The sequence below is a fragment of the Protopterus annectens genome, chromosome 7.part0, assembly GCF_019279795.1.
Source record: "Protopterus annectens isolate FY-2018-M chromosome 7.part0, PAN1.0, whole genome shotgun sequence".
In the NCBI taxonomy this organism is placed as follows: Eukaryota; Metazoa; Chordata; order Ceratodontiformes; family Protopteridae; genus Protopterus; species Protopterus annectens.
The window spans coordinates 1343059626-1343131714 of NC_056739.1; positions in this window are offsets into that span (position 1 = coordinate 1343059626).

Genomic DNA, 72089 nt, shown 5'->3' on the forward strand with positions numbered 1-72089 from the left:
CAAGCACAGCTTAGATCTACAGATAAGAAACAGAAAATTTAGCCCAGGACTGCCCATTGTACTACTAATGGACAGATGCAGCTCTTAAATGCTTTATCTCATGCATTGGTCCCCTCAAATTATCAATGCTATGATCCCAGTTATTCTCTTTAGGGGTAAAATATAATCAACTATGGGATGGGTAAAGCCACTCTATAACCAAATAGGGTATGTTATTTTGAGCATAAAAAGGGAAACTGACTGGGCTTAAAATGGTCCACAAGGGCAACTAACCTAGTGCTTACCTATGAACCTGTGATACTTGTGTGCCATGGGTTCTCCCAGGATGTCAGCAAATGGCTACATTTGTCTTTTGAATTCCTGCACCCTTCACATAGCTGATAATTAGAGCTTCAGAATATATTATTTGACTAGGAATCCAGCATATATCTTGCAATTGAATAGGCTGCAAGATAAATTCTCAGAAATTTGAATAAATGTGAGTTTCTAGGGAAGAGAAGTTTACTGTTTTTTTATACTAAGTATTTTTTTCAATATGAGAGTCTTTTTGTTTGGCAAATGGCTGTCAGTATTTTGCTATAAAATTTGAAAAAAAATGTAATTTAAATCAAAATCTTTGATCATTATAAAAGTAAAGATGAAAATACCATGTGCACTAACAGGTTTGAACATTGTTTTATGGTAATTTGGGAGTGGCAGACAAATACAGTAATGGGATATTGGTATGGTCCTGTTCATTACTTTGGCTAGGGTCCCATTGGACCATGATCCAGATGTGGTCAGACCTCACAGTTTTAAGGACAAGAATGAAAAGTTCACTATTGCTCAGACTGCTAAGAGGTTTTCCTGCAAGGATTCATGAGATGTGTTTATACATTTTCTCAATATTGATATTTTTTTCTGAACTAAAACTTGCTTATTTAACTAAAGACCTCTGTAACAGTGATTTAATGCTATGAATATGAAAAGCAAGACATAGAAATAAATTAATATATGCAACATACTGTGATTTTCCAAGAAGCACTCCAGCTGTGAACACTTCCTCTGTGAAAAGGAAGCTATCTTTTCCAGAGTGAAAAGTCATAACAGTCCTGAGAGACTATTTGCTTTTTTTTATTTCTGGAACAGCAAACGTGAAAACAACAGCCTCCAGGAAGTGTAAACATAAACAAGGAACAGTTCCAGCAGGATGCAGCCAATCATGAGTGTAGCATGTTTTGTAAACAAAAAATAGTAGCATGTAATTTCTGATACCCCTTGATGTGTTTTAAGCTTTCCTGTGGTATGCTTTCATCCTGCAGATGGACAGAGTGGGAATTTAATGAAACTATAGGACTGTGAGCAACTTTATCTATATCTGCAGTCTCATGTTTCAGCTTGTTTTCATGTTACATATGATTATTTCAGTCAGTAAAAGCATCATAGACAGTTAACACAAACAAACTGATGACATAGTTCTAATTTCTATACGTTAAGACAGAATTCTTAGCCAGATAAGATGGATTTATCTAAATATTTTAGGGCCCAATCTTTTTAAAACAATTCTACATTTTTAAGTTAATTTTTGATGATCTCCAGAAGACATTACTTGCTACAAATGCAATAATTCACAAATAGCAGCTTAAGAATTTAAGTTCAAGCTCACTTTTGTAAACAAATGCATTGGTTGAGCTTACCATGTCTATTTTTTTCATCTTTAATATAACAAATCTCTCCTCAAATGTTGTAGCTGTACTTTACTGCTGGCTTACCCACTGGACTTACCAATTCAGTGTTCTTGCCATAAAATATTAATTATAGAAACAATGCATATAGTCAGATTATGATTTTATATAATAATCAGTATGCATAAAATGTGAAATTTCAAACTTTCAAATTCCATGCATAGATATTGATTGCTCATCCTTAATATCTTCAGGAACAGATATACACATTTCACAATTATATATACTTTGCGTCATTGGTTACTCTAAAATTCTCATGTATGTTAATGAAATACAAACACTTTATGAGCAGCTAGATTTGCAGAGGGCTTTTAAACTATGCACCAGGTCAGTGCAGAAAGCATCTCAGCCATTGTATTAAAAGGTGCTTGATTTACAGAAAAAATTGCTCATATTGTACTCCTCAGTCAGTGTGCAACAGACAGAACTACTCATATAACAATATTCACTCAGTGTGTCACAAGCAGAGCTGGTCATATTGCACTCATTCAGTGCGCCTCAGACTAAACTGCTAATATAGCAATACTCACTTAGTGTGCCACAAGCAGAGATGCTCATGCAACACTCATTCACTCTGCCTTAAACTGAACTGCTAATATAGCAATACATCACTCATTGTGCCACAAGCAGAGCTGCTCATGTGACACTCATTCAGTCAGTCTTAAACTGAGCTGCTAATGTAGCAATACATCGCAATATTCACTCAGTGTGTCACAAGTAGAGCTGCTCATATGGCGCTCATTCAGTGTGCTTCAGAGTGAACTGCTAATATAGCAATACTCACTCAGCATGCCACAAGCAGAGCTGCTCATGTGACCCTCATTCAGTCTGCCTTAAACTGAACTGCTAATATAACAATACATCACTTAGTATGCCATAAGCACAGCTGCTCATGTGACACTCATTCAGTCTGCCCTAAAACTGAACTGCTAATATAGCAATACATCACTCAGTGTGCCACAAGCAGAACTGCTAATGTGGCACTATTTCAGTGTGCCTCAGGCTGAACTGCTAATATAGCAATACTCAGTGTGCCACAAGCAGATCTGCTCATGTGACACCCAGTCTGCCCTAAACTAAACAATTAATATAGCAATACGTTACTCAGAGTGCCACAAGCAGAACTGCTAATGTGGCACTATTTCAGTGTGCCTCAGGCTAAACTGCTAATATAGCGATGCTCACTCAGTGTTCCACAAGCAGAGCTATTCATGTGGCACTCATTCAGTGTGCCTCAGACTGAACTGCTAATATAGCAATACTCACTCCATGTGCCAAAAACAGAGCTGCTCATGTGGCACTCATTCAGTGTGCCTCAGACTGAACTGCTAATATAGCAATACTCAGTGTGCCACAATCAGAGCTGCTCATGTGGAACTCATTCATTTTGCCTTGGACTGAACTGCTAATATAGCAATACTCAGTGTGCCACAAGAAGAGCTGATCATGTGTCACTGATTCAGTGTGCCTCAGACTGAACTGCTCATATAGCAAATCTCATGCAGTGTGCCACAAGCAGAGCTGCTCATGTGGCTCTCATTCAGTGTGCCTCAGACTGAACTGATGATATAGCAATACTCATTCAGTTTGCCACAAGCAGAGCTGCTCATGTGGCATTCATTCAGTGTGACTCAGACTGAACTGCTCATATAGCAAATTTCACTCAGTGTGCCACCAGCAGAACTGCTTATGTGGCACTCATTCAGTGTGTCACAGACAGAACTGCTGAAGTGGCATGCCTCATTCAGTGAACCACAGAAAGAACTGATCATGTAGCATTTCTCATTCAGTGTGGTGCAGTCAGAACTGAATGACACACTGAGAAAAAATGAGTACAGAGTACAGTGCTTTCTGAAATTCTCTGAAATACCCAATGGGGTGCTGGTCTGCTCACTGAGATAGTGCAGGCAGTAGAACTGAACATTTAAAGGGTATGTGCTCACTGATATGTAGACAGTCTATATGTCTGGGCAACAGAAAAAGAAGTCTAGAGTAGACAGCAAGGGCAGAGTGTACATCCACAGCCACACAAGGGCACTCATCACTTAAACAACAGAAGCATCGGTGTGAGTGTGCAGCAAGGGCAGACTGTTTGACAACTGCCACACAGGGGCACTCAACACTCAAACAACAGACACATCAGTGTGGGTGCACAGTAAGGGCAGACACTGTGGCCAGTGCAGCATGCCTTTAAAAAGTCAGAAGTAATGTATTCATGTGAGTCATGTCACTAGACAGGATGTGGACATTTTTAGGTAAAGCTTTAATGGAACAGCTCTACAACTCATTGTCTGCTGGCTCCATGACATAGAAGGACAAGCCCCTGACTACAGGTCAGTTGAATTGGGTTTCTTTAGTGGCCTGGGAACTGGAGGAGCTGACTGTGGGGAAACTATATCAGTGAGTCAATGCCTGGATATCGCTCTCAGGACAGAAAGTGTGGGGCTACTCTAGATATACACCAAGGTTCAATCAAGTATTCCAGTGGTGGTGCTAGGATTGTGAAGATGGGCAATTGTCTTCGCAGGTGGTTCCTGAATGTGGGTTTTAAGGACCACAGTGGGTGGCTGTGTTTCAGCACCATTGCATGCTCTTCTAGTTATGAATCTTAATACATCAAGTAGTTCAGGTAGGCATACAGAAAATGTTCTAATGCAAGCAGCACATATGACACCACAGACTGCATTAATCCTCCCCGACCTCTGCTAGAGTAGATCCCAACCCCCTTTCCACTCCACTGTACTAGCCTGTGGTGTTGGTGCTCCATTTGGTGGTAGTATAGGGAGTGTAATTGGAAATTTTAGGAGGGGTATCTATCAGTTAATGATGGTCAAGCTTCAGCATTAGTGGACCTCAGAAAAGTAATCTATGTCTTTCTGGCTCAAGTATATAGAGGCCTTATGTCCAGCTGATGAGTTATCTAATAACCATTTCATTTCAGGAACTGATGGCTTACATAACTACTCTGCCAAGAGGGTTTAAAATGCTTTAAGATTTATTTTCTACTAGGGAGTCATTAGATGTTGCACCATCAAACAAGCATCATAGATAGCAGCCATATATATCTGAAAGAAAAGATATTGCAGGCAGCTAAAATAATGCACCTGCTGGGTGTCATACTCAAAAAGACTCAGTCTAATGAATGGATTAACAGTATGACAGCTGTTTTGAAGCAAGCTAAACTGAAGATTTGCACAGACCTATAAGATCTGAATGCAAATACATTCTAAAAGTGAAACACCCTCTGCAAACAGTGTGGGGGCAATTACTACTACTACATCTAATGCAAAGTTTTTCTCACTGCTGGATGCTTATTAGGAAATTTGGCAAGTACAGCTTGATGAAACAAGCTATAAAGTATGTGCTGCCAATGCACCACTGAGCAAACATAGGCTTCTGACAAACTACAATTTGGCATTTTTTCCAATGTGCTGTAGTTGATATGACTGAGTGCTTAGAATGCATTGCAAATATTACTCATGGTATTTTAACTCATTTCATTTGAGTGGTGCCTGCAGGTGCATTTGCAGTTAACACCTACTGATGTCTCTAGGCATCAAATATTGCTTGATCATACTTGCATCATTATTTTTTTTTCTTCATGTTTGCATGGTGTGGAGTTAAGCAATGCTAACTGTGCTCACATATTGACAGCTGACACCTACCAGACATCTAAAAATAGAAACCAGATGTAATTAAGTATCATAATTAAATTTATATATATATATATATATATATATATATATATATATATATATATATATATATATATATATATATATAAAACATTTTTATTTTTTTTTAATTGCTGCTTTTGTGGCTTGGCCTGGATACAGCAGAGCTGAGCAGAGCTTACACATACATAGCCAATACCTGCCAGACATCTAAAAATAGAAACCGGATGTAATTAACCATTTATTTATAGGTGTATTTAAGCATGTTTGCACAGCGTGGTATGGTGCTCACAATGCTAACAGGTAGCCTAGTAGTATACATGAAGGGTATACCAGTTTTTATAACATCCAACTTGGTACATGGGTAGAGTTATGGCCTTATGTGTAGTAGGTGCTGGGTTTGAGTCCATAACAGGGAGAATATGTCTGTAAATGATTGTACTGTTTTTCTATAATTTAATAAAAGTATTGTGAACTTTGGCACTGCTGTGCTCTCATTCATGCTAAGCAGTGCATAAACAAGTTAATGGCTACCAGTGTTTGTGTGGTGCTAAGCTTTGCTAGAACCATGGTTCTGTGAGTTTTCGTACTGCCTAGCACTGCTTAGCTGGTTTGCATGGTGCTAAGCAAGGCAGTGCCTTTTTGAATGTTGTACAATGATATGTAAGGGCAGGAAAACAACCTATTTTAAGCTCAATAGGTGAGAATTCTGCATCATTAATTGGAGTTTAATCAACTGTTGGTATGGCAGCCGGTGTTGGCGAAGGTTTGCAATTTCAGCACAGAAGTGGGGTATTCAGGAGTCCAGGGTCATGGTTGGGCTCTTGGTGCAAAGCCATGCACCCCCACTGATGCAGGGCAGAATTTAGGGCTCAGAGTGTAAGGTGGAGGCCTGGGGGACATTTAGTCAGAGAACTCACCAGTGTTACTGGTCTCCCCTGCACAGGTGAGTAGTGCCATCACCAGTATGATCTGAAAAGGAGAAAGAGGGGAACATTGGACTCCTGGGTCCAAGAAGCTACTGATGGGAATGCCCCACAAATATGTAAGTATGTCTTCCTCTGTTTTACCAAAATGCAAGCTAAATGTCTGCAAAACTGGTATGCATAATGGTGTGCTTCTCTCCCAACAGCTGCAGCTGAGAGGGCTCACAATGTCGCGTCCCATGCCTGGTGCCTAGCCAGGTTGCGCCGTAAGTGTGGGAAATGCAGATTTAATATGCTAACTGTGGTGTAATAAGCAAGAAAGAATAAAGCATTTACTGCATTTACTGCAATAAAGTATACACAAAAAACTGTAGTGCAATAAATGGGCAATTAGAACTGTAGTGCAATAAATGGACAATTAGAGCTGTAGTGCAATACATGAACAATAACAACTGACGTTCAATAAACAATTCAAATAACATTCAACAAAATGGTATTCAGCAGGATTGTTTATTGAACTGCAATAAAGTATACACAAAAAACTGTAGTGCAATAAATGGGCAATTAGAACTGTAGTGCAATAAATGGGCAATTAGGGCTGTAGTGCAATACATGAACAATAAAAACTGAAGTTCAATAAACAATAGCAGTAACAGTAAACAAAATGATGTTCAGCAGGATTGTGTTGTCATAACCATTGCAGTAGAGCTGTATGCATTGACTGTCCATGGTAAGGTTGCTACAGTCAAGTGTAACACTGTAATAGCTACAGAATGTAAAACTAATGTAAAACTAATGGCCTGCAAACTATATTGCTTTACTCATAGTACTGTCCAAGGCTGTCTCCAGGCCATTATTAGTCACATAATGCTCTCTATTCCTCCTACTTCAGGTAATAAAGGTATATGGGTAAGGTAGCCCACTCCATTGGCAGATATTGTGTGTGTACTTTACAGATATTTCAAAGCAATAACAAAACAAAACATTCACTAGCACTGTTGATACTAAAATAAAGCTGTTTTAATATATGCAGTACAGATGTATTTCATGCATGTGTGTTCTGTCAGTGCAAACAGTTATAACACTATAATAGTTCTAGAATGTGAAAAGAATGTTGTGTAACATGTATGGTTAAACCCATAGTATGGGTAAAGGTTTCTCCAGGCCATTACCAGTCACATAATGCTCTCATTTTCCCCCACCCCAGGAACAAAAGGTATATGGGTGAGGTGGCCCATGTTATGAGCAGATACTGTGCATGGACTTCATAGATATTTTAAAGCAGTACCAATAAAAAGTGTTCACCAGCAGTGATGATTCTAAAATAAAGCTGTATTAATATATGCATGATGGTTGTATTTATTTATTTATTTATTTTACATTTGTTTACCGGGAAAGTCTGACTGGACACAGGTCCTTTTTCAGCAGAGGCCCGGGGAGAAAAGGTCCAGATACATTTTAGACAGTTCTACAGAGGTCAAACAATTACAAATCATATGAAAAACCCCACTGTTGAACACCAATTCAGAGAACAAGCTGTATAAAAATGAACGATACTTCCATAAAGCTTGAGGGAAGCAGTGGTATCGTTCGTTTTTATACAGCTTGTTCTCTGAACTGGTGTTCAACAGTGTTTTTTTTTTGGTTCTGGTTTCTTTTGACACCTACTCCTATTGGAATTACAAATCATATATTACACAGTTCAGAGTTTCACAGGTCAAAAAGTACGAATCATCAGGTTATATAGCATAGATATCTATTAATAATAGCTGGCAAAAGACAATATACAGCAAAAATACAACAGAAAACATTTGCAGTTATTTTCATATATCAGAACACAATCAGGAACCGTAGTAGATAGCTAAATATGTACATAGTGCCAGTATAATACTTCACATAGAAGCTTTGAATATTTTTTGACAAGTATAGAGTTTTTATTATATAGTCAGGCAGGTGGTTCAGTTATAATAAACAAGTTTGGTGGACTATTTGCTCTATGGAAATTAAATTGAGATTAGGTTTATATGTGGGATAAGGAGCTGGGCAATGTTTATCCTGGGGAGTCACCGGAGCATAACCAGGAATTCATATAGTATGCTTTGAGAAACATTTTGAATTGGGTAGAGGAGGAGAAGCTGATTAGGTGGTAAGGTAAGGAGTTTCAAGCTTTAGCTGTGGAATAGCTACAGAGAGATTTTCCTGCATCATTGTTATGTTTGATGACTTCTAGGTGGTTTTGGGTGCTGGATCTTAAGGTTCTATTGGTGGAATATGGTATAATTAATTTTTGTAGAGCTGGAGTTTTAGTTGGTTGGTAGTAAATTTTATGTGCAAATGACAATTGGTTGAGTTTCAATAGCTGTATTGCATGCATGTGTCTTCTACTGTCACTGCAGTCAACTATAACATGGTAATAGTTCTAACATGTAAAAAGAATGTCCTGCAACTTGCATTGCTCAACTCATAGTATAGTTCAAGGTTATCTCTAGCCCACTATCAGTCATGTAATGCTCACATTTTCTTTCTCCTCAGTAACAAATGGTAGCTGATGTTATGAGCAGATGTGTGTAGATTTCACAGAGTTTTAAAATCAATATGAATAACATGTTAACCAGCATTATTGATTCCTAAATAAATCTGTCTACTTCCAGTATGACCGTATTCCTTGCATGTCTGCACTGAGTTGCTGTAGTCAATTATTATATTACTTGCAGATGTCCCACGCAGTCACTGCTATTGGGTTATATTCCCATGCCTGACAACTAAGGCATGATGGCTGTCTAGTTTATGTACTGTCCGCAAACATGCCTCTCAAGTGTCATGATTTCTCATACTATATTTAATATTGTGTAATACATCTGTCACAGGATTACCACAGAAATGATTACCTGGAATGCAAAGTATTACCAGATCCACTTACAAAACATCTTGGTAGTTATATAAGTCCACATGATGTGCAACTGCTCTGTCTAGTTGTGTACCTGCATTTGTTATTGCTTGGCCCGTACTGTCCCATGCAGACAGCTTGAGAGGTATGTATGTGCTACATCACCTATAGGAGACTTGTAGTCACTGTACACAAAACTGACACTACACACCTGTAGAGTAAATATTAGCCCTGCTTTCAGGGATATAATCTGCAATGTCACTAATGGACTGTTTTTCTCTCTCTGCCCGTGCCTTATTTTCATGTATGTCTTATTGTAATTTATTATTATAGTTTGCTATTAATATATTTTGTTACAGTAACTATGTTTTGGGAACTGTGGTTTATTATTGTTATGTGTTACTATGCTTTCATACTATCTTGTTAAATTAACCATTTTGTTGGCCTTATGTGGTTTATTATTGTGTGTTATTATGCATTCATATGAACATATCTTGTTAAATTAACTGTGTGGTTGCCCTTATGCTTTAACTGTTCCTGGCATGCTGTTAACATACTGACTGTTCTGTGTTTCATGTTGTGTCATACATAATATACATTGGTATGTATTTGGGTTAATTAAAACAATGTTTTATGCTGTTAATACTAACAATGATTTGTTCATAACTAACTTGAACTTATTGCTATACCTCAATTGCCACAGCACGTCAAGGTAGGCTGGATCTGGCTGATCCTCCTACCTTGCTTCAACCGGCTGTGGTACCAGATCCCAAGGTCTGAGACCCAGACCATTGGTGCCCCCTCTGCTTCCCTTGGGTAGTACTGCCCCATGGGACCGGGCCCAGACCCCCCTCTGGGAGTGGTGGTAGAGGGGTGTTGTCACCCAGGATGAGCTGCCAGTCCCGGTGCACAGGTTAATCTACTGTGGGTTTGACTGTCACCTGCACCAGATCGAGGGCATGCTGGCTGACCTGGTGGGCCAGCCTTGCTCCGGTGCCCAGCCTCCAGCATTGCTACCCATAGGACAGTGAAGGAGCAGTAATGACAGTCCCATGGGTGGGGATGTGAGTCTTGCTGCTGCCACCTGGAGGCACATGGGATTTGGATTCCACAGCACCCTCCCTCTCCAAGTTATTCACCCCCTTCATGTGTTACACGCCACCCCTGTCTGCTGTCTTGTCTGTCTTGACTATCGGAAAATGCATCCTCACCTACCCAACTTACCTCCCTCACATGTACCTAGCTCCCTTCTCCAACATTCCACTCACATCTTAAAAAAAAGGGAACCTGTCCCCCCCCCCAAAAAATCACCCAATACATAGCTCTCCATTTTGCCCATGTGTCCACTGGACACAAGCAATTTGGTCCAATTGGCTTGACAATGCAGTTATGTTGTCCTTACCCCTCTCTCTGTGGGTGAGAGTTCAAATCCATGTACATATTCTGTCAAAGTGCACAGTTGTTGCAGTACAAGAAATGGATAGCTATGGTTCTTTCCTAAACCCTTCCTCTGCATATGCCTACCTGCCTTCTTCTATGATTTTCCCACTACCTGCACCCCATTTCATTACTTTTTTATCTTCCCATTTTTCTTTTCTTTATATTTTTAGTGCAATGTTGCATGGTGAGCTGTGTTGTGCAGCTTCACTGAGCTCAGCTAAATAAAGCTATAGTGACTATATGTGTCCTTAAAATTCTTGCACACATTTACAAACTAATCACCTGCCCCATGTTTCAAACCCAAGACCATCGCACCAAGTGCATTAATATGCCACACCATGCAACTCTTCCTTAAATAGGTGCATTAAAAAAGATATACTAATTGCCACTTGCAGTCATGAAGTGTGGTTCAGCATAGCTGTGCAGTGCAGTATGCCACGCAAACTTGAATAAAAATAAATGGAAAACATGGGAGTATTCCTTGGACTCTGGTGTAATAGTACACCACTACAAAGTCAAAGGCAATAATGGATGCAAGTGAGGCCTCTGATAGCAGGTACATATGCCCTTTTATCAGCAACATGTAGAAAAACACCTGCTAAGGCATTAATGGCAAAATACATGTGCAATTGGGATCCTGGTACAGAAATACATCCATATAAACTAAAGCCTTGCACATACTGATGGATGTAGAACATGATTGTCACAGCCTGTAGGTGCGCACATATGTCTTGCAAATACACCTGCTGCAACAGTGACTCAGTAGCTCAGTCTGTTGCATACCTCATAAACAGTATATTGTTGCCACACACAGTCCTGGGTTCAAATCCAGTGGTGTAGCACTGAATTTTCAGTATCGTGAATCCGGTAAATAATGACAGTGTCATGCACTCTTTATCCACACAATGCATGTCAAGTGAATTGACTGCTTTCAACTGATGGAAGTCACAGGCCTGGAGGTAGGAACATACTTCACTTATCCCTAGAGCAAATGTATATGTGCATAAATTGTCATGTCATGCAGTAATATGCATTCACAGAGAATGTTAACTCAGGTACTCCAAATGAGAGCCACTAACTTGTTCACAGTCACAATGCAGATTATCACAGCTGATCAATGAACACACACATTTGAAGTCCCTGCTTGTAGCTTGTAATATGGACTACTGTCATATATGCTGCAAATTACTACCAGACTGTAATACATGGCCTGGCAGATGACCAAATGGTGGATGTATTCACACACACACACACACACACACACACACACACACACAAAGTATATATATATATATATATATATATATATATATATATATATATATATACATACATATGTACCTCACCTTGCTCAAGGACACACCAAACATGTTGTCTAATACTCTGTTGATACCATTGCCTAGCATACTTACCTTAAACACATGCCTTCACTGAAGTGCAGAGAGTACTCTCACTCTGGGCCTGGCTCTACCACTAGACTGACACAGCTCACACAGTTACTCCTACAGCTTGTTGCCCTCCAAAGTCTTCACACTTTCTGCCTATGTCTATTATCTGCAGCAGTAGCTGCAGCCTGTAGTACACCCATCTCTATATAAAGGTGTCTGCTGCAGACCTACCCTCTGCGACAATGTAGTCTCCTCTCCTCACTAATATCCAGCACAATATATCAGAAAGGGGCCCTAATCTATATGAAGGCCTTATATATTCTACAGTGGTTGCATGTCATTGGCTGATGACAGTGCAGGTCAGCTGTTTTGGCTGCAGTTAGCATTTCAGAACCACAGATTGGTTTAGAGATTATCATCTGCTGCTGGGAAGCATGTTTAAAAGGCAGGCAGCTGGTTATGAGGAACCATATTACATGAGACCTTCCTCTCATAGAGCACGTCATACAACTATACTATCACAATATATCAACAGAGGAGTACTGCACTCCATGTGGTATGTAAATGTTTTTGTGTACAACAGGTTGCAGATGGGTGAATAGACTTATGTGGAATAGTGATTACAGCAGTACGCCTGTCTTAGACCTGTGATAATGACATGTCATTGACCTCTTGCTGTTTTACACCTACACAGGATGTACAAAACATCAAGGGTGCATTGTCTTTTGTCATTGTGGCACAATGGTCTCATTGCACTGTCTCTTTATAGTGGTTGTAGTAACACACTGCTGTTCATGTGGCATTGTTTGTATGACATATTATTGAGAGGTTACCAATAGGGGACACACCACAGTAGATCTGAGTCTTGGGTGTATAATAAGACAGCACTAGCTGTCATGGTACACACAGGAATACCTGGCTATTGCTACCATCTCAGTTGTATCCACATATTTTGTTTGTTTGCACACTGTGGAGTATGACATATGTGCGAAGGTAGTGGTTAGTGCCAGCATTTTGGCCTTGCTGTATCTGTACATAGTGTATGTCCACATATGTGATCCTGTAATGTGTTCACCTTTTGTTGTCTTTCAGGAATTATGTACCATAGACATCATGCACCCTTCTCAGATGCGGAGAATGAAATTATACTGCAAGCACTAAAGCAACATAATCACATCCTACTATCCAGGGGGAGACAAAGCAGGGAACAGCGGGCTGCATTGTGGGCAGACCTTGTCCATGATGTGAATGGCACGGGCCAGCAAGGCAGGACATATGAGCAAGTTCAGCACCGGGCAACTGACAGGATAAATGCTGCATGATGAAGGGCAGCAGGTGTAGCCAGGGATAGTGCTGTCAGCAGTGAAGAGCCTGCAGTGGAACAACCACTCATGGCCACTGAGGAATTCCTGGAAAACCTAGGCACACACACCAGCTCCCAGGCATCCATCACACCATACATCATGGAGGTGAGTGCCACAGTTTCCACAGCTGAAGAGCATGCAGGTAAGCTTACTGTGATCAGCATTGTAATAATGTAGCAGTCAGCATGTCATGCTGTAGATACTTTTATGTGGGTGTCAGGTCTCTGTTCCTTGGGGAGTATCCTCAGTTATACACTCATACTCAGATTGTGACCAATACAACAAGTAACACAGTGGCTACTGTAAATGTGAGCTATATGGATGTGTTACCTGCAACATGCTGTGGTACTGACATTACCCCACCCTCAACTTTTTACAGGTCTGTCAGGTATTGCCCAAAGCCATGGTCCTACTCCTGGAAAACATGACACTTGTTTTGTTAAGGAACAGTTATATTCTAGTATGGTTAAGGTCCAAAATAATGCCCTATGTAAACATAACTATATGTGTAAACAGTGTAGGATGTTTTTAAATTCCAATCTGGAATAGGTACCTAAGGTTTCTAGAAGGGGTAGTCACAGGAGGATAGTTCAACAGATACACTTTGGCAGTTACAGTTAAGTGCAGATAAGTCACCTGGTTTAAATGAGGCAAGGAATCTAAAATGCCTTTTAAAATACAATAGGTTGAAGGTAAATACATTAGGCAGTGAAATGTGTACTTCCATATATTTATTAAGAGAATTGTATTGGGTTTTTATGTGTTATTTTTTTCAAGTATAGTGTCATACTGATAAATTAAAAGATACATATTACTGGTCATGTTTTACTTGATTTACTTCAAGTGATTGTTATAAAAGTCCTGAGTTGAATTGGTATTTGGTTCTGAGGAAGTGTTTTGTGGATGACAGCTGAGAAGAAATTTGTTTGACAGCTAATCCAGTTGTGGGTCTTCCTTGTTATGAGTCTTGGAGACTTGGAGGCTTTTCATACAAAATAGTGCAGGTATTAATGTACTGCTTTTTTCTTTCTTATTGCAGGTGACCATGGGATTTATGTCTGTCCCCTACACAACCTGATGCCAGTGTCTCTTTGGATTCTGATGATTATGGTGGCCACAGTGAGACACAGGTGGGGGTGTCTTGGGCTGAATCTGTCCCAGGGGTAGATATGCCTCTTCTGCCCCTATTGTTGCTGCACACAGTCTGTATGCCTACACATACCCTGTCCCCAGAGGCCACAGATATTGGACAGTCAGAGATTGGGGATATTGAACAGGAAAGTATGGCAACTATGGCTCCAGTGAATGAGAGCTGGCGAGGTCCCACACAAGCGGATTGACAGGAGTGCTTGTAGGAGGCCTGCTGTCCATCTACCACCTCTTGCAGGTGTCACATCACGGGTCACTCGGCGGATGTTTAGGGCCATCAGGGAGAAACAGGCATGTCTGAACGGAATACCAGATGTATACTTAGGGTTATGGGTGCATCACAGTCTGACATCCATGACTGCCTCTACTGAATTGGAGACACTCTGGATTGGTTCACTGATGCAATGGGCAGACAGTGGGCTGAGACAGTGTCTGTCTTGGACCACACATTGTGCTGGAACATGTGGTTGGAGTTCAACGTCAGACTTGTGAATATAGGTCAGCAACCGCATCTGCTGAGAGTCCATGTGGCTGTGCACACTCACACTCCTGTAGTGGCAGTACATCCAGTAGTGCTACAGAGAGGAGTGTGTTGTCCACACCACAATGTGGCAGGTCATGGGCTCTTGGTCCTGAGTGGTCCCGTGGGGGACACAATCCCAGAAGACAGCAGTCACCATCAGGTACTAGCACTGCTTCTGACCTTGGGCATAGAGGTGCCAGTGCAACTCCTTGCAGAGCCAGTTCCCGAATTTGTGGCCAGAGTCAGTGAAGTATAAACTCTACCATGTACGGTCCAAAGCTGTCCAACATACATATGTGTAGGGCTAGGCCTCAGCTTGATTGTGTACATGCACACACTCACACACCACTGTCAAATGCAGGTCACCTACAAGCACACAGAGCACCTCTCCATGGTCCATCTTACATGCTCCCCTCCTGACTCACACACATGCTGTCTACCATTTGGTCTAGCCTAGGCCTCCTGCACCCCAACACAACACCCTGTGTAAGTGATGATACCTCTGCCACATCCCTAATATCCTCGCCATCGATGCAGGGGAATAAAGATGTGTGTTTGATGCACAGGATGACTAACTATATTAGTTAACATGTACTTGTGTAATGCAGTGTTGGTTCACCATGCCACTTGCAGTGGTTCCTGACAGATACTGTATGCTGGCTGTTATGAGTACACCACATACATTTGCTGTACCTTATGTTGTATAATGTTGTATTGGCTGTATAGCATAGTAGATGGATGACTCACTGTAAGGATATTAACCTAGTATGTGACATTAGTACTACATGCTTGTGGGAGAGATTCGTCTAGCAGACTGAAACACACCATTGGAATAGAACCCTGCCTAATGCTACACAGAGCTCCTCAGTCCACCTCAGCACATGCCATCTGTCTGATTTGCTGGGTGACTGTCATCTCAACACAGGGTGTCTGCCTGTGTCCCTCTTGGACTGGTGCAATATGTGCTGATCCTGTAACTACAGGTATGATGGTGTCTATGATAGTGAGGACTGTATGGCCATTATTCTAGTTCAGTTCAAACATCCTATTGTTCCATAACATGATGTACAATGCTCTAACAGGTTCACATGCAAACATGGCCACATTGAGGCTAGCACTACTTCCAATCACTGCGTACAGGACACGCCAAGGCACACATGTATTGCAAGTTGGCTGTATGTAGATGTGAACACTTACCTATGTAATGGTGCATACTACAGATCACAGTATGTGTTGCATGCAACATACCTCATGTCTGCTAGTGCTATCAGTTTAGGACATATTATGCTTGATGACATAAGCAGGCATTGTTGTGGTCAGTCCTTTGGAGGGCCACATCACCCGCTGCAAATAAAACACTGCAAACCCCTACCTATGTCTAGGTTGCCAAGGTTATGGCCTATGGATATATATATACATGTACCAAGTGGGCTGGACTGAGATTAGAACATCTACCTATCAAGTTTTATGCACTATAAATCACAGTATTATTGCATGTGCCATGGCTTACATCTGTTAATTACATTGTCAGCTGGTAGTCTTAAGGTAGCTGACATCATCAGGCCTTGTAGAAAGGGCAGTTTGGAAGCCAGCAGCAAGTTAGAGGCCCAAAAACTGGATAACCATTGCAGGTGGATAGCCCACAAGGGCATGTCCATTGTTTTGCAGGGGAATACACGCACACACACACACACACACACACACACACACACACACACACACACACACACACACACACACACATGCACCAAGTGGGCTGTAGTGAGATTAGAACCCCTACCTATCTTATTTATTTTATTTATTTATTTACATTTGTTTACCAGGAAATTCTGACTGGACGCAGGTCCTTTTTCAGCTGATGCCAGGGGAGAAAAGCTCCACATCATGTACACAATAAATAGAGATACAAAGTTGCAGCAATAGTAAACAACATTACAGGTTTTTGGCTTTAATACAATAACAAGATATTGATTATCAAAAGTATATACAGTAAATGTTGCAAGTTAAGATAGTTTCTTGTCGTTTATAATATTAGTAACAAAGTTGTCTGACAAGATGTTAACGTATGTAGAGACAACTAGCTATTTCTGACTGTGGTTAGTAGTGGCAGTAGTATAGTTGGGTTAAGAGTCTAGGTGGGGGGGTAAGGGTGGAGGTGTTAGTCTGAATTAGAACAAGGACAAAGCCAGTGCAAATTTAAGTGGAATTTGAGCATAGTCTTGAAAAGGCTACTGGAAGGTAGAGTAGTTATAGAGGGTGAAAGATTGTTCCAAAGTTTAGATATGGTACATGAAAATATGGCTTCTCCTGCTGAGTTTTTGGGTTTGATAACAGTTAGTTGATTTTTGTTGCTTGTTCTTAGGCGCCTAGTGGGGTGATAGGGTTGGAGAAGGGTTTGAAGGGAAGGGATGTTAAGGGGGTGGTTAATTAGTTTATGAGCAAGGGTGAGTTGATTAAAGTGAAGGAGTTGTGGGAGTTCTAGCCAGTTTAGTTTTTTTAAGGGAGATACAATGATGGCTGCGGTAGGAGGTTCCAGTGGCAAATTTAGCAATTTTGTTGTAACAAGCATCCAGCTTGTGTAGGTCTGTCTGTTTAAGGTTGGTAAGTATGGGGGATGCATAGAGTAAAGCGGAGATTAGCTGGGAATTGGCTATGGAGATTCTAGCTGCCTTGGTTAGGAATTGGCGGCTTCGATATAATGCACCAAGTTTCTTGTGAACTTTTTTTTATTGTGAGAGATATGTGGGTGTCAAATCTAAGTTTGTTGTCTATTTCCACACCGAGTAATTTTGTGTGTTCTGATGGAGAGATGATAGTATTGTCTTTGGCAAGAATGTTGAAGTGGGGGGTGTTTTGGGTGGCTTTGAAAGGTTGAAACAGGAGAAGTTTTGTCTTACTTGGGTTGAGTAGGAGCTGAGCATTGGATAGCCAGCTTTCTACGGAAGAGAATGATTCCTGTGTGATTTGTTGTAGTTCTGGTAGAGTGGGGGCAGAGCAGATGAGAGTAGAGTAATCTGTCTACTGTATAAGAGATGCTTGTGTGGTGACAGTATGTAGGTTGTTAGTGAAAAGTGAGAATAGCAGAGGGCCAAGGATAGACCCTTGGGGAACTCCGAGAGTAACTGGGAGGTGAGGTGATATGCCATCATCTCAGATTACTGATTGCTGGCGTCCGTGTAGATAGCTGTGGAACCATTTTCAGGCTGATTGTGAGAAGGAGGGGTTGGGGAGACTAGAGAGTAGTAGCTCATGAGATACCATGTCAAAGGACTTTGAGTGATCTAGAAATATGGCAGTAGAGAAGAGGCCATTGTTTTTGTGATGAAGTATAGTGTTGGTGAAGGAGAGCAGAGTGGAGGTAGTGCTGTGATATGGACTGAAACCATGTTGGGTTTTTGGAGAGGAGATTATTAGCTAGGAGGTAGTTGGAGACCCAGGTGTTGATACATTTTCAAGTATCTTGGAGAGAGGGGAGAGGATAGCAATAGGGTGGTAATTGGAGAGGTCAGTGGAGGGGTTGCCTTTGTGGAGGGGAATGATGTGGGATATTTTCCATATCAAGGGAACATAGCCTTCTGTTATGGAACAGTTGATTAGAATTGAAATTGGGTAGGCTAGTGTATCAGCTGCAATTTTCAAGTATTCAGAGGGGAGGTTGTCAGCTGCGAGTTTGGTGGGTTTAGGTTTTGACAATAGTCTTTTTATGTTGGAGGTAGGTACTGAGGTGAAGAAGAAAAGAGGAGTGGGGGGTTTAGGGTTAGGAGTTGGGGGCTGTTGTAGGGAAGTGTTGTTTGTTTAGAGATGTTATAGTTTTAGTGAAGTGTTTGTTGAAGGATTCAGCAATACTGCTGGAGGAGGGGAGAATGGACGGCTGAGGGGTATCGACCTTTCCTGGGTGAAGGATAGTGTTAATAGTGGACCAGAATTGCTTAGGATTGTGGTTGGTAGAGTTTAGGGTGGATTTATAGTAGAGGGATTTGTCTGATTTTATATGCTTTTTGGATTTATTGCACAATTCAAGGAATTATTGCCTATCTGAGTTATTTTTTGTTAGTCGCCAGTGCTCCCAGGCCTTATCTTCGGATTTCATTAGGGTTCTGGTGGTCTTTTGTAACCATGGGGCATACCTGGATCTGACTTTGGCATTTCTTACAGGAGCATGGGTGTTTAAGATGGAGAGGAAGATACTGTTGAAGAAGTGGACAGCCTCATCTAGGTTGAGGTATTTTAGTGGTGACCAGTTAATTTTTTGCAGGGAGGAGATGAAGTTGTTGGGGTTGAAGTTGGACTTGTTCCATATTTGCCTGTGGATAATGGGCTTCAGACTGTTTGTGTGGTGCTGAATTAGGAAAGTGGGAGAGTGGTCACTAAGACTGTCAGGTAAGCAGCCTGCTAGGTAAGAGTGAGGGGCTTTGTTGACTAGGATCCAGTCAAATAAGGTATGATTGTTAGGGTTTTTGTTGATTTGGGTAGGGGATTGAATGAGTTGAATGAACCCATGGAGATTAAGGTGAATGTTTGGGAGACTGTTATTACAGGATAGCCAGTTGATGTTAAAGTCTTATACACTACATATCACAGTACTTATTGCATGTGCCACAGGTTAAGTCTGTTGTATTATGACTGCAGGCACAGTACTTGTGCATTACACAAACTAGACTTGTGTTGAACAACATCTGTGGCCTGCAGAGTGAGATTACTTCATACTGTTATCTGCATCTAGTGCCCTAGCAGTGAAATAACTGTTTTTATCCTAGCTATGTGTGTACAGTTACCAGTATGGCCATATGTGGCTGCTTGCAGTTACATAGGTGAACATGTGGGCAGGGACAATGTGCCCTGTCCATACGTACATTGACAACATTATACATTACACCACCTGCTCCCCTATGTCTGCCTACATGGTGACATCCAGCAGGTGCAGGGGTCTGTGGGTAAGTGGATTATGTACTGTTATGCCCTTAGCTTGGATCTTTTGAGCAATGGTATGGCTGTGTGATAGTGCAGATTTACTCATCATTATTAGGGTATGTTGGAAAATACAGACATCCACACACATATTTCTGTATATAACAGGGATGTATATATATATATATATATATATATATATATATATATATAAATGTAGCTGTGTGTGTATGCTATCTATAGGTGTTATGTAGATATATGAGGGGAGTGTATGTATCATTGTAATATATATAGCTATATATATCAGTATATATCTATTTGACACTACATAGCGATAGATATACTATGCATGTGAGAGAGAGAGAGATAGTGACAGACGGATATGTATACGTATATGTCTGTATGTATAGACATTTATACATAACAGGTCATTTTGATGAAGGGGCAACATAACTGCACTCATTTTAACTAAGTGTCTGGGCATGCCCAGTGGGGCTGTCAGTACTTATAAACTGATTCCAGGCCACAAATACCTCTTCTGAAATCTGGGATTTTGTATGTTATAGACATTAACATTTGCCCCTGTTTCTACAGTACTGCACTTCACTCAAAATGTCCACGCCATTCCCCAGCTGTGTGCTGTACTTAATATGTGACTGAGGATGGTAATGTTACATCACCAACAAACTGACAGTCTGCATACCTCTCAACTGTCCTAATTTTCATTGACTGTCCAGAGTTTTGCCTCATATATTTGGTCTGTTCCTTATACATTTGTGGCCTTCTGGTGAATTATTGAATATTAACATCACTACATTATACTAACTGCAGACTAACATTTGTGTTTCAGACTTTATGTCCTTCGGAAAATATTTTCTAGGTTTAAGAGAAACTTTCTAGGTTTATGAGAACAATATATAAAATCTGTCCCTATGTTTGGGTCTTTATCCCCCCACTCTTTCTGGCTTTGTCCAGATTTCTTGCACTAAGAGGTTGAGAGGTATGACAGTCTGTGAAAACACCAATATAGTACTACCGCACATGCAAAAGATGTGAGTAATTCCAGATTAGAGCCATCAACACCATCACCCACGCTAGCTTCCCTAGTCCACTTTGGCACACAGGTCACCAGACCGAGAGGAGTCATTCATCACACAGACAACAGCATAAATATTTACCTTATTATCCTGTGTGAAGAGAGACATACAATGTGTGAGTGATATCTATGTTACAGCCCTGAGATTGCCTGGTCTACTGATATGCCATAGCTTATTTTATGTTATTGCAGTTATATGGGTACACTGCTGTGTTGCGAGTGGGGGAACAACAGCATATGATCAGCTTGGGTAGACAGTTGTCCACATATCATGTGTGGCCACTGTTTAACATCTCCCTTGCCAGATTGTCATGAATATTCCAACCATGAGGCCTAGTGAATATTAATAACACATACTATTGGACTTGGTATCTTTAGTCCGTGTGGATGTTACATCTGTCCAAATAGCTCACTATATTTCCTTGCATAACAGCAGCAGATCCATACATATGATACCATATTATAGTAATCCTTACAATTAGTGTGTAGGTTAGAGACTTTGTGAACGCAGCAGTTGACAGACCTGTAGTTCAGGGCTGACCCTGTGTGATGCAAGCAGTACACAGCCAATACATGGATAGGTACAGGTTGTGTGGGTTGCCTGGCATCAGCTATTTTAATATATGTATGTGAGTAGGAGTAAGGTGTCAGTCCTTAGGGCCCTAGTTTGTCAGTGAATGTGCTATGTGTTGTCTCTTTGCAAATGCCAGGATGTACTGGGCATGTCTATGTTTGCCTACAGGGACATTGTTACGGGGGATCCTCCTCCAATTCCTCCTGTGAGTTTTGCTGTGGTGACCTAGGCACTGGGGGGGGGGGGCTGTGTATCCCTTCCATTTGCTGATCCTACTGCAGCTGTTTCCGTGGATCATATTGTGTAGCATGGCACATATGTGAACATACGTGCACATGTGGCTGGAAAGTACTGCAGGGTTCCACCAGATATATTGAGGCACCAGAACCGTGACTTCAGCAGCCCAAACACACACTCTATGATGTTCCTAGCTTGTGCTTGTGCCTCATTATGGCATTCTTCCATGGATGTGTGTGCATTTCTGATGGGTGTCATCCTCCACGGTTCCAGTGCATAGCCAGCATCCCCCATTAAATGGCCATGTGGGATGTCCCCCCTAGCAAGCATCTGGTAAAGCTGTGATGCATGCCAGATATGGCAGTCGTGATAACTGCCAGGGCTGCCAGCACACACATTCATTGCAAATGACCTGGCAGTTGATGGAGTGGTACCCCTTGTGGTTGACATAGATTCTACCCTCCTCACTGGCGGTGCCTTGATTTATACATGAGTGCAATCTATGGCACTCATTTCCTCAGAGTAGTGTGCTACACAGTAGAAGTGTTGCATATTGCTGGCCCTCGTCTCAGGGGTGGGGGGAAAAGAAATGTGCTCACTGACATGTGGTAGCATGGCATCCAGGAACTGGTGGAATACCCTGGATGCTGATTCCTATGAGACCCCCATCATGCCTCCTGTTGGTCTTTGATGAGAACCTGTGGGTACTATCCTAAGGGCTACACATACCTTTGTTTCCACTGGGATGGGTTCCCTCTTTTGGCTATGGGTTTGAGTTGAGGGCAGCAGAGCTCAATGAGGTCTTGTAGTATGTCCCTGTCCTGCCTGCGATGCTCTACAATTTCCAGCTCTTGTAGTTCCTGGAAAGTTACCCTGGGCCTGAACACTCTTCTCCTTGTCTGCCTATGCCTATTGTCAGCAGCAGCAGAACTGACTTCAGCATCTAGCACATACAGTTATAGCAGACCTGTAGCAGCCCTTATCATTCTTTCAGTTAAAATTTCCAAGTCTGTACTCCAATGGAGCAGAGTATGGGGAAAAATCAGATTGTAGGGTGTATGCATAGTTTATAGTGCTCTACTGTAGGTGCTGCCTGTGTGATTGGCTACCTATGATGCATTACACCTGCCTAGTATATCATTAACATCATTTGATGGCTCTAGTTTAAGTTAAACAAGGGTCAAAAGTAATTAATACATCATTGCCTTTTAGATACTCTCAGCTCAAATGTGTGCCCCGTAGGTAAACAAAACTTAGCAGTTAGTGGACACACTGCCCAGATGTTCACACTCAGCACAGCACCACGCAAACATGCAGAAACACGCGCCCCATAGGTAAACAAAGCTTAGAAGTCAATGCACACCCCCCCAGACTTTCATGCTCAGCACAGTGGAGCACTGCCCAAACAGGCACAGCTAAGCTCTAATCAGCTTAGTAGTTATTGGACACACCCTATCCTGATGTCAGCTACCTACTGTGTGGAGACCAACATGGTTTTCTGCCTATACGGAGGGGATAGGTGGACACAATTACCCCATTACGATATTCAATAACTCCACCTCATTTGCACAGGGATCTGTGCTCACAGCCTGGAAACTACATGCTTTCAAGCCCTACTACATTAACAACAGCACCAGTGCACCATTGTAGATACTCCATGCAGGGTCCTGTAATACATTTCTGTCTCATAATATTAATTTTATTATTTCCACATTTTTTATTTTATTTTATTTTATTTTTTAAGTCATGTTTGCTCACTGCATAGCGGCGGGCAAACATGCCCAGATTGTTAAAAAAAAAATTATTTTAACATATTTTCTGTAACTTTTGACACACATAGAGGATATTTTCACTCATATCTGTGTGCGGTATGCTATTTCTGTCCATCTATCTACATTTTTACAGCCCCTTTTGTCTATCTACATTCCTGTACATGGAATTTTTCCGTGTACACTATGGACACTGACACGGGGTCTGCAGAGCTGCCTATCTGCTTGTTGGATCGCTCTACATGCCTCATTTGCATGAGATTCACCTGCTTGTGAGGTGATTTGCATGCCATGGAACTTCCTGTGTTGGCGTGTGCATGTGTGCTGCACCAGCAGTGCTTACTGGATCTCAAACCTACATACTTTTATCTAAGCATCGTGGCACGATGACTACATGGTAAAAAAGACTGCGTAGGCTTTATTAAATTCTCCCCATTAACTGTTGCTTTTGTGATATTAATCTATATAGATATAATTTTCACATTTTTCTAAATATCTGAACAACCAAGTAACACAGACAGAACTCCTTAGCCTCATATGAAAGCTCTCAGCTAGATGAATAAAATGCTGTTGACAGTATGTGTGTAACTTGAGTGGTTGCTGAGCTATTATAAGCTGTTTGCAAAATATAAAAAATGTAATAGTAACTGAGTTTACTGTGACATAAAATTTGGTTTAAGATCTGGAACCTGAAGAATATTACCACTATAAAAATAGTTTGTGCTGAAGAGTTTGTCATTTATACTTCTTTCATAACCCCTATGATTGCAGAGATATGAACGTGTGAAATGTAAGGACATAATTTGATTCTGTCAAATGGCTTAGGCTCTTCCCATTGGAAGTTACAGTGCAAACTTCCTGAGCTCCATTGGAATGAATGAGGTAACTGAGGTACTGTCAAACTGGAGCATGGCATCAGATGAATTCATTTAGTAGACACAGTAAGATCACAAAGTTTAAAACTAATAGGTGAAAACTTGTTTTCACTTATCTGCCCACTTTTATTTTACAGTGGGCTTTTCTGAGCAAAACATATGTAAGGTATAAATTATTGAGTAGCGTACCTTCTTATAACATTAATTGATCGAATGCTTACTCTTATTTTCTATGGTGAGTTACCTTGTAAGTTATGTTTACAAAAATGTATGTAATATAAAGACCTTTGATGTTTTTAATTTAAGAGAAAGTGTGACATTTAGTTTAAGTGGAACATATGGTTTCTTCAGGTACAAAAAGATTATACGTTACCTTAATAAATGGCTTAAGTATGCCATTAAATGTATCTGATGCAAAGAATAAATTATTTTACCTCCTTTCCACTAACTGAACCCATTAACTGAAATTAATGTGCTGTAACCACCTTGGTGTGTGTGTGTGTGTGTGTGTGTGTGTGTGTGTGTGTGTGTGTGTGTGTGTGTGTGTGTGTGTGTGTTTGTGTAATGTGTGCATCTGTGTGTGTGATGTGTGCATCTGTGTGTGTGATATGTGTGTGTGTGTGTGTCTGTATGCATAATGTGTGTGTGTTTGTGTGTGTGTTTGTGTAATGTGTGCATCTGTGTGTGTGATGTGTGCAGCTGTGTGTGTGATATGTGTGTGTGTGTCTGTATGCATAATGTGTGTGTGTGTGTGTGTGTGTGTGTGTGTGTGTGTGTGTGTGTGTGTGTGTGTGTGTGTGTGTGTGTCTGTCTGTCTGCGCATGCTTGCCTGTGCTTGGATTGTTGCCTGCAAGCCCATGCATGATATGTGTTTGGAGAGACTGAAGAGCAGCTGAGGAAGTGTTTGATTTTTGATTTGCAAGCTTAAAGCAATTACTATTAGTATCTGCAGGACCAAAGAAGCACAACAGTGCTTGAAATTCATCACTTACCATTCTTTTAAAGAAGCATTGCTTTTTCAACTTTAGATTTGTTGCTAATTTTCAGCTTTGGAATGCAGGTAATATATTTATAATAGTAAACTTATTTTATAGAAATGTGTTGATATGCCATGAGCTGACAGCCTCAACCTTAAATTGAAAATAAATTGCATAAATGCTCAAAATCTAATGGCAAACTGATAATGTTCATTGCTTTCAGCTGTAAAATCAACAGATTAGCAATTCAAATTATTATGGCAGTTTTGTGCATCTTAGTTCTGCTGTTGACAGCTGTGACTTTGAAAAGTGGAAAATATTTTAAAAGAAGCATTACCAGCTGCACACATGCAGAAGACCGTATTATGTTTAAGCATAAAAGAAAGATAGATACGCTGGTTTTGTACACATATGTAACATTTATAGCGGCTCTTAAATCACGTTTAGCCTGTCTTAAGTACACAAGACCATATCATTCCAATTGCTCTCCTTCAAAGAAATCAGAAGGAGCCTGGAATGTTCTGAATTATCCGTGTCCAACTAAAGCAACATCAGCTTGAAATTCCAAACAGCTTAGAACTGTTATACACATCAAATCTGACAAGTGGTACAAAACCATTTGACCTTTGTACACAGATCTTTGTGACCCAGATGTTATGCCCACTGTTAACTCCTGTATGCAGTCCAAAAAGACAGCTTTCAGTTTTTATTACCGGCCTACTCACAGGCATGTTCACATGTGCTTGGATCAATCACAGTTTTAAACAGATAAGCTATTAAGCTCTGACTGATCCTTCTACACTGATCGACATATGGATTCATTAAATCTGGCAAAAAACTTAAAAAAGTAAGAAATCATTGAATATCCTTTGTAAGAAATAAATTGTGTGGCTGAATTATCTGATGCAGAAGTTCAGGAAAAACATAGGCAAAATTAAGGAATAAATAGAACATGTTTATAAACTTTGCCAGTTACTCAAACAAAACACTGCATTTATTTATTGTTCAACATTTGGTATAGGTTCTTGGTATATGAAGTATCCTTGGACTCTTCTTAGAGAAAAAGGAAGGAAGGGTAAACTTTTATCTTTCTGAGACCATGCAGTTAACACATTGAATAAACATTAATTCATGTGATATTTACAGGGAAATATTTTGCCTAGAAGAACTTTTGTAGTGGGAATGATTTCAGATAAACCTATTTTTATAAGGAGGCATTTTCCCCAGAATTACTTTCATAAAGAGAGTCATTTGACATAAGCCTTTTCTTTGTAAGAAAAAAAATGCATGACTGAAGTATCAAGTTAACTTACTGAGATCAATGTTGTACATCACACCCTGCAATAAAATGTGAAACTGTTTCAAGTTATGTATCACAAAACCTGCATTTGTCTGTATCTCCTACTTTTTTACTGATTTTATGAACATTTAGTACATAATCCACTATCCTGGATCATCTTAGACTTATTTTCCTTCATGTTCTAGAACTTTCAGTATGTTTGGCTCTGATGATGTCAATAAATACAGATGTAGTCCCTCAGCAATCAACCTATATGTATAGTCATTTTCATGGAGGCCAATGCCTCCTTCAGACTGATGGATGTATAACCCTGGCAAACACTGGTTCTTGCATATCATTTGATGGCCATGGAGCAATTTTGTTTTTCCTGTCATGCTTATCCAGCTCTTTTTGTGGCCAGTCAATCACCCAAAGCTATAAGTTAAAACAGGGAGTGCAAGTTGATTTATATGGTGAACTTTACTCCTAGATTTTATAGCAGTTTTCAGTATTAATTTTAGTCTTCTAAAATATTCCTTACTGAGCTTTGTTCTCATTTCTTCATGCTGTATTCCTGCCCCTTCATCTATTCCAAGATATTTGTACATTCCTTCTTGTCCCAAATCTTTTATATCACATTCCTCCCCAAATTTTATATGTTCTCAAGTTTTCAGTTTTCCTCTTTCAAGTGTTGCCTTCACACATTTGTTGAGACCAAATAATATTCTTATGTCATCTGAGAAGGCTTTAACAACTTCTAGTTATTTTGTCATGTGCTTATCTAATGAACATCACAGTTTTAGGACACCACAAAAGGTAGATGAGATATTCTTTCACTTGATGATTTTCTTGGAGTCAGACTGAACCCATGACCTAACCCGATGAGTAAACAGCTTACCAGACTGACAGAAAGATAAAACAGTAATGGTGACAAAGAATCACCCTGAAATATTCCATGCTGGATTTTCACACCCTCATTAGTAATTTGTTTTTTTTTTTTTGTGTTTCAACTGCAAAGTGATTTGCCATTTCTTTATAATACTGCACTAAAATTTATCAGTGTGCGATGGATCTTCTACATCTATAAACATTCTATAATCCAGGAGTGAGGAATACTATCAAATGCTTTTTTGTAATCTATCCATGCCGTACTGAGAACCCTGTTCTTACAGGTCTCCATTATTGCTTTGTTTAACAAAAGATGATCCTTTGCTTGATATTAATTTCTTTTATTCTCCTTCTGTTCTATGGCCATGATTGATTTTTTTTACCTAAATGATACTATACTCTACCTGCATCGATTCTCATATATATCTTATATGTCATTGGAAGACAAGTCATTGGTTGATAGTTCTTGAGGTGATGTGCAGGTTCACTTTTATATATATATATATATATATATATATATATATATATATATGTGTGTATGGCTTTCCTGATTGGTAGCCAGTCTGGTGTCATTTTAGGGCATATATATAAGCATATGTATGATGTCAATACTTTTAACCAAAATCTAGTAAAAAATACAAGAAAAACTTAGCCAAGCTAGAGTTTTTCACTGTGTAATACCTTAAACCTTCTGTAATAGAATCCCACAGGATATATGGAAATGACCTCTTAAGGACATTAAGTGTATCAGCTAAATGCCTTCTGGATTATGGAATGTTCATGACTTTTTACCTTTTCTTTTTAAGTCTTTATGGATACATTCAGCCAATAAAGCCAAATGCCACTAGCTGTGGGCATGTATGTTTTGGCTTTTTTATGACCTCATCAACACAGCATAAGTGGACTGTTTGGCAGAAAGTCAGGGTCTTTAAACTGAACTGATGTCCACAACAATTAAGGTGTTTGCAAAATATTGAAATTAACATCTAAATCAAAGAGTAAAAAGGTCACAGAGCCAAATCGATTTGTAAAAAAACTAAAAGAAAAACCTAGCCAAGCTAGAGTTTTTCACTGTGTGCTACCTTAAACCTGTGGTAATAGAGACCCATGGGATATATGCAAATTACCCCTTAGGAGCATCATGTGTTTTATCTATATGGCTACTGAATGTCCATAACTTTTTACTTTCTCTTTTTAAGTCTTTATGAATACACTGAGGCCAATAAAGCCAAACTCCACTAGCTGTGGACATGTATATTTCTGCTTTCTTATGACCTCCTTTTACTCTTTGGTTTGGATGTTAGTTGGGATAATTGCAAACACCTTATTTGTTATGTATAGCAAAACAGTCCACTTATCCTGTACTGATGAGGTCATAAGAAGGCCAGAAACATGCTGTGCAACCTTTTTACTCTTTGGTTTAGATTTAACCAAAAGTTAGGTACAGCATCTGGACCCAGTGTTTTCCATTTGGGAGCCTTCCTTAACTTTATCTCTATCTCATTTCCTTCATTCCAATTCATATCTTCTGTATGAGAGCTTCTTAATTATTCTTTTACTTCGTTTTATCCAGGCAGCCTTCTTATTGTGCTGAACTGCGTCCTCATAGATATTTCTCCAGCATGCATTCATTTCCTCTGTTCTTGGTGGTATCTCAAGTATCACTGTTGTCCTTCCTATTTCCCTGCAGAATTTCTTTAGGTCATCCCTAAATTCTTTGTTTTGTCCCCTTTCTTTATATATCTCAGTGTATGTCCTAAGTTTTTCAGCCTGTGCAGAGATTTAAATTTATTGTTTGCGATAGTTTAACTCAAATCCTGATCTGTTTTGGTCTTTTTGTTTTAGTGCATTCACTTGTCTAATAATTTTTTAGATTGATTTCCTTTTCTGTGTTCTTCCAATAATATTATTTATTTTCTTGAAGATTTCACAAGTGTTTCTAGTTGGTGCTTCCATGGTGCTGAGATATTTGGCCCTTTATTTTCCTTTAACTAATTTATGCTTTCTTGGTAATACCTTGTTTGTTATTAGTTTCGCTGCGCAGTAATGCATTCTGTTAATTTCTCTTACATCATGTAGATCTCTTTTTATAGTTCTGATAACTTTTCTAATTTGGCTTATTAATTTTTTGACAAGCCATGTCTGATTCACTTTTGGCAGTCTCTGTCTCTCATACAAATTATTATATTCATCCATTTCTATCAAATCCAGCAGGTCTTCCTTTAAATTATTGTTTTCCTGACTGAGAGTTTCTTCTGCAGTTTGAGTTTTCTGCTCTTTCTGCCTCTGTGTGGAAATATCTTGGCTTTGAAATGACTGTGACATTTTATTTTGAGAAACATCTTTATTGGTTTCAACATTTAACTATTACACTGCTCTACTTCCTCGATAACTTCTTCATGCTGTACCTGTTTTAAGACCCCCCCCCATTCTAAAGTGGCTTTTGCATCTGGGATTCCGATTCAAATCCTTTACTTCTCCTTTTTAACTGATCTATCACTTCCTTTTCAATTTACATAATTCTTTGTGTCAAACAGCTTACTTGTTACTACATTAGACTTCTGTGACATCACAGAGTGAAATGCTCTGTGTGCACTCATCTGTCATTATACTGTATGAAGCTCTCTGTGTACTGTCATAGGATATTGTACGATGCATGAACTGCACTGTGCACAACTATAGGATATGACACCAACTGTGAAATGTTCTGTGTACAGTCGTCAGTTATCAGTCATGATGTTGTGAAGTTCTTGGTATACATAATATACATACAATCGTAGCACAATACACTGAGAATGAAATGTTCTGAGTACTGCCATTTGACATTACACTGAGTGTGAATTCTAAGTATACAATAAATCTGAGATGCCATGTGGACAGTCATTAGACATTACAATGAATGTGAGGTTCTCTGTGTACAGTCATAGCACAATGCACTGAGTGTAAAATGCTCTGTGTGTAGTCATCAGGCATTACATTGAGTGTGAAGTTCTTTGTGTACATTCATAGCACAATACACTGTGTAAACGATCTGTGTATAGTCATTGGGCATTAAACTGACTATGACATTCTCTGTGTACTATCCCAGGACATTACCCTAAGTATAATGTTTTCTGTGTACAGTCATAGTACATTACTGAGTGTGAAATATTCTGCATACAATCATCAGACATTACATTGAATATAAGGTTATGTGTGTACAGTCATAGGACATTATTGAGTGTGAAATACTCTGCATACAGTCATCAGAGATTACACTGAGAATGAAGTTCTCTGTGTACAGTCATGGTACATTACTGAGTGTGGAATATTTTGCATACAGTCATCAGACATTACATTGAATATGAGGTTTTCTACTTATAGTTGGACATGACAGTGTGAAATGCTCTGTGTGCAACCATTGGACTTTATACTGAGTATGAGGTTCTATGTGCACAGTCATTGGACATTACACTGAGTATGAGGTTCTATGTGTGCAGTCATGGGATGTTATACTGAGTATGAGGTTCTATGTGTACAGTCATAGGACATTACTGAGTGTGAAATGCTCTGCATACAGTCATTGGACATTACACTGAGAATGAACTTCTCTATGTACAGTCATAAGACATTACTGAATTTGAAATGCTCTGAGTACAGTCATTGGACATTACTCTGAATATGAGGATATCTATGTACTGCCTTTGGAAATGACATTGTTAAATGCTCTTTGTACAATCTTTGGATATTATGCTGAGTATGATGTTTTCTGGGTACAGTCCTGGGACACTACTGAAGGAAAAGTGTTCTGTGACAGTAATTCAGACATTCAGTAAAAACTGCAAGAGGAACCAGCCAAGCTAGAGTTCTTACTGTGTAATACCTTAAACCTTCTGCAGTCTCTCCAGAGATGAGATACAACATTGTTAACCACATCTTTCAGAACTGTAACAAAGTCTACTATCACGACTTTTGAGAGCAGATACAAAGGTACAGCCTGTTCTTAGAGATATGGTCAGAAAATACACATATTAAATCTTACTATTGGATAAAGAAAAAAAGTAAAGTATTAATGCAAACACTTTAGAAAATGTACCTGTGTTAAAGTATCACAGCCCATTTATTTTTAGTAAGAAATGCTTATAACTGGTGAAAGCCATTGCTTGGCTTGCAAACTGCAATTACTTTTCTATATATTTTCACAGTGATATAAAAGAGTGAAAATGAGAGAACTCCAAAACTTATAAGTGGTAGACGTTTTGGCAGATTTTGCTGTTTTCCGAGATCACACTTGAATTTTGAGAGTGAAACTTTGTGCAGCAAATGTTCAAGGATAGCTCTGAGACTGACAATGTGTCTGTGATCGATTCAGAGGAATGACACAGCACTGTGAAGTTACTGTAGATGCCAGGAAGAGGGGAATCTCCAGGGACTGCTAATATATATTTTTGAAAGTGTTTCATGCTTTTGCTTGCATTGTATGCCTTGTGTATATCTATCATCCACAAAATTTTCACTTACTAGGCCTTATCATTCCCTTGTGTTGATGTGATGTTGGAATTTGGGTATATTTAAAATAAATATTGTGGCAAAGACATAGTGCTATATTCTGTGAACTAATTTCTCTATCAATTTTCATAAGAAAAAAATATATACTTTCAAGAAACCACACATGAAAACAGCAGTAAACTGAGAAAGTATACATGCATGGAATACATGCATGTGCACTTGCATGTTCACACATTGCACAAAAGTAGTATGGCTGGTGTCTAGTAATACCCCCTCCCCCAATCTCTGACCAGTTTATGCACCATTAGAGCAGAAGTCTTATGATGCAATCCCTGGTGTCTAGTGGTCCCTCCACCCAATGCTGTAGATTATTATGGCAGTATTCATAGTCTTGGGCTGTGCAAGTGCGTAGCATGCATTTGCAGACAGTGGAGTTAAGCGGATATGTAAATAAGGTCAGAGTAACGTAATTGCACTGAATATGGAAAAGCAAAGCAATTTCTATAATCATGCCCATTTTTTGTAAACATGTAAATTGTGCAAAGTTTGTCTTTTTGTACGTGTGAAGTATTTTGTAGAATCATAAATGGTATGTGCCTTGACATATTGCAGGCAAATATCTATCCCAGCAGAGTGCTGCCCCCTGACATCTCAGATGCTCAGGTAAGAGCCACCCTCTCCAAAGCAAAAAACACAGCATCAATGGGACCAGATGGTGTCCCGGGCTGTGTCCTACATGAACTCCAAGAAGAGCTAAACCCAAACATAAAACTACTGTTCAATCTCAGCCTTACTACAGGATATGTGCCCAAAGAGTGGCGTACAGCAACAGTGGTCCCTCTCCATAAAGGTGGTGCCTCAACGGATCCTGAAAACTATCACCCCATAAGCCTGACTAGCTTGGTCTGCAAAGCTATGGAAAGGATCATCATGGACCTCATAAATAAAGATATTGGGGACCTACAAACACTGGATCCTACCCAGCTCGGCTTTGTTAAGGGCAGATCCTGCCTCTTAAACCTGCTTGATTTCTTTGAAGCAGTCACCAAGGCCATTGACGAGGGGAAGGTGGTCCACACAGCCTACCTGGACCTCGCAAAAGCCTTCGATACAATACCCCACTCAGGCATTATAGATAAGCTCACCAGCTTAAATATAAACCCCTATGTCACTAGATGGATTGCAAACTGGCTCAAGGACAGAACCCACATGGTTAGAATTGCTGGAGCCATGTCAGACTCCAAACCAGTTACAAGTGGTGTCCCACAAGGCTCAGTCCTGGGACCTCTCTTGTTCAGTATATATTTCTCAGAGGTACAGGCCAACACGGAAGGACTGTGGCTGACCAAGTTCGCAGATGACTGCAAACTGGGCGCCATAATCGACTCTCCAGCCGACACAAGCATCCTCCAAAAGGGCCTCATAGAAACAGACAACTGGTGTCAGAGCCATGGCCTCAAGCTAAATGCCAAAAGTGTATAGTCATCCCCTTTGGCAAAAACAAAGTGCCCACAAATTACCACATAGGTGGTAATCCATTAAGTACAGAAGAAGTAATTAGGGACCTGGGGACCCAAGTTGATAGCAATCTCTCATTTGACAACCACGTGGCCAAAGTGGTTAGAAAAACATTTTATATAGCCCACCTAATCATGAAGGGATTCACATCTAGATCAGGGAGGTCATCGTGCCTCTTTACTCATCCCTCATCAGGCCCATAATTGAGTACAATGCCCCCTTTGGGATGTACCTTACCAGACACCTGCAGCAACTGGAAAGACCCCAAAAGTATCTCACCAAGAGGATCAAAGGGCTCAAACAGATGCCATATGCTGCCCGGTTAAAGAAACCCCAGCTCTACTCAGTGGCATACCGCCTGTTCAGAGGCGATCTGTGCCTGACATATAAAGCCATGTCCAACCCGAATTAATGGACATGCTGCACCTCAGAAAATCCAAATCCCATCGAGCCACGCTCGAGAGACTTGAACCTCAGCACTGAAATAAATAGGACATGCTGGAGGGACAGATTCATAACCCAGAGGCTCCCTTCACTCTGGAATAAAATCCCAGTCCAGGTTAGGCAGAGTCCCTCATTGACTCTCTTCAAGAGGAATCTTGATGAGTGGATGGGAGATCATAGGTTTACCCCGGGTATCACTTCTGTGTCACTGTTAGACAGAGGCACAGTATACTAACCTCGAAAAAGGGATAGCAAAATAAATTTAAAATGGGTGGCGAAAGCCAAACACATTCTGGCTAGGCTTATAAATGCCCTAGGGCAGATAGCCTAGTATGAACCTATGAACCTATGAACCTAAGAGTGGCTGAGCACAGTCATACTGAAAGCATTATAGCAAAGCTGTGGACTGCTCAACAATTAAGAGTTTTTTTTTTTTTAAGTAAAGGAGTTATAACTTTTTCATATAGTGCCAACAGCAGTATTCTTTTGTGGATACTCTGATGGTTTCATTAAAGAAAATAGAAAAGGGGTGATAGGACAGAGTGAAAAAAGAGAAAAAAACAAAGAGGTGAGCATACAAGGGAAACATCAAGTGGGTATAAGCTGAAGAAGGTGGGAGAGGATGAGCACTATGTTTTTGTTGTGGGACAAATCCCCCTATTTTTCAAAAGTTTTTTTAAGAGGAAATTGAGAATAGGGTGAGGAAAATGGTAAGGGAAGAAGGGCTGAGGAAGTCCCAAGTGTGTACCCAGTCCACAGAGCCTCAGACATGTCTACTGCCAGATGGTGTTGCAGTGGAGGACTTCGACGTTGATGGGGAAGAGGCATGTGTTGAATAGTGGTTGGCATCAATTGGGAGAGAGTGTCTTCTAGAAACTGAAGAGAGCCTTTGACAGGCTGAATTCTCCTGTCAACTACTTCTGTCAGTACATTCTCAGCCAGACACTGAAGCCCCCATTCAGTGAGGCTTGCCAGGCTACCACGTGCTGGAGTGCCTGTAGGACCGGTGCCTACACTTTGACACTGAGAGGATGTCCCTGGTCAGGCCGAGGATGATCTCTCCCTAGCCTGAGAGGTACACTCCTGGTCTGTTCCTGTGAAATTTGAATCTGTATAAAAGAAAAATAAAATGGGACAGAAGCAAATCAACAAAGGAAAAAGAAATGAATAAGCAAAATAAGTAAAAAAATAGAAAAATAAGGGGTGGGGAGAGGCAAAACAGAAAAAGCACAATACATCCATACAATACTGTTTTAATACAAGGCAGCAAGTCAATAAACCACTGCGAAAAATATCTTTATTAAAGTAAATTTGTGAATGGGAAGTGCTTATGCATACAGTTGGGTGTAGTGATTGGGGTAGTGGTTATGTAACTGGGATGAACATGTAAGAGTAGTGCTTACACATATTGTGATGAATTGAAATGGCAAAGGATGTTTTTCTTTTGTAAGGGTTTTACCTTGCACTTCTGTACTTTTCAAACACATTTTACAGTACACAGACATCAAAAAGGAAAGAATCAAGTATTGCAGTTAAACATGCTTAAAAATGGCTGCCCACCACATTTTTCTTGATCTGTTCTTATCTTCGTTTCTGTTTCTTTCAGCTGTAAAGGTATAACAACAGTTTACCACTGAAATCAGTTTTAAAAGCATTGCTGTACTACTGTATATGCTACCACAAATTATGTATAATAAGCTGTACTATGCGTAGTTAAGTAATAAATATCTTATGCACTTTTGTTACTATTACCAGAAGGTTCCACCAGCCGCTTCATGCTTCTCTTTTCTCTTTTCCTGTTGGGAGTTATACTGGATCTCTTTCTCAGAAGTAGAAGAGAGCAGAATACGCTTGTTTATTTGTATTTGAATGTATTCCATGTATAAACATATGTATCATATTCTCTGTAATCATTTCCTATTTGTCTTTTCCCATCTGATTGCAACTGTTGAATGCATACATGTCTGTATTATTAAAATACACTCAAGTATCCTATTGATTTGTTTTGGGTACTAAAGGAATGTGATTGGAGTCCTGTTTTTTGTTTAAAAAATTGCATGTAACACTCTGTGGAATACCTGAACTGCAAATGCTGAAATGAAACAATTCAAAGAAGTGATCATTTTCTTTTCTTTGGAACTTTGTCTAATGTACAGCTGTTGTTGTTGTCTTTCGGCTTTTCCTGGTTAGGGGTCGCCACTGCGGAACTCCGGTCCGCTAATGATTGGCAGTAGATTTTCATGGGGCCAAGTTGCCAGCTTGACGCCCAACCTTAACGAAGGCATGTCCATTCACGCATGTCTTTCAGAACACCAACCGTGGGGGGGACATGCAGACTCCACACAGAAGGCACTCCCCGCACTCCAGCTGAGAATCGAACGGGAGAACCTCTTGCTGTGAGGCAACAATGCTACTGCTGTCTAATGTACAGTACTGAAGTAAAACAGCTTGTTCTCTAATACGTTATGTGCTGCTTATTATTTCAGCAATGTTACCCCTACTCCCATCCCCCAACAGTCAGTCTGACTAGGGTGTGCTGAGTTCAACAATTCTTTTTACTTATATTTAGCTACCTCACACAAAAACTGTCTTCTTGTAACTTTTTCATTGCAATGCTACACAATTCTTTACATCTGTAAATGCAAGTTGCATTTCATAACTGTATAATATACTGTCAGCATTACTGATAGATGAACATTAGTAATACATTTATAGAGATACCTACACAGATTACTATTTTCATATTCTTTACTGACATTTTAATTTATTACTGTAGCCTTTTAACACATAGTAGCATTTACACTCTGTCATGAGCAGCTTGATGTGTGATTACATAAATTCCTATTTTTTTATGTATTTCAGAATGTTATCTGAAGTATATATCTGCAGGTAAAGATATCTGACTGTTGAAGTACATGTACTTGTACAATTTCTTTTGCCCCCTTTTGTATTTATATATATATATATATATATCACACACACATACAGCTGTATGTGGATTAAAGATTTTACTTACTTTCAGGCTATGGCCTTCTCATCATAACCTGGTCAACCCACTCAGCCAGATGGTAAGCAATACACTTTTGCAAGTTGTCATACCTGTGATGACACTGCTGACCAGAACGGGATACACCTTAAGGGTGGACATGTGGTCACCCAGCTCCTGCCAGATATTAATTTTCTTCCATGTACTGGTACACATGCACACCTGGATCTTCTTCAGGTATGAGACCTGCAGGAGGCAGAGCATGACTAAGGTCTTGTTCTCAGACAAACCAGGAGCATGGCCTTGTGCCATTACAGGTGTTGCCATCATTCGAAGACCCAGAACCAGAATGAGAAAAGCATGGTGAGGGCTGTATTAGCAGGGTTAGAACCACTCCCTGTTGGGTGTGACATCACATAGAACAAACCCTTTTTTACTAGCATGCTCACCAGGTATTGATAACATTGGCAGTTCTGGTGTAACCAAAACTGCTCTGTCTTGCATTTTTTTTCTTAAAGAGAAACACCAGACCATACATTTGCTAATGTTTTATTAATACGTTTATCTATAACAGTAATATTTCTTAATAAAATGTACATTTTTGGTATATCTGGGTTTTGGTTTCATGCATTGAAATGGGCCCTACTCCTTTTTTCATTCACCTTTTTTAATAGGTAGTGGAGAAGAAATGTCAATACTAATCTGATGCAGTATTTCTAATACTTTTTAATATTTATCTCTTGCTAGGATGTGACATATAGACTTGGATGGCCAGCAGTTTTACTTTCAGATTCATTATAACCTGACATTCACATTACTCCATTTTGAATTTTACTAGTATATCCTTATATTGGGTAGTTTAGGCCAAGCAGCATGTGTCCACAAACAGCTTGGCATTGCTGTGGACTGCTGTCGATTTTGTAAGCGTCTACAGCACTTCCGTATCTTTTCAGATTTATTTATGTAGTGTGTCACTCACATTTACAATCGGCGAAAATAAAAAAAAAATCTGCAATATGCCAATGTACTCCGTAACACGTTTGTGTTAAACTACTGTCTGTAGGCATGCATATAATGTAGCCTAATTTGCATACTAAATGTAAATTGTCATAATGTTTTAAATGTAAGTTGCGATGCATTTTGAACTGTAGTGTGCATTTAAACATAACATTGCATAACTGGCTCACTTGAAATTGTAAGTGAACAACACTTACAATTTTTGAGTTAAAATGGCAGTTATCAGCAGTGGACACTAGTCCAGGTTTAATGAATCAGTTAACATCGAGTATTTATTGATTGCACAGAATTAAATGTTGTTTTTTTCTTTAAAAAGTATATATTTTTACATGTATTTTCTGGATTTTTATTAATAATACATTTGTGTATACATATTTTTAATTGGTGTCAGCTGATTTCTTTCATGTTTCGGTGTCATGTGACAAAGTTTATACATAAACTGTTGCGGTGTTAAGATAATTTGTTCAGATGAAGTTCTTGGAGAAAATAAAAAAAAAAAGTTTTTTTACAGTGGTGAGCAAAGCAGCACACTTCAAAACAAAGCACAAATCTTACTTCGTGGATTAAACTTCGTTTTGTGCTATTCTGCCATCGTTTCTTTTTGGAATTGATAAAAGTTTTTTTAACTTAATTATATTTTCTGGTGGTCTTCCTTTTTGTAAAAGGTGTTTTTAGCTTATAAATTGGCATATACTCTGAGATCCTTAAAAATGGCATGCTTTTGATTTCTTTTTTAAAGTAAAAAAGACCCCCTAAACTGATTTGACAGAAAAGTTTATCTTCATAATACAGTCTCAAAGTAAGTTTTCATTTTAAAAAGTAACCCTTACACTCAAAATGATCCTTATAGTGTGTGTTTGTGTGTTTTCTCCAGGTATTCCAGATTCCTCCTACATTCTAAGACACACATTATCAGGTGTATTGGAGACCATAAATTGTACATAGGTGTGATTTTGTGTGTGTGTGTGTGTGTGTGTGTGTGTGTGTGTGTGTGTGTGTGTGTGTGTGTGTGTGTGTGTGTGTGTGTGTGTGAAATGGAAGAAAGGCCTGGCAACCTATTTCAGTCCCCCTCTCCCCCCTTTTCCTTGAAAGCTCAAAGGACTATGGCATCAGTCCGCAGGGTCATTGTAGGAGTCAGCTGCAACTCATAAAAGAACAAGTGACACTTAGCATTTAGGAAATACAAATGAAACAAATTTCATAAATGAGCTGATTAAAAATAACTTCAGGATATCAGTCAAACTTTAGCATTTTCATTTTTGTTTAGAAAATAATAAAATTGTTACTTATATAAATGACTAATGGGGGAGAAAGGGAGACAGGAAGATCACTGAAACACCCATGTGTAAGGTGTTGAGGACTAAAAATAAACTTTAATGTTATTTGCAGATCTTCTTCTTTCCTTTCCTTTCCTTTCAGGAAGAAATGATTGTATCTTAGTATTGCGAGTTTGTTACCTGTAGGTTACAGCATGGGATAATATCATAATAACAGACTACTTAGTTGATTTATTTCATTTGATAACTGGAAAAGTCTAACTGGGCATGACACCCCTTTTCAGCAGAAGCCCAAGGAGGAAAGCTACAGAAAATATAAATAAAAATAAAATAACAGAATATAGTACAATATGTTCTAGTAGTTACAGAAGGTATAAGAATTATATACACAAAAGAGCAGAATAGCAAAGGTATCCATATTATTACAATTGTATTACATCAGGGTTCATAAAAAGCAGTTGTACAAAGTTCGATATAGTCATTGACTAGAAATTGATAAGCAATAATAGAATTTCCATGTCAGTTTGGTAGGCAAAAGGAACATTGTGTAAGTTGTAAAGACTGGCTTTAACATGTAAGATGTTTAACAGTAGTTTACAGTGCTCAAGTGCTAGGAATAATTTTACTTTAAGTTAAGACTACTACTCCAGTGCATCATGGCTTTTAAGTTCTGACTTGAAGGAGTTGATGTTATTCATTTGCTTCAAGGTTAATGGGAGGGTATTCCATTTTCTAGATACACTACTAGATCATAGGGCATGATGTGCAATATTTTTGGTTTTGGATATGCTAAGTAACAGTTTGCCCCTAACTGTAAGGCTCTATTACAGGAGTAAGGACTGAAAAGGGGTTGCAAGCTAGGACATAGGTCTGGTTTATAGAGTTGTTTGTAGATGATGAGAAGGTGTATACAAATGAAATTTTCTTGGAGTTCAAGCCAGTTGATATATTTTAGGGCTATGCAGTGATTGGTCCTGTGGGGATAGGTTAGTGGCAAACATGGCAACTTTGTTATAACACTGATGGAGCTTTAGGGTTAAGGAAGAGCTGGGGGTGTTAGAATGGGGGAGGCATAATGTAAGGTAGGGAGAAGATAAGTTGTTGAAATGATTTTCCTGGCTGATTCTGTGATAAATGGCCTAGCCTGGTACAGACTTCTGAGTTTCTGGTTAATTTTTTTTATACTTAATGCAGAATATGATCCTCAAATTTTAGTTGGTGGTTTATGTAGACACTGATCAGCTTGATATTGAAAACTATATCGATTTTGTGTTGTCCTTTGAGGTAAAAGTGAATTGATCATGTTGGAAGTTGGACTGTTTCAGGGTAAATAGAATGAGTTTTTTGTTTTATTTGCATTGAGCAGCAGTTGAGATTATTCTAGGCAGTACATAAATAAAGAGAAAAAAAGTTGTGCTAGCTGATGGAGAGAAGGGAGATCTTTCACTGAGCATGTAAGTGTTGAATTGTCATTATCTCAGACTATTGTAGCATGTTTGGATGCTGTGCTCGTGTCATTTATAAGAGTAAAGATCCTAGGGTGGATTCCTGAGAGACATCCAGGAATACAGGCTGTAAAGAAGAGTAGTCATTTTACCATTTGACAGGCCGATGCCTATTTGTTAGGTAGCTGTGGATCCAGTGAAGGGTAGACTTCAAGAGGCCTACTGAATCAAGTTTTTGGTGGTTGACAGTATCAAAGGTTTTGTAAAGGTCTAAGAAGAAGGAAGATACCAAACTGCCTGAGTATCTATACTGACTGATTGTGTTGGTGAAACTTAGTAAGGTTGTGGTGGTGGAATTGTAAAGTCTGAAGCCATGTTGTGTAGATGAGAGGAGATTATTTTATAGGATAAATTTTAGATGCTGTGCAAGTATGCATTTTTCTAGGATTTTATACAGAGGTGATAAAATAGCAATATGTTTGAAGTTTGGTAGGTCTTAGGAGGGGCTACCTTTGTGCAATGGAATAATGTATGATTTTTATCCAGAGAAAGGGAATGTGATTTTCTGTTATACACCAGTTAATTAATATGTATTCTGGAGGAAGATTTTTGGGCGCTGCAGTAGTGGGTTTTGGTTTAAGGAGAAGTATTTTAATAAAGGAGGTGGGGACAGGTTTGATGAAGAAAGACTTGTCTGAAGATACTGCTGGTGGAGGTGGTGGTGGATTAAGTTGGGGACTAGCTGTTATTAAGGCTGTTACAGATCGGATAATGTGGGAGTTTAATTTGGTAGATTATTAATTGATGACAAAAATTCTTTTGCATTAACTTTAACTTTTTCAAAAAATTGGTATGGTAACTTTTTTATCCTGCCTGATGCTGTGTTTAACTTGTTTTCTATTTCTTTGAATTGCCGAAAGTTGTGAGCTGTTTTATTGCATTGGTAAATTTTCCATATTATTCTTCAGTTTTCATTAGATGTTTTAAGTTTTTTATAGCCAAGGAGTGGGTTTATTTTTGATTCTTTTTGCATGCATTATGGCAAGATTGTTTAGTGCTTTTATAAATATGTTGTTAATTCTAGAATTGCATCATTTAAAGAAAGTTGTTTCAGCATGAATCAGATATATTGTTTCAGGGTGTTGAAAGCATCTTTATGAAAGTTAGTCAAGTTCCTTACTTCTTTCAACAGATGCTTAATTGAGGTATCTGTTTTCTGTTGAATAAGGTAAGCAGGTAAATGGTCACTTAGGAAAATGTATCGACTGATGAATACTTATTAGGAAGTGTGGCAAGTATCCAGTTTCAGATGGTTTCTGTAGATGAATTATGACTGTATCTGGTTGCAGTGTTGACTAGTTCGGTAAATTCATGTAACTGAATACTATTTGCTTGATTGTCAGTGTTAAGTTGTATTCAGACTATATTAAAGTCACTTAGATTTAAGGTGTCCTGGGTTATATAAGCAGCAATCCAGTAAAAAATGCCTTCCATGGTAATGTTATTGTTGCTACTTTGGCCGTTAGCACAGAAGGCTTATGAGTAGCTTCCTGTGGCAAGAATGCTTAGCTTGAATCTTCCCGCCTTCATTTACCTCCTGTGTGACATTGAACGAGTCACTTAACCAGGCAGTGCTTTGGAGCAATTGGGAATGTAGGGTGGCACAGTAGATAGCATTATTGCCTCACAGCAAGAAGTTCCTTAATTCAAGTCTGCATGTCCTCCCTGTGTTCACATGGAATTTCCTCCAGGTGCTACAGTTTCTTCCCCCATTCCAAAGACAATCAGTAGGTAGATTAGAAGCTCTAAACTGGCCATAGGTGTAAGTGTGCATGTGAGTATGTGGTATGGAAAAACTACTGAGGTAGGGTTAGGTGCCTGGCAGTGTAAACCTTGGCTCTAGATGATTGGCACTGTTGAAGTGACACCCTGACCCCATGTGGAAAAAGGGGTTGTGGATTGCTGGATGGATGCAGCTTACTGGCAGATGTCTGATTCCATAAACATATCTTACTGTATCCCAGGATACCTTCTGAATAGCATGAACCATGACCTATCAGGCTATCTGGAATTGGTATTTAATTGTAGCCTCCAAACATGTTTCATGCCTCACAAATGGAAAACAGGAACATTCATCCCTCTGCATAAAAGTGGGCCATCCACAGACCCTGGAAACTACAGACCCATAAGTCTCACTAGTCTCATATGCAAAGCTGTGGAAAGAATCATTATGAAAATGATCAATAATAGCACAGGAAAACTTTAGACACTGGACTCAACCCAATTTGATTTTGTTAAAGGCAGGCCATGCCTACTCAACCTGGTAGACTTCCTTGAAAAGGTTGCCAAAGCAATGGATGAGGGAAAAATAGTTCCGACTGCCTACCTTGACCTGACCAAGGCATGTAACACAATAATACCTAACTCTGGTATTGTTGACAGACTCAAGAGGTTAGGTATAAACCTTTACGTCACCTAGTGGATAGCCAGCTGACTTATAGATAAGACCAAGGAAATTAGAAATGGGGAATATACCTCTACAAAGGAATTCCTTATTTATTGTATTATGTTTAAGACAAGTCTCAGTTGTGATTATGATATCTGGGGAGTGAGCATCTGTTTAGGTATGTCCTTTTGGTATTTTTGGTATTCTACTATAGATACTTCTTAGACTGGAGTGGAATATTTTTAGATTTGTGTTTGGATATGAATTACTAGATATTGAAGGAATATTTAGGGAATGAGATATGATGTTATAATTTGGTCCTGGGTTGGGATGAATGTTTCCACTAATTTTGACCCTGATTAGAATCCTTTGAGAATGGGGTACCTGTTGTGTTTATTAAAAAAATACCTTTACCTTTAGATAACTGTTATTTTGCATTAGTAAACCTTAGTTTAAATTGGTCTGCAGTAGATAAATTGCACATGTGAGTGAAATGGTTACATTTTTGATGATTGTGATTTCTTGGGAAATAGCTGAAATAGAAGAGATTGATTTGGAGAGATTAAACGATGGAATGTTGTGAGGTGGGCAGCTTAGGCTAGGAGAAATAAGATGATTATGGTGAGCAGCATAGTAAGATTAGGGTGATAGACTGTGGATAAAGACAATTCTAGGGTAATGTTATAGATTTTAGTAGGTGGAGTTGGAAGTGGAAGTGACACACTGAAAGGAAGTCATGTCAAGACAGAAGGAACTGGTAGAAGTATACCTGTAGAGTAAGTGGGGTAGATAGGAATTGGGGTAGGGTAGACTTGAGTCAGACAATTAGAAAGAGTCTTGTATAGGTATATATTTGCCTTATCATACACTCAGATTTTATCCCCTAATCAAATTTTGACAAAAAGATGTAAACTTACTGCACACATTTATGTTAGTCCATCCTATTATTACACATATTATATATATTACAACTGTGTTGAACTTTACAATTGTATATAAAATGCTATTACTGCAAAATATAAATTTAATAAAATCAGACTTACAGTAAAGACATATCTGCTAACTGCTATTTTTCTTAGTCATTTGTGTACAGCTGATGGTAATTTGTAAAGTTATTCTCTGTTCCTAAGTAGATATAATATGTTCACTTGTTATAATAAGACAGGGGTCAGCATCAAATGAGCAAAACATGAACAAAGTTTACTAACATTGACTACTCTTGAATTTTGCATAGGTATTTCTTTTTTATGGGAGAAAATATTTGAGGAGGAATTAAACAATCCTTCCAAAAGTATCCGACTTGTTATGCTATGATGTTATATCATCATGGGTGGCAGATAATAGTGCATGCATATAAGGACACTCAGTAATCTCATTTTCAGAGCAATGCAGTTGATCACATTTCACCTGACCAACACCTTCTGCACAAAAAGTTAAGTTCTCAGAGTTGATATTAAATACAGGATACGATCACAAAAGAATAAGATATGATGGCTACAAAAGGACAGTGAATGGCATATAACAAAGCAGGATAAATGAAGAGAGAGTTTGAATGTCAGGAACTGGTGGACAGATAAGAGTAAGAATAGACACTGGTGGGCAAGGATGAAACAAGAGGGAAGGAAACTAAAGTAATTCCACAGTTGTATTGCATGTCACATCCTATATGTGCAAGAAAGCTCCATTTGCCAAATACAGATTTCTCTGCAGAGTATATCAAGAGTGGCATTCATTTAGAATACTACAGCTGTTTATTATAACATTTCTTCTGGAGATTTACTTTGGTGACAGTTGTGTGACAGTGCAGTCAGTATATGTAAGTTGTAGGGTGTGGGGGCAGAACATTGTCAGCGGATAGAGGAAAAAAAGCCTCTGCCAGTAAAAAGTAGTTTTTTAAATATTTTTGTAGGGAGGTATGTATACATTTTATTTTATGTATATGGTACAACTGTCTTTTTAATTTTGTTACTGAGTGTGTGGATATCTATTGGATATAACACTTTGTAAGGGTAAGTATGTTTTATCAGTGGATTGCTTTGTTTTCTGAATTTGTATTCTGTGTTTCAGATTGGTGCAACTTAATGTTTTGGATGATTACAAATATAAGCCTATTATTAACATTGCATTTTCAATGTACTATATCTTACATGAAGTTGTTCTGTGTATTGTGTTGCAATTTATTTCATCTGCAATTTTTCATAATGTGCTCATAACATATATATATATATATATATATATATATATATATATATATATATATATATATATATATAAATATTTAGGCATTCGTCAATGCTATTTAGTGATGCTGGCATTAGGGCTTCTTCATTTTTATTTTTAGATGTTGTGACTTGCAGTATATAAGCATTAGTGATCTTAGCTTGCTAGAAGGACAATATATTTTCAAAAGGTTTATTACTGACAATTTCCAGAATAAAAGATTCTTTGTGCCATTGGGCGTGAGGTTAGAAATTAGGGTAAGTCATAAAGAAAAAGTGTGAAGAAGTGACAACAAGTCCCCTCATGTTGTGCTTACAGTCCTCATTAGCCCCAGTCCAGACTTGGAGTTAATTTGAGGGTAAGATGAGAGGCTGGCATACCCAATGTTGGATGGGGGCCCTGAGGTATGAGTCGTAAGAATGATGCAAGGGATCCCCCCAAAAAGATGAACATCCAGATATTTGTACATAGAAAGTTTTAAGTTTTACTATCATCAGAGATGGTTGATCATAAGCTGTGGATATTAGCTGTTCATGTCACAATACTGTCTAACTTTCATTGATTTGTAGATCAGTAGAGTTCATGACTGCAGTAACCACTGTGGTAAAGTGTTGATTGATTTATATAGGATTATTTGACAATCATTTAATGCTTATTCTAAAGTAGCTAAGACCTGAACCACCTGAGTATGGAAGAAAAGACAGACACACACATGCAGATATATACACATGCCAGCTCACATGCACACACATAATCACACAAAAAAGCCTGAATCTGATGAAACAATGTGCCATGATCATGACAAAATCCCAGGCTTATCTTCGTGGTGTGGGTCTGGCTCTAGAAAGTAAACATATTGATAAATGCTGGCTAAAGAAGATAGGTTAACTCCATGTGCAATATTATTCACAGTACCTCACATGAGATTTTACATTTAATCAAACACTATTGAAACAGCAGTCTACCATATGCATCACTGAGGTGAGGGCTACCATGTTGGGTCCATAACACCTACATGTCTTGATCCTGACTATACCACAAAACTCTTATTGACAGCAAGATGCTCATGGCTTGATCCAGTGCTCCTGAGACATTTATCAACTTTCAGCAAGCAGTAATTATCCCTATGACTCAAGTTGCCTCTCTCATCCCTTCAGAACTGGTGGGCCACTTTCTCCCACTCTCAGATGTTATATAGTCCCAGGTCATCTGTGTCACAGTCCAGACTCTGTCCCTCTATGCCACTGAAGTGACACCAGGGTAGATATATTTTTAACAAATATAATAAATAACAGTGGATCCAAGATAAAGCTCTGATGAACTCCTGCAACAGTAATTTTCCATTCTGAGTTGTATGTGTTAGCTGCCCAGAAGCCATACAAAATCAGACTTATGTATACCATAGTTGGATACCTGTGTTATTGCTAGTGAACGACTCTGTCAGGGGAGAGAGGTCCTGTCTGGAACCATTTATTCAGACTGTGCAAATGTGCTCTTTCAGAGTTACCACTGGAGTGTCCACAATGTGTGAAGGTTAAATCCACACTGAACATGTGATAGTACGCTGTTTGTAAGCAAATGGGCTAGCAGCTGTGTATAAATAACTTTTCAAAGTAACTATGCAGGTGGATTTTATGGTTATAGGTTAATATATATATATAAATATATATATATATATATATATATATATATATATATATATATAGAGAGAGAGAGAGAGATGTTTGGTCTACCTTTATGATTACTGTAGATTTAATTTCTTTAGAACTTTTTTTTAGACTGTGCATCATAAACTATATGTTGGTTTTACAGGTGTCTTCCATAGTCATCAGTAAGTACTTAGATGGAAGCTTCTGAGAGGGGTCTATATCACATAGTCGAAGTTACGTAACTTCGAACACCTAATAGCCAAACCATTATGTTCGATGTTACGTAACTTCGAATATCTAAAAAAATAAAATAAAACCACAACAGACAACAAAATAAACTGTTGTAAGCAGTGGGGGCAAGCCCCCTTACACCCCCCACAACCCCCTGCTACTTAAATCTAACAAATCTGAGATCGCACCACATTGTACAAAATGGAAACTCCGCCTATGGAGATTTCCATTCAGATGCTCAAACTTTTACAAATTCGAACATATGGTCTCGACCATATGTGGTTCAAACTTGTAAAAGTTCTATGTCATGATAGGAACCCTGTGAGAGAGTCATTCTTTATTTTTCAAAGTAGTACAGGAGCAAAAGTGAAGAAGGTAAAGTTTTCAGATTAATGGACTGTGAAGGTAGATAAGCATGTTATCTGCTACAAGATGGCACACAAGGCAAAGAAAGTGCTGAAATATTCAGCTATATAGTATCAGGAAATGCATTGTCTGAGCTTTTTTACCTCTGCTGACCTATCACCATGATTCAGCAACCTCCCTCGAACAATGCCAAAAAGGACTTTTCCCCTTAGGCCTAACACGTGAATTAAGTTAACACTGTCCACTTCCATATCATTTGCAAACTCTGCAAAGGGATCTCTACTGTAGTACACCAGGCAACAATGGTCCTCCCTCTTCAACGTGTTTTCAGTTGCTTTCATCCCAGTGAGATTTCCCCTAGGAATAGTATAGTTCTGTAGCAGGATTTTAATGGAAAGCAGTCCTGCTCATTGAACGCAATATAGCAATAATGGTTAGAGAGGAGGAAGTATAACAAGTTGCAATTCTAGCTGCCTAGATTTTATACTGATAGTTAAGCCCAAGGGATTAAACAGTCATACCAGATGGGAGTAAATCCATCATTATGTTCAAAGTTTAGGCAATAGACTTCACAAACATTGTTTCAGATTGTCACAACATATGGTATGCCTGTCAGGAAGTATTCACGCATAGATTAAATATAGCTCTAGCATTCTTCCTGCAAAGAATGGACACCATCCTGTGTCAGGGCATTCTGAGGGCAAGATAGATAACATGGCAGTATAGTTGTACTGAGACTTGCCAGAAGCTTGTCTGAGATGCATATGTGCCCTTTCCCCAGATTCAGGCTATTGACTATATAACAGCATATGCATAATTCATCCTGTTGGCCACTTGTGTTACTAAGAGCTGCAGTGAGGGAAGTAGGAACTCCTGGAGAGGAGGGACCCCTACATCTGCACAGCTGATGGCCATGACAGACTCCGTCCTCACAGGGGGCATGAGAGGCTGGTAATGCCTGTGCCCCCATGTAGGAACAAATGGGTCAGTTGTTCATTGGACCCAATGGCTGGTAGAAAGCTGAGGAAGCAAAAAAAAACACTACCATCATCTTTTTTGGAACTCAACCCCTTGTTAGCACTGTTAATTGGCATAATTGCTATTCCTTTATTCTTGGCACCTCGTTTATTTTTTTTTAATGTTACTTGTGTACATTGGGGAATTGCCTAGAGTATGACCTTAGCTCACTACATCATTTTAAAATGCTCTGCAAGTCCTTCTAGGAAGAAATGAGATTCCATAAAGAGAAATAGCAGGGAAATAGGAACATGGCCTCAGTGGAGTTGACTGTGTACCATAATTAAATAATTAAGGCTTTATTTGGTTCTATGGTATATGACACACTGAACTCTATGAAGGGAACTTCATTTGTAGTATGGCTGCCAAAAATATCTGTAATGAGAAGTGCCGAGTGCCACAGTTCTGAACTTATTAAGACACCTCTTGAAATACATCACTTTTTGCTTTCTTCACAGAAATGTATTATAGATTTAGCTCACTGAATTAATTATATAGGGTAAATCATTCTTGTATGAAACTGCTGTTTCACTTCATTGCTTGCTTTATTTACATAAAAGGTCTGTATAGAAAAAACCTCTTCACATACATGTGGTAAAAAATAAAGGCTACTGCCTGTAATATTAATGTCAGAACATCGCATGGAAGGAAATGTTCATAAAGAAACAGCTTGAATTCAGCATGTAAAAAATGTTATTGAGAGGATACACACAGTGCATTTCCATTTTGATTTAATTTCTGCCTTACTGCAGTCTCTTACCAGTAGTGTAGCTAGGGCAAAAGGGCAAAGCGCAACTGCCCTGGGTGCAAAGTGTTGGGGAGCATGGATCCTGTTGTCTCTTTAGTGTCAAACCTGAGTGCTGTACCACTCTGTGTGAGGTCTAAACTGTAGCAAGCAGTTTGTTACAGTTTAAAAGTAATATATATATATATATATATATATATATATATATATATATATATATATATATTTTTTTTTTTTTAACTAAAACCAGAGCACTTTAGTATGCCATGCGGGCAGGGTATAAACTTTAGCAACTGTTTGCGACAATTGTAGCAAGAAGTTTGCTGCACTTTAAAAAGAAGATTTTTTTTAGCTAAAACATGAAGGCCGTAGATCTTCATGGAAGCAGGGTATAAACTGTAAGAATTGTTCATTCCATTGGTAGCAGGCAGTTTGCTACCTTTTAAAAGAAGTATTTGCAATATAGTGTATGGCTTATTACAGTGAAATGCTTTTTTTATATGAGGCAGGAATTACATTTATAACTCTTGACTTCCAGTGGTGCAAAGCAACTGTTACAAATTTAGGTTTTCTTTGATGCTATCCACTTTAATAATCTTTGGGTTTTCATTTATGTTAACAGATTAAAAAAAAAAAAAAAACAGCCTCTCCAGTTTCAAAAGTTTACCTTTTGAAAATATTTGCCTCTTATTTTTAATTAATGTTTCAGACACTGCAAAATCTGCAAATTCATTTCAGGTGTCCTTTGTTGCATTCCTGATCATAGGTGAGAAATATTATCCACAGTTGTGACTATGCCCCATCGCTCTGGTTTACACATTTTTTTTAAGATTCAAGTATTCATTAAAAAGAGGGCTCATTGAGTGTTCATCGTTAAATAATGATAATACTCTTTGCCATTTCAGCACAGCTTCTATCAAAATTAACTACCTGGCATGAAAATTAAAAATCATGGCATCTATTTACACTGGATAAGCTTGCACAGAGATAAATTTAGGGATGTATTTTTAAAGGCTTCTTAAATTAGGTACACTGAAAATGGGACTGCTGACATTACTAAGATTGCATCAATAAATGCAGTTTGTATGCACTGTAAACTATGCTGCTTACTTTGTTCAATTCATTGGTGCTTTCTTAGCCTGGATAAACAAAAGAGAAGAAAGACAGTAATCTATTTGCTGCGATGTTTAAAGCATGAAACTTTCCTGTGAGGAAAAAAATAATATATCTGGAAAGAAGCAGTCATGCTTAACAAATCTAGTTTCACTTTTCATGATAAAAAAAAAGATCATGGGAATCAAAAGCGTTATCTAAGCCTGAAACTTTCCTATGGTATTTATGACCATTATCAACTTAAAAGCATAGCAATTTCATTCTATTGCACCTCCTAGGTAAAAGTCTAAGCCCACATAAGGCAGGTATATGCAGTCTGCAGTACATGGTATACCATACTGTTGATGACATTAACATACGGGCTATAGAAACCCAAACCACCACCCTAATAATGCACTTTAGCGTTAAGTTTCCATATGATAAGACAGAGGCTTTTAGCCTTTTCACACTGCATTACCATTGGTTAAAATAATAATTTTAATTATAATTTGTTCTTCTTTTTTATACTTGTGGAAGATTTTCCTTGCCACTGTTTCTAATGGTTTCTGTCACAACAGTTTCCTATTTCTCTTAGCTCTTTTTTTCTGTTATATCTTTTAGTTAAACCATGAAGGAGATGAGAAGCAGCTATGAGACCAGACAGTGCAGCAAATGTATATTCGTCCATATCGTGATATATGTGTACCGTGTATAACCTTTATTTATAATTTAACAACTATATTTATGGTCAAAGAAATTAAGATGATGTAGATATATTTACTAATATTTCATGGCTAAGCATTTGTGGAAATATTGTCATCATTTCTCACTGCATTGCCCACAAAAAAAAACTCAGCCTTGGTGAAAGAGAGTCAGTTAGACTTTGATGCTCTCAATGAAATGTGGTTAGTATGTAACATTTCTAACATGTAACATGTAACACGTACCTTGTGGCTACTTGTTAAATCTTTTCCCTGGCTGCTTGGAGTTTGCATGCTCTCTCTGTGTCTGAATGATTTTTTTCTGAATACCCTAGTTTCTTCTCACCTCTTAAAAAGATTAATTAATCTGGTATTAAATAAATTACTCTTGCCTTGGTGGTCTGGGTCATGGTGACTGAAAGAGGTTTATGATGAGCAGTTCACTAAGCCTGTAAGCAAATAAATAAATAAAAAAATGCATACATTAGAAGGGATCTCCAAGAACATATGAATAACTATGTTTATATATTTTGCATTTAAGATATGGAATTAGCATAAGAAAGAAATATGGTCACTTGTGAACCTATATACTTAATGGATAGTTTTTGTAGTTTATTCATACTGTATATTATATACAGAGTTTTAAAACAGAAGCCATATTCAGACAGAGACAACAAGAAGCCAGGGAGTCCATAAAGATGGATTACATTTCTAAACAGTATATGACTGTAATATATTTTGCTTCCACTAAGAGTGGACACATTTCAGATTGCCAAGGACTGTAATTCCCAAAATGAATTCCCAGAAAAAAATTGTTAAAAATGTTTTTTTAAAGTGTTTTTTTGCTAAGGGTCAAATCCCACCACACCCCCAAACTTATATATACCAAATGTGTAGTCAGACCAACTCAAAGAAGAACATTACACCCAAAAAGGGCATCACTGCTGGTACAACTTATGAACAGTGATTTCCTATGGAGGAGCTGCAATCTTCAGTGAGTTAATCTTCAGGAAAATTGCACTTGAGTTCAATGCTTGTCCACTCTTAGGTTACTCATGCATTTGATACTGGGTGTGCATAGATTATCAGAATGACACTGACACATTTTCTGCAGAAAGGTAGAGAGAGAATCCGAGTGTACAGCTGTAGATAAACACTACAAGCTGTGTTAAATCATGGGACCAGAGTACGACAGAAGGTAGTAAACTGGGAGAAAAAAAGAAATCTGGTAAGTGCTGGCAGGAGTTTTTTTGGGCTAGTTACTAGTTGGCTACACATCTGGACACAGCATTGGCAATGGATGTTTATCATAAGAAGAACTGACAAACAGCATGTTGCAGGGATTAGTGCCAGATGTATTCATCTAGTATATATTTACCATTGACATCACGGAATTTAGAAGGGAATTTCAACCTCATCTTCACTGATTCACTGTTTACAAATAGGCTGATCAGGCTGGAAAGGCATCTGGCATACTACTGTACATCAGGGAGAGCCAGGAAAACTGACCGAAGAAGAATCCATTTCAGCAACTACCTAAATCAAAGTCACATAAAATTATAAATCACAACAAACACAGTTTCAGTAATATTAAAAAAATAAGTAAAATAAAGCAAAAATGATATACTACTGGACATATAGAGAGTAATGTAAACAGAAGACATATTACCTTCTGCACAAATACAAAGAGCTCAAAAGATTAAACAGATTTTTGGCAGATAGAAGTACATTAAATTAGAAAAATCAGAATAATTTTGTAGCCCAGAACACACAAGAATGACATATGCATACTTTGCATAACATAAATAATACCTGCAAAATAAACTATGGAGATTTACTGTAATTAGAAAAATATATGTAATATAGCTATTCTGAAACAGAATGTGAAATTTCTTGCCTAACAAATACATTAACATGCATAATATAAAATAATACAATTAAAAAGATGCAAAGTGGCTAATAATGAGACCGACTGTAAAGATCAGACCACTCAAAGTGAAAAAGAAGCAAAAATATAGAAGATTATGATTAGGTCTTCAGTCATAAGCAAGCTGTTATATATTTGAAAAATGGTTGCCAAAAATTTCACCTCAAAAACAGAGCAAAGTGAAGCTCAACAGGAGAATTTTAACATCTATTTTGTCAACATAAAACAACTTGGTTATGACTGGAGAGACTTATTTATATTTCTTTGTAGGAGATGAGCTTTACCTTCTCCATATTCCGCCAGTTACAGGGAAAGAGAAAGGGTGTGTGAGAAAGACAGAAGGAATGAGAGAGAGGGAATCATAGGAGTGCTATCTGTGTTGCAGCTTTGAAAGCTGCGGCACATGTAGCTGTCACAAAGATTTTTACAGTACGTATAGCTTTAGCTGCTCTAATCTTCTATGAGATACAGAGGGAAAAACTGTCTATGTTTTAGACTTTTACTAGAGCCTTAACAGTAGTTGTCAGGACTGCAGTGGTGGTGCTGTGGTAGCATTGTTGCCTCACAGTAAGATGTTGTCCTGTTCGATTCTCAGCTAGAGCGTCTTCTGTGTGGAGAGATTGGTGAATGGGCGTACCTTCGTTGAAGGTTGTGTGTCAGGGCCAGCAACACGGCACGTAAAAATCTACTGCCAAGCATTAGCGGGCCGGAGTTCTGCTGTGGTGACCCCTAACTGGGAAAAGCTGAAAGACACAACAACATTAACAGTAACTGTCACAAGAAGCTGAAGCAGGTCTTTAAAGGGGTAACACACTTCATGCTCTTACACTTCTTTTTGTATGAAGCAACATGCAGTGCATTACAGCTTTTTAAGCTGTAGAAGGGTTCAAAATGCATGATGCTTCAGGTCACTGTCTGTGTTACAGCTTTAAAAACTGTAAACCCTTTTCTGCTCCTACAGTTTCTTTTTGTCTGTGTATCTCATGATGTTCATATATGCCAGTAAGTAAGTTTCATGTCCTGCTAAGTAAAACAGAAAATTGGGCAAACTTTTCTAAACCACTTTATGGAAAAGAGAATGATTTGCAATTGGAAGCCATGGAAGGGAAATTAGATTTCAAGATAAAGGATGACATTCTCAGTTCTGAGCTTTCTCAAAGTATATTTGGGAGAAGTATCCAGGAAACACATGGTCACTAAACTTAACATTCAGGCCTCAGCAGTAGCTTTGGACCATTTGTCTGTAGTCTCAGTGAATAATTAACTTACCTGGGTACTAGTTCTGTGGTGAAAGAGTGATGGATGTTGTTCTACTTTAATCAGTTTAAAAAGCAAAGTACAAAATGCTGTCCAATTCCCTTTGATTGTGATCCAGTCAGCCTTATTTAAGTTTGAACAGTAGGATGCTGACCTGAATTTATATGCTTTATTTGACAGAATCTGCTGAGCATGCAAGGCTTTAGAAAAAAGCAGTAATAATTACAGAAAACCTGTATTCCATATGAGACACTAGGTCATCCATTACAGCTACAGTCCTAGCTTCTGGAGATAAATGTTTAGAAATTTTCCACCACCAAAGAGTTTGATACTTTTTATATTTGAAATTTTCAGTGTAATAGTTCATCAACAGAGTGTTTTCTAACCATGCAAGTAGGAGTTTTGAAGATGAATAATTGAGTTTAGAAGGATAACCAGGATATTGACAACTACATTTCACAACTGTGAAATGTAAAGGCATTCGTATTTAAAGATCAGTAAATAATACACAGTAAGTAATACACACTTGAACAACAGAACAAGAAAACTAAAAAAAACAGAGAATGAAAAGAAACAATATAATGGCCATGGATTTTCACATACAACTAACTTCCAACTCTATCCTGAACATTGTATCCAGAGATCAGAGAAAAAAAACAGTTTAGCTAGCAACACTTTGGGAAATCTGAAGTGTGGTTCTGAAATGAAGGTGCAGGTATCATTCCTACTCAGGAGACATACAAGCAGCATGATACAAATATTTCACTTATGAAGGAGAATAAGGTCAGCATTTTATAGGAAAACAGGGCAGGCTTTCATCAAAGGCAGGGCCAGCAACAGCTGTGGAAAGCATTTTACAGCATGCAAAATGCCATATTTGGGGAAGCTGCTTGCCACTGCACAGCACTAGTACACAAACATAAACTTCAATAGAATGCATGGCTTTAGCAGCTAAGAAATATGAGGTGAGAGTGATGTAGCTGGCTGTCTCGAGCATATCACAGATATTACATGCCATCAACACTTCTTTTTAAGAATAACGCTCTTGAGACAAATTACTTATTTCCTGCAGAAATTCCTCAAGCCATGTTTCTGCCCCTTCTCTGCCTTCCAAAGTGAGCACCTTAAGTGAAGCCCTATCTATATGACATGCTTTCTGCTTATTTCTTGTGTCATCTCATCAAAACAAATATTCATTGTCTTCTTTATATTCTATATATGCAAATAACATTTAATTAATTTTATGTAAACATAATTTCACAAAATTATGGAAATTCTACAACACATATTCACCGTTATCCTCCTGATGGACAAAGCTTGAACTCTGTTGAGCTTTGAATGCCTGAGCTTCAACTCACTGACAATCTGTGTTCCTCCACAGGAAATCAGATTTGGTGAGTTGTGCCAGAACTAATCCCGTTTTGGGTGAATTTCCTCCTTTTTCGAGTAAGAGTGACCTCAGAGTTGGTATATATAAGTTTGGGGGGGGGTGTGTGGGGAGCTTGCCACCTACATTAGGCCACCTGAAAAATACTTAAAAAAGTGTTTTTCGGCGAGATATTTTCAGTGAATGCAGTTCAGCGATTCCGCTCCTCAGTGCATTGGCTTTCATGTACTCATAGTGGAAGCCATATTCACCTTATGGTCCAATTTTCCTGATGACAACAAAAAATAAAGCCTTCTTTTAAATATTTGCAACATGTTTCATACTACTCCAATATTGTTAGAGACAATAATTCTGTATATATTTTTTTATTTTAATTTTAATTTTTAGACTTTTTTGAACAGGTTAGTCCCAATATGCCTGTAAACTAGTTTATAGCAGACCAGCTAGTAGAATTATTTAAATTTACAATTTAATTTTAGTTATGATACCATTCTCTGTCTCTCTTTTTGTTTGTTTGTTTTATGAATGGTGCCAGTCATATTAGAACTGATATATTAGGAGACTGTTTCAGGCTGACATGAGTAAGGCCTGTTTCTAACAGTGAATTTTCAGACTGGACATGTATACACAGCTTAGAACATTCTGTAGTCTTAGCTGCAGTGTTAGCTTTTGTGGCTCACCACAGAATAGTCTCAGACTGTTTTCTTTTTGCCTTCTTTATGTTGCTTTTCACTCAAAAAAGGACTTCTAGTATAACTAGGAGTTTGAAAATACATAAAAAATGTTTGTTTTAAATGTTTCAGCAGTATTAACAGGCAGGAGTCCAAGTGCAGGTGTGAGACTTTTGTTTATTTTTTAAACAACTGTTAAAACATTTGGCTTTTCAAGGGTTACATAGTTAAAGCAACCTTTTCTTTGTGTCATTTAGTAAAGCTTGAAAGCTGCTTTCAATAAAAGATGGGCAGAGAAATTTAAAATAAATACTGATGTTTGGAAACACTGAACTGACTGATGGTCTTTAATTCATTTCAAAGTCTAGTGCAATGTCCACTTTTTTTTTCCTTCACAGGTGTGATGGCAGACTCCAGATGAGCTCACCTGTTGTGACCTAATAGAAAAGCATGCCAGCAAAACTGCTGCAGTTATAGACCTTTGACCTTTTCTTCCTGTGTTTTTCTGCAGGGCCTCTCAGCCTTTGAAATATTTTGAGTTAAACAGAGAACCCCTCCAGCTGAAATGCCCTGCTTAGCTTTTTAACACCTGTGGTGGAAAAACATCAATCTGTTATGCTTTGCTCAAATCTTTGACACACATTCTTGAAGAGGTATTTGGTGCCTTGGAGTATAATTTTTCCAAAACATTCATAATGCAGGAATGCATTCATAGTGTGACTGCTATTACAAGCAACTCTTGTCAATGTCAATAGTATTGCAACAGTATTAAGTTTGCTGGTGGAAAAACGCCATGAAATAAACATACCTTTTGAATATGGCAGTAAATATTTTGAATTAGTTATAAGTTTCCTACTTGAGTTGCTATGACTTACTCTTGCAGTCTGTTATTTTTTTTAAATTGGCCATACATTAACTCATGAGTGGTGTTTATCTCTTCCTATAAACACATTTTTGAATTGTTTAGGAATTGCTAACATGCAAATCAACCACTGTTGAGGTATAAGTATTGTGTTTGCTAAAGCACTGCAATGGATTTACATTATTTTGACACTTTTAAATAAATAAAAATGCCCAATGTAAAAGGTTTTCTGAAATTCTGAGGGAAATACAAATACAATTGCAACATGTATTTAATCATACAAACACAGATATGATTTTCTTTTCTGAAAGGAGAAAGTAAAAGCAGAATTTGTATCCTGTAAGGCCACGACTTTAACGAACATTCCAGATCACTAATAAATCCTTGATTCTTAGCACTGCAGTCATTTAACCCTTAGACAATATCTAAAAAGGAGTTATTTTCTTCTGCTGTCTGAGCGTCTCTTTAGCTTTTAACATTCTGCAATTAATTCACCGGTTCAGTGAATTGCTGGTACTCTTATCTTCAACCTATGAAATGTAAATTGTTTTCTACATATATACGTGTGTGTTAGGGTTACCACCTGTCCCTCTTTGCGAGGGACAGTCCCACTTTGGGCAGTTGTGTCCTGCGAAAAAACTAAAAAATGGTTAATGTCCTGAGATTTTAAGACAAAATATAAGTTTAATTTAATTGGTGCATAAAACACTTATTTTGTATCTGGAACACATAAATATTACACAAAATAGCATACGCAATTCAAATGTTACAAAAAAATAGCTTTTATTTTGGCAAAAAGTGAACTTTTGTTCTTTGCACTGGCCGTGGGTATGTTTTGTTTCTGCAAAATCTCACATTTCTACAAAAAATGTCCCACTTTGGGCATTTGAAAAGGTGGCAACCCTAGTGTGTGTATGTGTTTGCATGTGTGTGTATGTGTGTGCGTGCATGCATGTGCTCTGAGACAGATGATCTATAGAAATAGGAACAGGTATGTATAGCTATATCCAGTTTTTGCAGGTCAAAAAGATTATGCTGAGTCATTGAAAAATCTAATTTATTTAAATCTAGATACATTTTAATCTGTTTTCCTCATTGTGGTGCAGTGAGGGCTATGCCTTCCTCATCTCCAGCTTAATACCACAATAAACATCAAAACAAATACAGAAACATCAAATGCTGTCTGGTTTTGATGAACTATTATTTTTCAACCATTTGCTCTACACTCAGACCAAAATTACCTAGACCTTAAATATAAAATATATATTTGTAAGTTAAAACATGCATCACTACAGTTATCACTGATTTACTCAAATTTAACAATAGCTGAAACAGAAATCTTGCTATAGAAAGTACAATGTAGCATCTTTCTCTCACACATTCCTTTTTCCCCTTTTAGTTCACATTTGCATTTAGAATTTTCATCAGTTAATCACTTGTTTAGGCATAAGTACTGTACACCATCGTATAGATAAAATCAGTTCATTTTTATAAATAAGTCACTATGCTAACTTACAAGGCAAATGGAATTTAAGACTGTTTGAAATTCACTGTTAATGAAGTTGTTTTAAGGAATACATAATAATATTAGGGCAGAATTGTTACAGGGAAACAAAACTCACTTGTGCCCAGCAGTCCTCCCAGACAATCAAACATTGCCCCCATATATGAATTTCTGCAGTAGCTCACTGGATAACTGACTTGTGCAGCATGGTCTGGTGTGTAATTCATATTATTCTCATACTTTAATATTTATAGTTATGACAAAAAATCATCTGTCATACTCTAGCCCCAGTCTCTCTCTCTCTGTCTCTAGATTAAAGTCATCAGTATTTCTCCATGATTATGCTACATTACTCACTCTAGTATAAACTTTATTACGCATTGTATATTCTGCAGTATAAATATTTGTGGACTGTTTAGAAATAGTATCCAATTGTAATGTGTCTCCTGACCTTAGCTCTTCAGACCTCCTTCCCCTTCATGCACTTAAAATTATTGTACAAAGTATACAGACCCACGGATTTACTATTCTCCCATGTAGGACTAGCTTAGTCCTGCATGGAAGTGGCCGTTTAGGAGCAGGATGGCAGCGCGCCATGCATATTAATGAAGGTGAGCTGCCTGAGCTCCTAATCTTACATGGAGCATGTAAGAGTGTAGGGGGTGTGTCTGAGAGAAGAGCACTCAGAATATGCATGCCCCTGCCATGAAGAACTGCAGAAAAGTCCTAAAAGAATGAGCGAGACCGCTCATAGGTGTACACATACCCCCAGTAACATCCCCCCATGTGTACAAGAGCAATAGTGAAAACAAACACTATAAAGATATTTTATTTTTTTTATGAAACAGATTACATTTAACTGTAGGTGCACGGTTTGCCCATCAGCTAGCTACGGTTAATTCAGCTTAAATGGCAGAAGAGGATAAAAAGCAAGACATATGCAAATGAAGCAGTATAGCAATAATGTAGTGGGCCGAGCATTCGCCTTACGAGCAGTCATTCCCGATTCGAGTCCCACTGCAGCACATTCCATTTTCCATGTCAAATCATTTTATGACCAATATTTTTTGTTGCATAACCTACTAAATAACATATAGTTGTGAACTGGAGTACTGCATTAAATGCAGATGTGAGGTGTCAGTGTCATAATGTTGCAAAGTCCACAGATAATCACATGTGCCCTATACAGTATATGTACACAGGAATAAGGGATACAATTGGAAAGTAAAATGTGTAATGAATGTTAACTCCATACAGCATCCAAATCCCCCACCTTCCCAAGAACCATTAGACATTACTGGCTAAATTAGTGCAGTGGTAAGCAGAAGTAAGCACTAGTAAGCATGTGTAAGCACTATTAAACAGTAGTAAGAGGGAGTAAGCATATGTAAGCACTAGTAAGCCTGTTTGCATGGAGGTAAGCAATGCGCACACAAGTTAAGCAATATTGAAGCTGACTCTCTGTAAGCATATTTAACCGGAGGTTAGCATTGCTTACCCTTGCGCAAAACCGCGCAAACCCCTTACAAGTGCTTAAAAGTGCCTTAATCACTCTGTATACAACAGCCCTTGTTCTGCCCAGCAACAAAATAAACAGCCTCTACAAGGCTCGAACACAGGACCCTGCTACCATAGCCAAAGTGATTTACCACTAAGCCATCACAGCAGTACATAAGATAGAGGTATCACCAAACAAATCCTCGTGATGGGAAAAATCAAACTGAACATGTGAAAAAAATCTATATGCAGTCTTCTGTTGTATAACCTACTACATAACACAGATATGAGAGCTGGAGTACTGACGTAATCCCAGATGTGAGGTGTCATTGTAATAATGTGTTGAAGCCCCCTAATAAACACAAGGACCCCATACAGTGTACATACACATAAATCATGGATACCAGACACATATATAACATGTAATAAATAATAAATCAATGCCAAAAAGCAAATATAATGCAAATTAAATATTAAGCAATGCTAAGTATTGCACAGGCCAATTTACTAGGTGTAAGCAATGTGTAGGCCAGCTAACTCAATTTGCCCATTGGTTTACCCCTTTAAACAATGCCAACCTTAGGTAAGCAGGTTTGCCAATAGCTTAGCTTTTTCAAAACCGTCCAATCATTGCAAAGTGTGGGAAATTGGCCCTATTTAAACCCAACAGGTGGGAATAAATCTCATAACTGATTTTAGCTTCCCCTTGCTGGCAACATGTCTGGAATGGGAGAGGGAGTGCACTTTCAGGTGCAGCGCTGGGGTATCCAGGAGTCCAAAGTCATGGTAGGATTCCTTGTCAAAGACCATGAGCAGAGACTGCTGCAGGGCCAGTACCAGGATTCCCAATATAAAGCAGAAGCCTGGGACTGTCTCGCCTGTGACTTCACCAGTAACACTGGCATACCCCAAACTGGTGAGCAGGTCAGGCACTCCTATGCCAACTTGAAGTGGCAAAAGGGGGAACTCTTGGATCAGTGGATCCAAGAGGCATGGACAACAAGGGAGGGCCCAGCAGTGTGTATCACTCCACTACCTGTTTAGTAATTACCAGCTCATTTATATTATAGATAGGTATGGCTAAATATTCCTCTTATGTCCTTCACAGTGGCAAGTGAGCAGGCTGTGAACCAGGAAGCCTATGGATGTTGCTTGGAGAGGTTGCAACCTGAGGCAGGTTAGTAATACTCTTGCATGTACTGTCATAGGAAATAAATCTAACAGTATTAGTAAGTTAATCGCCTGTATAAAACCTGTATTGTTTAAGGCAAGTGCTGCATACACCAGAGAATATAGCAGGAAGAGTCTCATATAGGTTGTATGTAAATAAAAGCATAATAGCCTGACAATGAAGGTCTAACTGCTGGACTGCATGCGTTTACTCAGGTATCATATGGTAATGTAGATTTGCAATCACTTAATAGTACTGTTGTATTAAGCACTGTTACCCACACTGTGCAACATAAATAAAAAATGTGTAGGAATGTCTGTATATGACTGGTGTATTCCCCAGAGGTCAGCTAGTATAACTGGGAGAGATATAGACAGAAAACAGTGAAAAGATGGCCAACAAAATCCAAATAGCACACACAACTGAGAGGTGAACTGTTGTACTTTTAGCACACACAGCCATGGTTCAAATCCTGGGAGTGGTAGTACTCTGCATACAGAATCATACCCCACAACTGTACAGATATGTCCAGAATGTCCAGTAAATTGACCCATATCTGCTGCCTGTCACTGAGTACCCCTAGGAAATCAGTGGGATGATCCCAGATGTATAGAGTACAAACAAGAAATACAACTGATTGTCACACATCTATAAAAACAAACCTGTCACTTTAGCAACTATCCAAACTGTTATGAGAGTAATAAGCCAAGTATATTCCGTCTACACCCCCATGTTGTCAAGCTGTGACCAGAGTGTGTACAGTAACAGAGTGAGGTGTAAGTGCATAATACTAATGTAAAACTGGTACTTTGTGTGGCAACAGTCAGGTAATGCTAACAAACATTGCTCCCACAGGTCCATCAGATATGAACACTGTGCCCAGAAATAAAGGAGTGATACCCTGTACTGGTACTGTTTACTTTGATATTGTATGGCATTGTTCATGTTGCAGTTGCTCTGAATAATAACATATTACTCATCACTGTCACCCACACTCTGCTACATAATATAACTGTCTACGAAATCCTGTATAACAGTTATGTAATACCAGGTCAGAATGTAAAACCACAGGAGAATTATACACAGAAATCAGATATGAGATATACAGCAATATCCATATAGCACACACAAACGTGATGGACAGTGTTTTAGTGTTAGCAGACACAGCCATGGTCTGAATCCTGGGAGTGGAAGTAGGCTGCATATAGAATCATACCCCACAACTGTATAGATATGTCCAGAATGTCCAATATATTGGCCCATATCTGCTGCCTGTCACACTGTCCCCCTGGAAAATTAGTGGGTGATTCCAGATGTTTAGGCAGCAGATAGGAAATACAACTGATTGTCACACATCTATAAAAACAAACCTGTCACACTAGCCACTCACCAAAATGTTATGAGAGTATTAGGCCAAGTATGTCCCATCAACACCCCCATGTTGTCAAGCTGTGACCAGAGTGTGTACAGTAACAGAGTGAGATATAAGTGCATAATACTAATGCAAAATCTGGTACTTTGTGTGGCAACATTCAGGTAGTTTTAACAAACATTGCTCCCTCAGATCCGTCAGATATGAACACTGTGCCTTGAAATAAAAGCTTGATACCCTGTACTGGTACTGTTTACTCTGGTATTGTATGGCATTGTGAGTGCTGCAGTTGCTCTGAATAATAAGGTATCACTGATTACTGAAACCCACACTGTGCTACATAATATAACTGTCTAGGAAATCCTGTATATGAGTGTTGTAATTCACTAAAGGTTGAAGATGGCAATAGTCTACATATGTCCCGGTTCACCTGCATGTGGTCAAGACATGGCCAGAGTCTGTGCAAAAAGAGATGGACAGGTATGTGCATAACACCAGCTTGGAATCTTGTAGTATGTGTAGAAACAGTTAGTGTTAACAAACAATTCCTCCAGAGGTATACCAGGTAAGAGATGCATACTGCAGATAAAACCAGTTCATGTATATAGTTGTTGACAGCCATATCACTGTCAAAACTAAGGCAATAAGGTAGTGTAGTAATACTTGTAAAGTACAGATAACAACACTGACTAGGAAAGTAATGAAAACTGCAGGAATATACTAGTTAACTGACATCTTTCTCTCCCCCTCACCATATCTCCAACAATACACTAAATACCCACCTCATTTGGTATGTGATGACTTCACTGTAATGTTGGGACATGTGTCATATTGTTGGATAATTATTTAAATCTGTTTCTATCCATGTGCTATGTTGAAATACTCCAACATTGGTGGCATGGTGCCATCAATGTACCTGCATACTGTTGTTACCACTGAGGTCCCATATATGCATGTGTTCTGTTTGCTATGCAACTGCTCCATATCTGGTGTCTGGGTGAATGGGAATATCTGTGCATGCTGTTATACCTAATCCTGGAATGTGTTGACTATTACTAATCCACATATGTTGATAAACCATAAACACCTTAAATTGTATGAGAATGCGAGTCCCAGAGGACCCACCTGTCCCACCTCAGCTGGCTGTGGCACCGGGCACCAGCACATTTGGGGCCCAACCCAGGACCTCCTCCTCTGTTGGTCCTGCACCACCTTTGGGTGGAACTGCCTCAGGGAGTGGGTGCAGGCAAGAATCTGTCACCCATCGCCAGGTCCAGATCATGGTGTGTAGCGAGCTCAATCAGCAGTTTGGAGATTTGCTATGCCAGCTTGAGGGCCGCATGTTGCAACTAGAGGGTCGGCCTGGCTCTCCGACTCAGCCCCCAGCACAGCCACCTTCAGGGCTGTGAAGGTGCAGTGGTGACTGCCCATGGGTTGAGACCTCAGTCCTACTGTTTCCACTAGGGGGCTCATGGGCTTCCAAATTCCCAACACCCCTTCTCATCAAGGTGTTTATCCCCCACATGTGTCATATACTGCCCCTGTATGCATCTTGTTTGTCTTGTCTGTTAACCTACCCAACCTACCTCCCCAAATATACCTACTATTCCTCCCCAACATCCCACTGTCACCTGAAAAATAAAAAAAAGGCAATCTGTTCCCCCCAAAAAATATCACCAAATACATAGCTGTCCATTTTGCACACATATCCACTGGACACATGTAATCCGGTCTAATTGGCATCACAGCGTATTATTGTTGTCCTCACCCATCTCTCAGGGGTTTGAGTGTCCAAATCTACCTCCAAGTTCAGTATATATGCACAGCTGTTGCTATAGAAGAAATGGGCAGTTATGGACCTTCCCTACACCCTCCTGCACATCCCTAGCTATTTTCCCTACTGTCTTTCCCTTTTTGTGCCCCCTTTTCACCACTTTACTATCAACCCTTTTTCCTTTCTTTTAAAGAAATTAGCGTGGGGGTAGGCGGGAGTAAACACTTTTAAACAGCAGTAAGAGGGTTTAAGCCTGTTTGCGCAGGGGTAAGTAATGTCTACACAGGTTAAGCAATTTAGAAGCTAACTGAGTAAAAGAAACAGTAACCGGAAGTTAGAAGTACTAACCTCTGCGCAATCCCGCGCAAACCTGCTTACAACTGCTTAAAAGTGCCTTAATCACTCTGTATCCAACAGCCGCTGTTCTGCCCAATAACAAAATAAACTGCCTTTGCAGGTCTTGAACCCAAGGCCCTGCACACCATAACCAAAGTGATTTACCACTAAGCCATGTCAGATATACATAATCCTGATATTTTCACAAACATTTCATTCAGCCCAGTCATTCAATAGTACAGGAAATGTATTTAAACATGTAGATCTATTTGTGTGTGTATATATATATATTTATATCTAAATAGATATAACAAATCTATATATGTATGTATATATATATATATATATATATATATATATATATATATATATATATATATATATACATATATACATACATATGCATACATCTATAGATATGTCTACATCTGTATGTGTATATATATATATATATATATATATATATATATATATATATATATATATGTTTATACAACTATATATATATATATATATATATATATATATATCCATATATCCATATATGTATGTATCTACATACATGTATCTATAGATATAAAAGAGAGAATAAAAAACATATATGTCCACATGCACCATTAATGGGGGTGAAGGGGCCCAAATAACATATGTCTTGTGTGTATAGCTGTTCTCCCCTCCCCCACAGCAAAACACATCTGCCCTGCAATACAATACCAACCATTACAAATCCCATAACCAGGACCTGACACAACATGGGCACAGGATGGTAACAGTACTCCATCCCACCTGTATGATGTCAGACTGGTATCAGTAACATATCATGCAGTACAGTCTGGCTACCATATGAAATGTACAATGTGGAAGCAATCAACATTCCTAAGATACATATACACAGACACATATATGCAGAGATAGATAGATAGATAGATAGATAGATAGATAGATAGATAGATAGATAGATAGATAGATATGTAACTACACATACACACACAGATATATGTATAGGAAGATACATATGTAGAAGGTGCACACAATACGGAACAGCCACTATACCTACAGTTGTCACCTTACCAACTGGACACTGTATGAGCCACCCATACAAATGACAATTGTTGCCTGCAACATACACCCATAGAGAGGTCAAAGGATATAACACCGCACCCAGCTTTGCATACATGGGAAAGCTTTATTTGTGTACTATTACAGTTGTATATGCCATGTCATATAGCTGTTTAGACTCTGACATACTTATAAACAGAGTAATGCAACTGTGTAGTAGTCTAGAAAGGTTTACATATGTTGCTGTCCAGTCCGAGGCCTTCAAGTAGTCCAACAGTAAAGACAGACTGGGCCACAGGATAACAATCAATCAGCAGTAAGTAATGCAGATGTATAGTCCAGCAGCCTCTATCTAAACTCTGTACACAATCCCTAGTGGGTAAAGACCTCAGTTGACACAATGGGATGTATCTGTTACATAACAAGGCATAACTGACACCATCATAATCACACTGACAAACAGAACAGTCTGTATGGCAGAAAGCAGTAGGCCTGCATTTACCCATGGTGAATTGTATGCTAATGTACATCCAGATACCTTAAGGCAGCTTACCTTTGATACCCCCACATGTTGTAACAGCCTAGGTTAGTTATGGTGCATCTCCCCACAGAATGAATAATACAGGGCCATATACCACTGTTACATACACTGGCCTCTGGAGTGCATAAGAGCACACATGTATTGTGCAGATGAAACCCACACATATATGGACCCAACCCCACAATATGTGTGGGAGCCATAACAGCAGTGGACTGATGGCAGGAATTCCAGCATGACATACTCACAGCCCACTACATAACATATGTACAAAGCCTGGTATGTAGGTGGAGGACAGAGGTTGGAACACAGGCCCATATGTGCAATACTGTTGTCATACACTAACCAAGTCGCTGGTGCTACAGGATAGTCTGCAACATACCCTTAGTCAGGAATATGAAGATAGAAACAGAAATGGATGTAGCCATGTACTGATAGTACTCAACATACACACTGCCAGTGATATATCTGACACAAGACCTGTGTGGTGGACAGACAAAACGTAATAGGCACACCTCTGGCCATCAAGTGGATAGGCCCACAGTTGAGAGCTATGCAGACAAACTGCATTCCAGGTTAAACTAGTATGTACACACAAACCCTGTAACACTGGTGCTATACAATGCATACAACAACACTACTCATACTCTGGCTGTAGTTCTGGAACCTCCTACAAATATGTAGCTGGCCTGAGTGTGCAAGTTCTCTTGTAAGAGGTATTTCTACCTGCTGTCTGTAACACTGCTGCCCATACACAGGAAGGATGTCCACCATACAGGAAAGGTAAAGGGACCACATCCGAAATGCTGCAAAATGACCACAGGTGGCAAGACAAATCCAAAGAACAAAACATAATCCACAGAGACAAGCTTTAATTCATAAAATCAAGTAGTGTAAGTGCTTTCATCTTGCTTCTGTGAGCAAGACTTCATCAGACAAACAGAGATAATGCAAAATTACCTTCTAAAAGCAAACATTACAGATATTTAAAAACATTTAAATAAAAATACATATGCTAAATGAATAAGCATGAGTATATAAGCAAGCATAAATAGAACTGACCAAGAATGAACATGCATGCTGAGGATAACCTGATTTTAAAAGTATTATAAAAAAACTTTGTTTAAAAACTGTGCTAAATAATTACTTGAAGTGCAAAATGAGCAATTCATTTAAAAGAAGCAATTCATTCAAAAGAAATACCCACTAGTAAAATCAAGTATTTCCCAGCCTGTCAGTTAACTAATATAATACAAAAAATACAGAGTATAAAAAAGTAATTCTAGTAAGGTCCAGTGATGTAAAGAAACAACAAATATACAGAAAAAAATGATCAATTACATCTGCACACTCTTCAGTTTTAAAACACAAGTCAAGGAACATAAATCATTTAGTCCTGGAGCATTGTAGGCATTAAATGTTATTTACCATAATAATTTTCACAGTTCTAGCTTAAGTGTGAGGGGTCCCCCCAGGGTCTTGTTCAATATGATCAATCACCCTAAACTTGAAACTGTGCTGGGGGTGTTCATGCACATGCTTAGCCAGTGCATTCTCCAATTTTAACTTCCTGATGCTGTTAATATGTTCGTAGACCCTGTCCTTGAATCTAATATCAGTTTTACCAATGTAATAACAAGGGCAGAGGTTGCAGGTTGCTAAATAGACCACTTCCTTGGTGGCACAATTAAATCTTTTATTTATGTAATATTTTCTCCCTCTAATGGTGAAGGCATTACCCACCTCCATAAATCTACACTGGGAGCAGCTATCACATTTATACGGGCCTGGAGCTCTTGCAACTTGGATCTTACTCCTCTTCAACAAACTTTTAAGGTTCTGCCCTCTTCTATAGACAATTCTAGGTCTGGATTCAAGAATAGAAGATCAGTATCTGAACTAAGTAGAGTCCAATTTGTATACAAAATTTGTCGTATAAACTTAGCATCGATACTGAATGATGTGACACAAGTCACCTTGGGTGGGTTTGCCAACGGCTGGCAGTCAACGTGCACATGCTCCAAATGCAGAATAGCAACACTTACATTCTGTAGTCATGTCAGGCACATCCCCCTCCTGTGTGTTGGCCTGTTTCCACAGTGTATGTGGTTAGAGGTAAGTACCCAATCCATCTGTGATGCTGTTTGCCAAACACCAGATCTAGGTCCTGCTCACAGTGAATGAAAAGGCCCAACACCAACATGATGTTTCTAGATATTGGAGCATGTTTCCATGCAATTGGCTATGGGAATGTTACCACAGCAGTTCCACATGCAATCAGCTAGAGGAGGGCTGCAATTCATGCAGAGGCCATCAGCTGATCATGAGCATCACTTACAAAACACATGCTGCCTAATAAAAGCAGGTATAGTTCTCCACATCCACCAGAGAGGGAGTGAGAGAGAGACAAAGTAAGTCAGGGAGGGTGTGGGAGAGTAAAACCTAAGCATGCTTGTGTCACACACTTACCAGTACAGGGTATCAAACCCCTGACTGACTATGTATTGCTATCACATGTCTATGCAGTTATTGCAAGCATCACATAGCTTACATGTTGTGGAGCTGTCCAAACGTATATGTGATGGTGAGTGACATCTGCAACAGTGATATGTTAATGATACGGTAGGTGTAGCATACATCTGTCCACATGAACAGGTGTCAGTGTCAACACGGCCACACTGTCTCAGGGACTCACATACAATGACACACTTGCCAGGGTCAGGAATACACTTCCTAACTAGTTAGTTTGCCACAATACAGTACTGTGCAGGTATCACATGCACCACAGGGGTTATCCGGAGGTTATATGGGCAAAGGGTATGTAAAAGTGTCTAACATCAGAGAGCATGCTTCAGTATGCCAGTGGGGGTTGTAGTGAGTGTGCATGTGGTCAAAAGCATTATACACCACACACACAGACACAGGGTACCAGTACTGACATGCATGCGTGCATTGCTTCATGGGTGTGCAGTGGTTGACTGTGTCAGAAGGCTATACAAGGATAGGTGAAGGGTATACCTTGGCATCAGTCCACATGACAATGGTCTGCAGTGTGGCTCAGGGGGATAAATGTCTGGATTGGCTCATACAGATGGGTATTTTATTCACCATCCAGTCATCTGGGTAACTATTGTGTGTGGCCATTGCCGTTCAATGCTTGCCATGTATGTGTTCTTTAGTCCATGACATAGATGCTGTCTGGGATGTGCACACATCCCACATGCATGCACAGTGACATGTGGAACTGTACCTGGGGTGTCTGGCCCATGTTGTGTACACAGATTGTTATCAGATGAGCCTGTCCTGGCCTCATGTGCTGGGAACAGGTAATGGACAGCAGGTTGACCCTGCACCTAAATTGATAGCATGATACGGGTATTCCCTGGTGTCAATAGCATCTGTCCATACAGGGCATGTGTATAAGGCATGGTATGTCTTTTGTGGGTCACATTTGATGGCACCACAGGTGTTGCAGGCATCCATTGGGGAGCATAGTGAAGGCACACTGTCTGCATATACGTGCATATTGTACTTATGGACAGGGTGCCTTGCCCTCTGTAGTCCACTGCAATGAATGGTTACTATCTGTGGGCAATATGCAGGGTACTGCCAACATAGCAGTTGTTGCCTAGGCAAGTGTGTTTGTGTATGAGGCATGGGTTGAGTGTTTTCTTTGTAATACAAGGGTTGCTAACTTTGTTCACCAGGCCTTGATGTCACATGTAGGGATATGGATTGCCACCCCAGCATCTCGGCTATTTCACATCTGTTATCCTTGTAAGGTGGACATTATGACATATAATAGGGCCACCATATAAGAAATTTGCAAAACCCACTCCACAGTGAGTCCAGTTGTTACACACTCACAACCACCTCCACACAGGATATGAATGACAAACACAGACACACGCACCTGCCATGTCTGGGATTAGAACTCCTACCTAACTTGTTTAGTACACTACAGCATTACGCAGTTATAGATAGGATGCGCCACATAGATTACTGGAGTACTTCTTCCCCAAAGGTGCATTTCACAGTGACTGACATCAGCAGGCTTGCCAAAGTAGGGCATTTGAATTGTAGTGAGTGCGACTAGCCTAAAAGCATTGCTCCCTACACAGACAAAGAACCACACACAAACATCTATGCTTGCCATGTGTGAGAATAGAACCCCTACCAAAGTACTATATCACACAACAGCATTACACTGTTATAGGATGCACCACAGAGATTACTGGGCTACCCCTTTCCCAAAGGTGTATTTCACAGTGAATGACATCAGCAGGCTTGCCAAAGTAGGGCATTTGATTTGTAGTGCGTGTGACTAGCCTAAAAAACATTGCTCCCTATACAGACAGACACGCACACAGTTGCAATGTCTGGGATTAGAACTCCTACCTAATTAGTTTATCACACTATAGCATTACACAGTTAGAGGAAGTGACACAGAGATTACCAGGCTATACCTTTCCCAAAGGTGTATTTCACAGTGAATGACATCAGCGGCCTTGCCAAAGTAGGGCATTTGAATTGTAGTGAGTATGACTAGCCTAAAATGTGTTGCTCCCTAAACAGACAAAGAAACACACACACAAACATCCACACTTGCCATGTGGGGGAATAGAACCCCTACCAAAGTACTATATCACACTACAACATTACACTGTTATAGGATGCACCACAGAGATTACTGGGCTACCCCTTTCCCAAAGGTGTATTTCACAGTGAATGACATCAGCAGGCTTGCCAAAGTAGGGCATTTGATTTGTAGTGCGTGTGACTAGCCTAAAAAACATTGCTCCCTATACAGACAGACACGCACACAGTTGCAATGTCTGGGATTAGAACTCCTACCTAATTAGTTTATCACACTATAGCATTACACAGTTAGAGGAAGTGACACAGAGATTACCAGGCTATACCTTTCCCAAAGGTGTATTTCACAGTGAATGACATCAGCGGCCTTGCCAAAGTAGGGCATTTGAATTGTAGTGAGTATGACTAGCCTAAAATGTGTTGCTCCCTATACAGACAAAGAAACACACACACAAACATCCACACTTGTCATGTGTGGGAATATAACCCCTACTAAAGTACTATAACATATTACAGCATTACGCTGTTATAGGACACACCACAGAGATTACTGAGTTACTTTTTTCCCAAAGGTGTATTTCACAGTGAATGACATCAGCAGCCTTGGCAAAGTAGGGCATTTGATTTGTAGTGAGTGTGACTAGCCTAAAAAACATTGCTCCCTACACAGACAAAGAAACACACATACAAACATCCACATTTGCCATGTGTGTGAACAGAACCCCCTACCAAAGTACTATATCATACTGCAGCATTACACTGTCATAGGACACACCACAGAGATTATTGGGCTACTTTTTTCCCAAATGTGTATTTTA